This window comes from Molothrus aeneus, chromosome 11 (genome assembly GCF_037042795.1).
Source record: "Molothrus aeneus isolate 106 chromosome 11, BPBGC_Maene_1.0, whole genome shotgun sequence".
NCBI classification, from domain to species: Eukaryota; Metazoa; Chordata; class Aves; order Passeriformes; family Icteridae; genus Molothrus; species Molothrus aeneus.
In genome coordinates, this window is record NC_089656.1 from 3,489,699 (window position 1) to 3,559,772 (window position 70,074).

Genomic DNA, 70,074 nt, shown 5'->3' on the forward strand with positions numbered 1-70,074 from the left:
AAGCTGCAGTGAAGTTCAGCCACCCAAGCCCTGCATTCTTCATGTGTGCAGCTTTCCTTCATAGGTTCAATCTTAAAAGTTAGATTAATGATGATTATTTTAAAAAATCTATAATTCAGAAGATAAATTTGATGTCTTTGTAGCCTAAATGTCTCTGAAGACCAACAATACTGAGATAGGTGTTCTGTCAATTTAAAATGCTGCAGTTTTTGTAGACAGTTACAAATTAATTTACAAAAAACCCCCAACTTATATTTCCTAAACAAGATGCCTTCCAGAGTTACCATCTGTATGAAAGCAGAAGGATCTTCAGCATTCAAATTGAAGTAAATACAGTTGTAGAGTCTTAGGAGAAAAGAGATTTTTGACTGGATCTCCTTTCGAGACTCAGGACCTAACCCGATCAATTTCCTTCACTGTCTCAGATTGTATTTTAGACCAGTACTAGGGGAAACAAACAAAATCCTCACTGAAAAAACCCGTAAGTCTAAATTTAAATTTGAAAACAAACTCTTTACATTCCAGTTCTAAAAAGGACAGAACATTGAGTGGAAGACATTCACCCTGAATCAACAGAGAGAAGATTGGTGACTCTTTCTGAGGCAAAGAGCTGCTAAACAGATAATTCTGGGAGCTGCTAAACAGATAATTCTGGGAGCTGCTAAACAGATAATTCTGGGAGCCCACACTCTGTTTAGCAGATGCTTCCATCTCCAAGGAACTGAGGCAAAGTCTGATTGAATGAAGAATGGAAAGAAGGTCTCCTAGATAAGAAGAAAACCAGTTTTTGGGAGGAAGATAAAATCTGTCTGGACCTTTGGAGTAGTTCAAAGGAAGGACTGGCTATAAAAGCTGGATCGTTCCAGTGAGGACATTCTGCAAACTGAATGTGAGAAGCCACAGACATCCCCTGCCAGGTGGGTGAAAGGAAAATCCACAGCCAGGCACAGAGGAGGTGAAGCTGACATCCCTTCTCGTCTCCGAGCAGGTAGTTCCATGGAAATCCTTTTCCTGGCAGTGACTGTGTGCATGTGTTTGTTTTCTGGCGATATTTACCTGCACTAATCTGTACCCACGTGCATCAGCTAAAGTCAAGCAACATTCATATGCTAGAGTGAGATTTTGTTGTTATTTCCTTAGAAAATTCAACAAAGAAAAAACAAATGGGTGAAGAAAGCTTGAAGAGAAGAAAAGGAGAGGCCAAAGGAAGAGAGGACAGAGAATCCATTGAGAGTCATGAGCCCCAAACGATGAACCTACAGAAGCAGGCAAAGCTTTTTCTTTTCCCCTTGGGTCTGTGTGTCAGGGGCTGGCAGAGGGAGGCACAAGGGGATAATCTGTGCATGTGCATCACAAAAACACCACAATGTGTCCCAGTTTAGCAAAAATATCCCAAGACCTCAGCTATGTGGTTGGCTTGCACTTTCAGAAGCAGCCAGTTACTGAAGTTAAATAGCTCTGGTATAAACAGACTAAACCCCCGAGAATATGTCATTGAAGTTATCAGATATAAAAATAATTCAAAGACTTGCTCTAAGTTGATCAACTGAGGCATTTCATAAACGTTTTTTTCTGCATGTAATTTTCAGAAGCCATAGTGGGTTGTCCAGCTCATTGTTTCTGAAAGTTTGTTATTGTTTATAGCCAGAAAATAGGCACTGGTACTTGAAGACAAGTGAAAATCTCTCTCTTCCAGAAAATTACAGATGGTTTAGAAAACAGTCGTGTCACTTCCTCTCAGGAGGGAGTGGCATTTCTCTTAATTTAAGTAGCCTGGAGAGAGATTATTTATGTGGTTTTAGTTTGGTGCCAAGACTGGAAAAATGCTGATGTTATTAGAGAAGCCATAGTTATCAGAAAATGCCAAGTAGCCCATGCCTCAGTTTCAGTGGTTTCATGCAATATTGTAGGTCACTCCGGATCTGGGAGAACGGGATCTTATCACCCAGTGGTATCAACACCATTCCTAGGTACAAATATTTAAAGCAAGGACAGGAAAACAGCTGCTCAACAACAACAGCAACAAAAAAAGGATTCCATCCATGAATTTCTGAATCTTAGAAAATTCAGAATTCATCAAGTGCTTGCAAAAGAATGTCATGGCTTAATCAGAGAGGCAAGGGCAAGTTCACCCATTCAAGGTTATATGTGAGACTCACATAATCCAAAAGACAGTTTAATAAAGGAAATAGGCAGGCAAAACACAAACAGATGTACTTTTGAAAACAGCAGGAGTACACCAGAGGGTACATACAGATCCTGACAAGAAGAGTGAAACTTCTCAAAATTGTTTAATATATTTCCTTATAGAACTTACATATTGAAAGCCAATAAAAATCAGTCAGTAATGACAATTACTGTAGTTCTATGATATTGAGAAGAAATTGGTGAATTGCTAGAAGTTGCTTACAAAACCATCTCATTTTACTTCAAGGTGGGCCTCATTAGTGGAATCTGTATGATTGTTGGTACCATTATTGGCTCAGGTATCTTCGTGTCTCCAAAATCCGTTCTTGCCAATGTGGAAGCTGTGGGTCCTTGTTTAACCATCTGGGCAGCCTGTGGAATTCTGGCAACATTAGGTAAAAACTCAACATAGAATCTGAATCTTTGCCCTAAATCTCGATATCTGCTGTTTCTGCATACTCTCATTTCACAAGTTAGGTTATAGCACCTAGACCAAAATCAACTAAATCCTGCTCTATATATGCAGTACTCAACCACGAATTAAAAATGGGGTGTTTATAGAAGACAAATTAAGCTTCAAAATTGTAAATCATACTCTATCTTGAAAGGAAGTTTTAGTTTTTCCTGCTTCACCCCCTGACTGTAATAAAGAAACAGTCTTCTACTTAAATAGCTGCCAATGTGTGAAATTTACGGGTAGTGAGTGAGCCAGGTACTTTCTGCTGGCTTTCTACTTCTGTAATTATAATTCTATTATCTGAAAATTTAGCACTAAGCACCTCCAAATATTTCAAGAAGTAAAACAAAGAAATTTTTGAGCACTGTATCAAGGGGGCAGCATAGAAGAAAAACCTTAATTCAAGATGCCACATACAGCAATAGAACAGGAAGTATCTCTGTACTTTAATGCTGAGCTTAGCAGACATTTTAGTTCAAAATGGTGCAGAAAGTCTGTTTTATCAAGCTTCCGATAGATATGTCAGCCAGTGCAGTTCTCACTCAAGTGCTTCTTACAGTGTTCATTTCTTAAACAAAAATCAAATGAAATCAAAATGTTTGTTTGTTGTGGTGAAGTCTTACAAATCAATGGTAATAATTTTTAGACTGCATCTGAGTAACTTCAGGGTATTTCTTTCAATTGCTCACAAGTAATTAAAATTTTATTTTGCATATACAGTAAAATATTCAGAAACACAAAGAGACTAATGGTCAACTGTACAGATCAATTCCCTTCACTCTTCTACCTATTAAAAAGTGATCATCTGTTCAAGCAGTCCCAGGTTCAAAAGTGCATGAACTAAACCTGCTTTTTTTGTTCAATTCAGGTGCACTTTGTTTTGCTGAGCTTGGTACAATGATCACAAAGTCTGGGGGAGAATACCCTTACCTCATGGAGGCATTTGGGCCAATTCCAGCCTTTTTGTTTTCTTGGACAAGCTTGCTGGTCACAAAACCCAGCTCCTTTGCCATCATCTGCCTCAGCTTTGCAGAATATGCATCAGCTCCCTTTTATCCAGGCTGTGATCCACCCCAGGCTGTCATCAAGTGTCTGGCAGCAGCTGCTATTGGTAAGAATCACAATTTTAAACAGCCCAGATCCAAAATTGCATTGTGACCTGTGTCTGGCCCCATCCACAAGTGTATTTTCCTTATGTTCCTCTTCTCAGAGACACCAGAAATCTTTAAGGCACAGTCCAGTGAGTCCTTCCCACAATAATTAATTAAACAGCATCAAAAGGATGGATTTAAAATTTTTTTAAGGTTTTTAGGTTTTTCCCTAGTTTGAGGGGTTTTTTTTATTCTTCCTTAAGACAGATACATCTGTATAATGAATACTTATCTCTAGCAGAAAAGGAAGAAAAAATAACTGTGAAAATACTATTTCTTTATTTATCTGAATGCTGTGCAACTTCAAAATGTTTTTATTAAAGGTACTATAAAAGTCTAATTCATAAATCTATTTTTCCTCACTATTATAATAAGTTATCCAAACACAGTAAGTAAAAACTGTATATAATATAGACTAAAAGTAGTACAGTAAATAAAGGGAGAGGCAACTTTTCTTTAAATTCTGACAAACAGCACAAAAATTTATAATTTGATTTCTTTTAGTGGTAATTACAATTGTGAATTCATTGAGTGTGAAGCTGGGAAGTTACCTCCAGAATTTTCTCACAGCTGCTAAAATGATCATTGTCACAATCATTATTGTAAGTGGAATTGTTCTCCTTGCACAAGGTAATAAAATATATGTTATTTGAAAAAAATTATTTTAGCTTTTGCTATGATGATTAAAAATTCCCCACTGAGAGAAGTGACACAGAAATAAGGGACAGCCCTGAATCTCTTCATTCTGGGTTTTAGTTCTAAATCTCTTGGAAATTATGGCATTTTATTTCACAGAAGGGGGATGGGTGCAAAATGTACCCTTCTACAGATCAATTAATACAAACTACAAATCTACAGATCTACAAATACACACTACAGATCAATTAATACAAAAGGGTACTAATTAATTTTATAAAAGTGAACAGTTAATACAAACTACAAATCTACAAATACAAACTACAGATAAATTAATACAAAAGGGTATTCATTAATTTTGTAAGCGTAAAAATACAAATTACAGATCTACAAACTACAGATCTAGAAATACAAGCTACAGATCAATTAATACAAAAGGGTATTCCTTAATTGTATAAGTGGAAAGTTTGAGACATGTTGGAATGTTTTTTCATCTGGTGGAGGGATTACAAGAGTTGAATTCAACACTGATCAGTAATCTTCCTCTTATTTGCAGGAAAAACAGATAACTTTAAAGATTCTTTCAAGGGCAGTAAAATTTCTGTTAGCTCTATCAGTCTGGCATTTTATAATGGACTCTGGGCATATGATGGATGGTAAGAAATCTTTATTAACCTTCACAGTTACAGTTTAACAGCCTTTAACTGGGTTCCTCTCTCCCTGTAGAGCCCTCTGAAGAGATTAACAACTGACTTTTTATTAAGAATGTCTGGATGAATTCTGGAAAATAGAACACTAGTTTGGGTGAAAAAACCCCAGAACTCCACCCTCTTTTAGTGTCTGTTTGTTAGGGAAAGAGAATATCTTAGCTCCCAAAGGACTATTCCTGCTGTGGTGCTGAAGGTGCTCAGATCCTGCAGCAATGAGGGGAATAAAACACATTTAATTCCATTGTGATAGGCAAAATAGCTTTCCCTGCAGGCTGCCCCATCTAACTCCATTGTCTGTGAAATATGTAGTGGTGTTTGATTAGTCCAGGAGAACATAAAAAGGAACTTTTTGTCAGAAATTATAAGGCTTAACTTGCAGATTTTTTCTCAGGGAATGTCAGTTGGCACAGAGTTCTGTTGGCACAAATCCATTGTTATTCTTAAATGTACAAACTGCAAAAGTCTGTATATAGGTCAGTACTTAGGGAGAAAATAAGGATATAATCTTGATCTACCACACAGCAATTCCCATTTGAAAGCTTTTGAAACTGAATTGATTTTAAAAAGATTATTTTTTTAGGTTCTGTTTCCGAGCTTGAGTGCCTCAACTCGGGCATGGGTCTGTTAATTCAGGCATTCATATGGACTTTTTAAGAGGGTAAAGAAGCTGATCCCTAAATAATTATTTGTGTATGTAACCACCAGGCACTAACCATTGAAAATTTGCCTTTGAACTGTAAATACTAACTCTTCAGATTTTCAGAGTGGATGAATATAAACACCTTGTTTCAATTAGGTTGAATATAAACACCTTGTTTCAATTGGTCTACACACTCTTACAGAAATGGGTATTTGGAAATTATAATTCAGATAGGTATAATCCTTGAAGGTTTTCATGCCTGTTTTCCAAGGGCAGGATGACTTACAGAACCACTCTGAAACAGCAGCAGATTTGCTTTTCTCTTTGCCCCCAGCACTTGTGCTTTTCTTTGAAAAGACTCAGATACTGCAAAACTTGAAGTTGAAAGGCAATTTTGGAAATCTAAGATGTCTGCCAAAGTTTTGTTTGATTATTCTGGGATATTTTAACCAAGATGTATTCTCAGAGGTACTAGAGATAATGCAGATAGAGATGGTGAATCAAGAGGCTGACTTTTGGATAAGAAGCTCACATTGGTTTTGTCCTGCAGTTTTCCCCACTTAAAAAATTGATTTTACATTTTTTTCCTTTTTAAAACTGAAAAGATTAAAAACAATAACAGAAGAAACAACCTCACCTCCTAGGTGAGTATTTAAACCCCTGACTGCTGAAATACTCTATGAATGTTTTTCCTTCCAGGAATCAACTCAATTACATCACAGAGGAACTTAAAAATCCTTACAGGTAAAACTGTGTAGGAAAGCAGTGTTTTTACTGGCAAGAAATCAAACCCTATGTATTTTTCTATAAGCAAGCATATATTTTGGTTTGTTTCTTAAAAGCACTAATATTCTATTATTCAAGGTTTGAGCACTAACAGACAAAGCTAATTAGCTAATTATTATTACAGGCTTTGTATCTTTGCATAATTGTTTACAATCCTGATTTCCATAGCTCTACAGTTAAAAAAAAAAAAAGTAAATAGGAAAAGTAAGAATCCAGAGTTTACTATGACAACTGTAGCAGTGATCCAGCAATGCTGATGGGGTTTTACTTTTCCATTCTTTAGAAATCTGCCACTGTCTATAATTATTGGAATCCCCCTGGTCACAGTTTGTTACGTTCTGATAAATGTTTCCTATTTCACTGTGATGACTTCAACAGAGCTCCTGCAGTCCCAGGCTGTTGCTGTGGTAAGTTACTTAATTTTGTACTAAGACATCTGCATTGAAGTCATGTGAGCCATTAAATTCCATTAATTTTTTGTAAGATAAAATTAATTTCAGTCCAAGCTGTTAGTGCCACCTTTCCCCCCATTATTTACTATCATTCCTTAATCTAAAATTTCAGTAATGCCAAATTGACAGAGTAGTTGTGTCATCTCCAAATGGGAATAAAAGAGAACAAAGTCTTCTGCAAACATTTTGTAAACATTGCAGGTCAGAGGGAGACTGCTTTCCATTGGCATCAAAAAGATGGAAAGGGAAACAACATCTGACAGCTGCTTTGGCATTTTCAGCGTTCCCAGTATTTCTGAGAAAGCAGCACATGCCAAAGGTCTGAGTTTGTTATGGAGATACCTACTCACATGACAGTAGGTCTGAGTTTGTTATGGAGATAACAGCAAATTGTCCATCAGTCACTTCCACCTTATTCTTTTTGGGCTTTTTTCCTAAACAAATTTGAAAGATAGGATTTTTACATTTTTGCAAGACACTCTTACAGGTAAAAGTAGAAATTACAGAAGTTTCTGAAGCCATAAAAAATGCATCTGCCCCTTCAGTACCACTCAGTCAATTTTCTATGTCTCTGAGACAACTGAGGCCCTGCAATAATTTTCCTAATGCTGGTTTTTGGGGAAAATAAACAGTATGTGACAAGCATTTAAATATATACATATATATATATATTTATACACATGTATATATATATATATATACCTGTATATATATATATTTTATATGTAAAATATTTATTTTAAAAGTATATATACCATATATAAATTATATTTTATATATAAATAATAAATATAAATATAAAATTAATAAAACAATAAAACAATATCATAACATAGAAATATTATTTAATAATATAATAGTAATTAATAAAACTAACAAAATAATTAAAATATGTATTTTTTTTAATATATATATATATATATATATATATATATATATATATATATATATATATATAAATAGTCTAGCCCAGTGAAGAAGAACAGTAATGTTGAAATGCTTAAAAAACTTTAAAGAATAAAAAGAAAGTAAAAATGAAATTAATTTAAAAAAAATTTAAAAGAAAAGCTCTTAAATTTCGCTCTTCTGTGCATTTCAGGAGCTTGTCTGCACCAAAAGGTACAGCAAAGAATGTATGAAGTTAAATCTTGTATAAAAACCAGTCCCCTTCAATACACCTTTACACCCACAATCTGGACAGTCACAGCAACCAGCACTGAACTGATCAGTCAATGAATTTACAGAACCTCAGCCGTGGCTCTGAGCAGAGGCAGCACAGCCCAGGAGTGCCCTGTGCAGGGAGCTCTCCACAGCTGTCAGCAGCCTCTGAGTGCCCACTCCTGCACCAAGGAACATCACTGATGGCAGACTTGTGCAAAACCAAAGCTCTTTATGCTTGACTTACTTAAAAAACCAAAAAAATCAAAAAAACCGAACTAAAAACTGAACCTACCTGTCAAAAACATTGAAATTCAAATTCATTTGGACAAGGCACCTATCTGAGATCTACAGCAAGAACTAACAAACCATGCCACAGGTGAAAACTCAAATGTGGTGAAAGACCAGGGGATTTTGTCCTTGTTTGCCCCCATCTGAGGCTGTCACTGCTGATGTTCCTCCTCCTAGAGAGGCTGGAAGCAGCTTTTTGTGTGCACAACTTTTTGTGTGCACAGCTTTTTGTGTGCACAGCTTTTTGTGTGCAGCTTTTTGTGTGCACAGAGCTCTGCAGCAATTCCATCTTCCTCCTCCTGTATTTGCAGACACATCCCAAAGCAGGTGTCTTTATAGAATTTAATTTCTGTGCAGTTTTTACATCTGCCTTCCAATGTCTCTACAGATGCTGCATCTTAAACATCATGACAATAACACTCCACTCCATTTTATAGTGGCCAGTGAATGATTCCAAGTCTTATTTGGCAGAGCATTCTTTAATAACTACACAAAATACACAACATGGTTTTGTTGGGTAACACAGCTCAGATACCCACTTTACTTAAAAAGAGACTCTAACATTACTGAATATACTAAATGGCAATTAAAATGATAAAAGTGATTAATTTTAATCCCATTTCCCAGACATTTGGAGATAGAGTCCTTTATCCAGCCTCGTGGATAGTTCCTCTCTTTGTGGTATTTTCCACCCTTGGATCTGCCAATGGCACCTGTTTCACTGCAGGCAGGTAAGTCCCCATTCTAAATATCTTCATGGAAGGTTTTGAAGGATGGAAAAATTTATATCAATGTAACTACAGACATAAGAACATTGTTCTGCTACACATTACACAAAATGTAATTTGAAATTGCCTGTAAATCTAGCTATATTGTTTAATTTTCAAGAGGAAACAGTGGCTAGGTTTGAAAAATTAGAAAACAGAGTCTCTTCTTAATTCAATGAAGGTATACCACTATAGCACAAAAGGGTTTTTTTATCTCTCATAAATGTTAAAGGTGAGAATTGAACAGTTAAAAGTTACCAGTAAAAACATCACTACACCAGCAAGGGTAGCTGACAAGCTATTCCTTTCTATCAGTTGTTCAGCACTTCCATTTACTATTTAAAATATTTTAAGATTTCAAAAGGATCTGAACACCATGTGGTTTTAAAGACCATTTTTGACAAAAGCTTGTCAATATACCTTTTTGCTATGAAACACATGAAAAAGGAAATATGCAATTAAAAGAAACACAGTTGGTAACATTTCCCAAAATAATTTTCAATAATGATTCTGAAATTAGTTTCAAGTGCACTATTTTAATACTGCTCAGAATTTGTTTTAGCTCCCTGCTTTAATACTGGTTATTTAACTTCCCTTATTTTGAACTGCTACAACCTTTAAATCCCAATGCATATCAAAGAAAGTACTGATGGAATTAGCTGGATGCCTACTTTAGTGACACCTCTCAGAGTCCAGGAGTCACACTAACGTCCCTGCCTTGTTCTTGTTTTGTCAGACTTGTGTACGTGGCAGGTCGCGAGGGGCACGTGCTGAAGATTCTGTCTTACATCAGTGTCAAGCACTTAACACCAGCACCTGCCATCATATTTTATGTAAGGATATATTTAAATACAGAAAAATAATCATCACCTATCAGCAAAAATTCTCCAGTAATTCATACCTTCACAGCTTCTTACCAGCAGTTTTGACACTTATCATTAACTATCTAGACAAGAAAATTGCTAAAGGCATTTTGGAAAAAGGACTACAAAAAAAACCCCTAGCTTCTCTAATTTGAATATATTTGTTCCAGAACTGGACTTTAAAAATCAAAATGGTGAAGAATCGATTACATGTGAACAAAAACTTAAATGAATGTTTAATATTAGGGACACCTTTCACAGGATGCTTGCAAGCAAGCTATCATTACTCTGTTTCCTCCATGTAGAAGATTTAATTCACACTAAAAAAGTCCAGTTAATAAATACATTTAAGAATAAATCTAGAAAATCTTGTTATTTTTATTTTACCCATTTATCTTCAAGGGAAAACAAGATATATTCAATCCTGTCAGGAAAATCAATCCACAAACACCGGAGGTTTATGTAAAAGGAGACAGAGGAGTCTCATAACTTTATTTGAATAGAGGGAGAGGCCATGGGGCATTCCCCTGGGGTCTCTCCAATTATTGGAGGACACAGCCTCCCTTTTAATGCCAATTTCCAGCCACATTTCCCTCTCCTTTCCCACTGGCTGAGGTACTTGGGAGGTACAGACTTCCCACATCACCTCATACAGACCTCATTTCTAATGTGTGACCCCTGCTTTATCTTTCTCCTCATGTCTCTGTTCTTCTTCTCTAAATCCAGAGATGTGGCACAGTCTTGAGTGAGTAACAGTCTGTGTGTGTCAATTAGTGGAATTCCTATGGAATTTATGGTTCTGCCCATTGCTTCTTTCACCTCTCCCTATCTGGCCTTATCTACCCTCCTGCCCACAGTTTGTTTGTAAAGACACCTCCTCCTCATTCCTTTCAATCCCAGTAGTATTAAAAACCTAAAAAGATATTTTGTATCTTCAAGACAGTTCGTCAACAATAAAACAGATTAATGCATAAAAATGATAAGCATTTTGACTTAAAATGGAATTAAGATTGCACACAAAAATAACCACATGTTGGCAGGAAGCAGTCACAATCTTTAAAGGGGCTGCAATGCACTTAAACCCAAATATTTAAGCAAAAGCATTCACAGTTCATACTCTGGAACATCACACATGCAGCTGTATTGAAACAGAAGTAAAATTCAGCCTTCTTCTATTATTGACTACTCTAATTTTTGTTTTCATTTCTAGGGGGCCATTGCTATTATTTATATTATTCCTGGTGACATTGATTCCCTCATAAATTACTTTAGTTTTGCAGTCTGGATATTTTATGGTTTAACTGTACTTGCACTGATTGTTATGAGGTTTACAAGGAAGGAACTCAAGAGACCGATCAGGGTAAGTTCTGTGTGGCTTTTCCTCCATTCCATAGATGCTGTAGCAGGAATTCACACTCAGTATCTGGGTGTTTAAGCAGCCCCCTTGGGCACTATCATTGTTTTTTACTCCCCTTACCTGAAATCCAACCATTTAAGAGCAGATCTGCACCAGCACTCATAAGCTCAAAGCTCATAAGGACTGGGAAAAGATTACAGACTGTTCATTTTCACTTGCACAGACCACAGGGCAAAAGCCAAATTTTCAGAGATGGGTAATTGCAGTCAGCACACTGCCACTGAAAGAATATCCAAAGTAAGACCCCAGGCCATTGCATGTAAGTCAGTTCCACATTTATTAAAATGCAAACTTGGACACTGCAATTTGAAATAAGAGATCTTAGTGGATAATTTGGCAGAAGTGTTTTCCCTGCCCATATATTTGCTACTCCTTCAGTTGCCCCATGTGATTCCAGAAAAAGTAAAAAAATGCAATATTGCAAATAAGGCAATAAAAATATTCTTTCCTACAGGCAAATTCTGTAAAAACAGCTAAAGAATAAGGAAGTGATTTTATTCTTTGTATCTTGCAGGTACCCATCATCATTCCTGTCATAGTGACACTGGTGTCAATTGTGCTGGTATTGGCACCCATCATCAGTGCACCTGAACTGCCCTATTTGTACTGTACTTTATTTATACTTAGTGGACTTATAGTTTATGCACTTTTTGTTCATTTAAAATTCAGCTGGGCACAAAAAATATCAAGTAAGTAAACCCAACACTTGCTAAACTTGAGGTTAATTAGTATAATAAAGTTCACTATCTGGTCAATCCCTTCTAAAGTGTGAAAAATGCCATTTGCTTTTGTAAAATTTTAGAAGTTTAATAGTAATGGAAATAGTAAAAAATAGCACAATAAGAGACAAAAAAAAAGCAAAGAATTCTGGACATCTGGGTGCTTTGCACTCTGCCAAAAGGCACACCTTGCTAACAAAGAATTACCTCTTCAAAGCAATAGCCTGTTGCATATTCATAGATCTCATACATGATTTAAACATTCCTTTCAAACCAGGGCGTTTCTGCTGCATTTCAGCTTCCTCCCCTCATCTTGTAAATCAACCCCCTTGGTTCCTCCAAGTCTGAATCCTTATAAGGAGGCAATAATTCTTCTCTTGGGATCTCTGGGTCTGTTGCTGTTATCTCTATCCAGAGAGGATAATGTGAAGAATTTCTTGATTATCTTTTCCATTCTTTGTGCTACTTACAAAAAGTATCTTACATCACATAGTTTCTATTTTAATATATGTAGAATGTAGAATTCTATTTAATATTAATGCTATAGCCTAAAACCTGTATTTACCACACTACTTAAAAGAGATTAATACAGCATAATTTTCTAACATAACACATAGAGTATTCATTTTAATATTTGTGAAGAGCCAATCATATAATATGCATTTTTCACATAAAGCATGTGAGCAGAACGTGGAGGGAAGGAATTTCCCTAGCATGCAGTGGGCTTTACTCCTTCCTGTTGAAAAGAAATAACATCTGACTTGAGGAAAAATTAAACTTAATTCACAAAAAACAACACATCACTATAGTAGCACAAGGAAACAGAACTAATTCATCTGTAAAGTTAGTTTTTCAGTTATCTGTAATTCAAAACATTGCTTTAGCCATTAACTGAAGGTTAGCAGACATTCTTATGCCACCAAACACTGGGCTTTTACCTCTGATTATTCATTTTACTATCTTTACTAAAGAAAATGTTAACACCATTAAGATAAAAAAATAATCCCAGGGCTGAGTACAGTGAAAGCTGCAAGAACTCAGAATGACCATTTATGAGCTGATTGCATAATCCCTGGAGAAACTCTGATATTATCTCAGGTGAAACAGGATACACAGGTATTTCTAGGAGGGTAATTGGAATTAGCTGCATACAACAGCATTAGTTGCATTCTACAGACATTAAAAAACCCATCACCTGTCTCTCTTGTCCTTAGGATGATTAATTATCATGTAATAATTTTAATTAGGTAATTGGAAGCATTATACTCCAATGGAAGTCTGGAAATGAGGAATGCTGTAGTTTGGATCTTAAGGCTGTTTATTCCCCACCCTTTATTTTTCATTTTGAAATAGGAATTCAGATTAAAAAAAAAAAAAACTACACAGAGGGATAATTTTCTCACTTAGAGTTTGAATTGAAAGTTCTCTTATAAAGCCTCTAACAATCAATCTTTTCCTCAGAGCCCATGACTATGCACCTGCAGATGCTTTTGGAAGTTGTTCCAGAAGAGGACATTACTGAATGAAGTCTTTTATACCCACCAGGTTGTTTTTAAGTGCTGTACTGGTTGAAATATATTCAATTTAGTTTGGCACACGTATATACTTGCTAAATTGTTATGTTGGTACTGGTGTATTAGTTTTGCAACACTTCAGTACTTCAAAGCATCAAATATAAATAAATAAAAGATTTCCAAGCCAGACTACAGTGTCCAGCAAAGCTGGTTTCATTGTTTGTTAATAAATCATGGTGTCTTGTTTTCTGAATTACAGCTTTTAGCAAAGGTGTGTTTTAATGTCTTTACAAGCAATTCCATGGGTGTTAATGTGATAAATGAGTAATGTGATGATTGACTCTCACAATTAACAGACAAACTTCATGTTTATAGTTCAAGAAAAGTTTTATAGGTTTGTAGTTCTGTTGTACCCCCTCACGTGGCTACCAAGGGACATCTGGGAGGGCTGCTGGTCACTGTGGTGACATCTGAGCTCCAGTCAGGATTTGGGAAGAGATCTCCTCCACTGGACAGTGAAGAAGGGGTCCATGGACAGAGCTTTGGGAGGGGTTAAAGGGTTAAAAGGCCAAATCTCCATTGTGTGGGTGAGCACAGGGTGGGGAAATCCTCTGCTCCTGGTGCTGTAACTTTTTTCTCTATTCAGTGTTCTGTTGTATTTTTGATAAGGTTTAATAAACCTTTCTAAATTATGAAAATTGAGTAACCATTTCTCACATTGACATCTCTGAAATGGGTCAATGTCTCTACCAATTTCAAGCCCCAGGTTTGTTACAGAGCCCAGCCAGTTTGACTCCTGAAACAGACTCAGCACAAGGCTGTGTCTGCAATTTGGGGGGGAAACGCCAGGTTCTAGGGGGATATGGGGTAGGTGGTTTGGGAAGACTGTACCTCACTGGTACCTCAGCCAATGGGGGAAGGAAGAAGGCAGCATGTGGCTGGGAATTTGGGAGAAAAGGAGGCTGCACCTGTGGGAACCCAGGAAATTCCTCTGGCTGCCCTGGAGGACCTGAGCCCCTGCCCAGGGGCTCAGAGACCCTGGCACAGAGCCCCAGACCCCTGTGCCTTTTATTGAGCTCTTGGAAAAAACAATCACCAACCTTGTATGAAGGATTACAAGCCACAAAAGTTTAAATAGAATAATAGTGAACTTATTACAGGGTGAAAAATAGATTTTTGGGGTTTTTAGAATGGGGGTTCAGGGGGCAAGATGGAGGAATCTGGGTGTGTCCAGCCTTTCTCCTTCTTGGCCTCCATCTTCTGCTGTGCTGGTGGCACTCACAGATTGGTTTAGAGTAGAAGCTCACTGTCTAACACAGGTGATGGGTATTGGGAAGGAATTGTAAACATTGTACAGGTAGTTTTTAGTATAAAGACATAACCCTGCCCTGGGGGCAGGCAGAGTGCCTGGAACTGTCCTGCTGGGTGGACCTGGCAGGGCAGGAGAAAGAATTTTATAGATAAGGAACAATGAACAACCTTGAGACTGAGAAATGAAGAGCCCTGAATCCTTCTTTGAGCGCCAGGCTGGGAAAAGAGACTTTCTAACATATCTTGGGGTCACTGTGAGCAGCCAGAGTCCTGAGAGCACCCTCTGAAACCCTGAGGGAGAGAGAAACCCCCACAGGCTGTGCCCCAGCGGACCTGCTCCCATTACGCCAATAAAGGTGCAGGACTCCTCTGTCTCCTTTATTGTGACAAACAACTGCTCACATTGAAAACTTTAAAAGGTTTATTAAACCTTTACAAAAATACAACAAAAGGACTAGGGAAGGAAAAAGCTGCAGTGCTGGGAACTGCCCTCATGGACACCACATGGCCGGTTCACCTTCAAGATGGATGCTCAGTCTTTTATAGCCCAGGGGTTGCATCAGCCAGCCCTGGCCCCTCCCAAGTCTGTCACTCAGCTCCTCTGTGCCATTTATCGGTGCAGATTGCTTTCTTGTCACTGCACTGGAGCTCAGGAGTTGCCATGCCCACCCCCTGAGCACCAATCTGCAAATGTGTCCCTTGCATGGGGCAGCTGGGAATGGAAGAACTCTTTACTGGGGCAGGGCATTTTTCACACTTGTCTTGCATTAACTTGCATGCCCATACTGCTCTTGTCTCATTGTCAGGCCTTGCATTGCCAGGCTTTATCTCCTTTGCATTTCCTTGTCATTCCTGATTACCCATATCCTTTGCCTTCCTGACTCATCCATGTCCTTTGTACCCCTTGCATTGCCCTGCTCCCCCATTGCCCAGCTTGAATTCCCTGCCCATTTTTACTGCTCTTCCCTTGCCTGTACTTCTCCTCCCCTTGGACTCTCACTGCCTTGCTGGCCTCTCCCCTGCCTTGCCTGGCACAGCCATCACTTGGCTTACCCTGACCTTGCTCCCCTCCCTTGCCTTGCTCAGCCCCACCTTGAATTCCAAATCCCTTTTTTTCCCTGCATTTCTTGGCCTTGCCTTGCCCTGTTCGTCCCAGGACTCTGAACCTCTCCAGGTACCCCCAGTGTTTCAGAAGCTCATGTGGGGCTGTCCAGGGGAGGTTTGTCCTGGCAGCTTGGAGTGCTCTGGAAGCCTGGTGGGAAATGTGTGTTAGGAGTGACCCGTGGATAGTTTTGGAGAGTCCTTTAAGGGTTTGTGAGAGCAGAACAGGGAATAGACAAAGCAGCTCCAATAGGTTGAAGACTGGCTGCTGATATTTACAGAAGACTTGACCACCAGTGAACCTGTTATTGTGGCAATAATGAGTAGTGATAATTGTGCCTTTTTATCTCCCAAGGCCATTTGCAAGTGTGGAACAGGCAACTTCCAGGGATGATGCAACTCCTTAACACCACAAGGTCCTTACTGACTATGGGAGCTGTTGTTTTCAAGCATTTTCAATTTTTCCTCCATCTAATTTTGCAAAATGGAGGCAGATCAGAGATTGGTGAGGGCTCAGATGCTGAAATCCTGTGTTTGGACAGGGGGATTGAGCTCCTCACAGGCATGATGGGTATCTAAACCTCAGGAACATCAATCTACCAGCACTATCCATGTCCAGAATCATGAATCATAAACTCAAGGGATGGTTTGGGTTGAAAAGGATCTTAACACTCATCCAGTGCCACCCCAGCCATGGCAGGGACACCTTCCACTGTCCCAGGCTGCTCCAGCCCCAGTGTCCAGCCTGGCCTTGGGCACTGCCAGGGATGCAGGGGCAGCCCCAGCTGCTCTGGGCACCCTGTGCCAGGGCCTGCCCACCCTGCCAGGGAACAGTTCCTTCCTAAAACTTAATCCAAATCAACTCCCTGTCAGTGTGAATCCATTTCCCCTTGTCCTGTCCCTCCATCCCTTGTAAATAGTGTCTCTCTCTCTTTCCTGTCAGCTTCTTCAGGCATTGGAAGAAAAGAAGGATTACCAGCTCTATTCTTTCACTTAGTTACTAAATTTGATAAAGAATTTTGATTAGAGAGCATTTCTTAAAAAAAAAGAAAAAAAAATCTAAATATAGAGTGCCCCCATTTTTTAATGTAATGTGTGTTTGTGTGGATTAAAAAAAATTGTTCTGCTTTTGACACAATTGAAAAGCTTCAAAATGTAGCAGCATACAGGAATAAACTCTCAGAAATATATTTTTAAATGTGACAGGTATTAAATACATAGTCCAGATTCTTTGGAGAAACACCTATTTGCCATCAGTTTGCCATACTGGGACAGGTTTAGCATCACTTAATATTAGGATTTTTATTCAAGTGCTTAACTTCAGTTCATACAGACCTGTGAGAAATATGAATATAAAAATATTTCAGCTTGGAGCCTTCATGGACTTAAAGAACTTGGATAGAGGGAAAGAAGAGAAATGTTATTCACAGCATTTAATGTAACAGAAATTCTACTGTATCAATGACCAGCTGAAAAAATTAAATATTTTAAATAAGGTCAGCAAGGTTTAATTTCAAATTTATGCTTTATATTTTATAATCCTATTATATTTCTGTAAACAAGAGGATGGCAAAGCAACCAACTTCTGTCCCAGCTCTGCTCTGAGCTAAATTATATTTCCAAATAAGCACCTGATGCAAAGAGCAGTTTCCTAAAGGCCTGAACTTCCAGGAACTCATTCTGCTATTGCCATCTTGTGGATGACCTGCAGCATGATGCTGCTCATTTGGCATCTCTCCCATCCTGCTTTGGTGAGGAATTTTTCCTGATATTCCACATTGCCATGGCAATCCATTACCTGAAAATTACAAAGTTCTTTATCTCAAAATAATTGAATTTATTAATTTCAATTAGTCCATTAAAGAAAATTAAACTTGTCTCCATAAATTGTCAGTTACTTTGTCCAAGTAAGATATTGAGCAGTGGTAGTATGTGAACTGAACTTTAAAAAATATCAGCTGTGCCATAAAAATGGTTTTAATTACCTTTGTATGGCTCCCTTTTTGTTGGAGGATTGTGCTAAAAAAGAATGGGCCATTGCTTAAGGCACGAGGCTTATGTGAATCACAAGAGTATTCAAAGTCACAAAGCCTAGAAGATAAAAGTTTTAAATATTAATGTATGACAGATGGTGCAAAACTCAGAAATCCTGGTGCTCAATGGGAGGAGCTATATTATATATATATATATATATATATTAACTTTCCAGCAATATTGTGGACTTGGCACCTCCCCACCATGGGGAAAAGAACTGTGTGTGCACTGTTTGGATTTTCTTCTTAAATGTGGCATCCCAGAGGCATTGCCAGCCTCTCTAACCGAGCCAGCAGCGTGTCCACCTTCAGAGCCATCAGGGATTGGCTCTCCTGGACACTCTGGAAGCTTCTAGCAGCTTCTCAGAGCAGCCACTTCTGTGGCCCCCACCACTGCCAAAAACGAGGCTGTGCCAAACCAGCCCAAAGCCTGAGAGTTTTGTACCACAGCAGAATTCTGAAGGACGTTGTGTACTTTGTCAAGGTGGACCCCATTGGTACAAAATTAAAGGGGATTTTAAAAGAGAGCAGCTTTTATAAATGGTAAAGCCATGACCTGAGCAGAAATACGCCACTAAAAAGATTCATAAGACAAAAAATTTGACTTTAGATAAGGCTCAAGGAGTAACATAGAAAAGACATAAAGACAAGACATAACATAGAAAAGACATAAAATAGAAAAGAAGTAAGAAAGACAGCCCTTTTTCAGGCATCATACTATGTATTTTGTCAGCCATTTTCTGAGTAGAGGAAAAGACTCTGTCATTAAAAATAAATTACAAAAGTAGTTTTTTCCATATGGTTTTCCCTACACAGTAATTTCTGAATTTCCCACTGTGAGTACATGATTAGTCAGGGCCTATTTACACAAACTCTGTGAGCTTGCAGAACACTGTTCAGGGAAAGGAGGGCTGAGAGAAAATCCTTTTAAATCAACACACATTGTGGAGTTCTTCAACACTGCTGTCAGAATTAGAGTACTCAGAATTTTGCTAAGTGGAAGGAGCCTCCCAAAAGTTCTTCTGCACTTGGACAAAGGGGCAAACCTGACAGCATCTCTTCTAAATGATGGTCATATAAAGGTCCATGTTATTTAGAATACTCTGTGCCTCTGTCCCTGTCAAATTTTATACCTCACACCCATGGATTCAAAAGATTCCTGATGGAGAGAAAAAGAGATCTGAGGGTGGAAACTGAAACTTCTAAGCTTCACATAGTGAAGATCCTGGAGCTCAAGGTTTAGGAATACAGGTGGGAACCACACTGGAACCTGCCAGCTTCAGTGGTCAATTCATGGCCATCTCCAAGGTCACCACATTTTGTCACCTGGCGCCAAGAAACATCTCCCTTGGGGCCTGGGGCTCTTGCTAGCCCACTGACAATTATAATTGTAATTATAATTATATGTTATAATTATAGTTATAATTAACATTCACAAAGCTTCACTTGCTCTCCAGACCTGCTGTTACCTCTCCCTGACTCAGTGCAGCATGCCTAGACACAAGTTAGGGAGTGTAAAACAGTTCTGGGAGAGAAGATTTTTCTTTTCTAAACTGCTACCATGGGTTAAAACAAATATTTAAATTTTGTCTGAAAATATAAATTTGGTATTCATCACATAAAGATATTTAGAGGCTTCTGAGGTAACACAGGCAAGCTGTCTGGTGCTTAGAACTGACATGAATGTTCAAGTTCACAATACTTTGCATGATGTATTTTATTCATGTCAAAAATCATCTTCTGAAAAGAAATTATTAAAGGAGGCGGTAGTAGACACTTTCAAAGTTGTTTTGCACCTCCATCTGCAAAAAGCTGTTACAGTTCATTAGGATTATGGTTTGCTAGGAGAAAGGAACACAGATCCATCCCTGGCAGTGCCCCAGGCCAGGCTGGACCCTGGGGCTGGAGCAGCCTGGGACAGTGGGAGGTGTCCCTGCCATGGCAGGGGTGGCTCTGGATGGGATTTAAGGTCCCTTCCAACCCAAACCATTTTGGGATTCTGGGATCTTTCTTTGCAACAGATCTTGAAATATGACAAGCAACGTTTTGGTGCTTTTTTGTAATCTATATTTTTAATTTCACTCTGGTTAACCTGAGCCCTGTGCTGTCTGTTTCCCTCCCTTTGGGGTGATGGCTTTTCTGCCTGAGGCTCCATTGTCCAGGTAAACCTGTGCAGGGAGTGGGCAGAAACCCCTGACAAACCTTTTGGACTTACTGCAACTGCTTGATGCCCAGGGAGGGACACAGAAAAAATGCTTATGCACACATATGTACAATTTATATTGTCCAGCTCACCATTCCATAATTAAGATGTAAAAAATATAAAAGCATATTTATTTTCTTTAATGTAGTTCTCTGGCTGTATGATTCATTGCCCAGAGATTAATTACTTGTTTGAATCCTATTTTCCACTCCCTGTCTCCTCAGCCCCAGTATCTCTAGCACACTATTTTTGTATTTCCTTAGGGATTTAGATCCTATCAAGTGATAGCCACGTGCATTTAACAGGAACACCAATGATTTCAGCTGCAGGACTCTTTGCACAAATGAACTGCAAACTGAGTTTTAGAACCCTGAACAAGATGTCTGAAGTAATTTTGAATAGCTCCCACTTCCATTGCTTAGAAGATCTGAGGAGCTGTTTATTTTCTGAGGGCATTTTGAACTTCTGATACTTCAGGAATTCAAAATACAAACAGTTTCCATATAAACCCTGAATTTCATTAGAGATTATTAGAAAAATTGAAAGGCCTTGCAATAGAGAAGTAATTGACCTGTTCTATTCAAATGAAGAACACTTCTGTACAGTTTAATAAAAAGCATCTGTCATAAAGATTATGTCCTACACATTGGGGGAATTCTGTCACCACAGACAACGCAGATTAATTGTAATAAACAGAAATTGCCACTAAAGCTCTCAGCTTATGCCATCTAATATTGGGTGAATAAATTTCATTTGCTACTATTATGAAACAGTAAGAGTATAATAAATCAAGCACCTAGGTCCTTTGAGAATTTTTGCATAATTTACCAAAACAAATTGATTTTAGCAGTAAAGCTACTAATTTACATGGGGAAGAATGGTTTTCCTAGTGTGATGAATTTAATTTCTATTGCCCTGTTTGCATGAATTCACTCAAGCAATTCATCACTGCTAGAATTAAACTACAGCCATGTTTTAGTTGGGCAGGCACATAACCTACACCTGGATGACAATAAAGTGTCTTTCAAAGGTAGGATGTGAAATTTAGTGAAAATCATTGGAAAGGCCACGCTACCTGTCAAAAATAAAACAATAAGATGCTGCACAGATATAGAAAGTATTTGGAGAATTTTATCCATAGATTGGTTGTCAACTTTTCATTTCTGAGGTCTAATCTTTCTGATAATTGATAAGCTTTTGTTCTACAATGGGGTATTTTTTATAAGGAATAAAGGTGTACAAGAGAGTTTGTAAAATGAGTAGGTTTAAATTAGGACAGAATTAACTTTCTCTTCTGATTTTTGAAATGAGTCATCCATCCAAACACTTACAACATGCACAACATGGGAATAAGTTATATTTTGCAGTCAGTTCAAGTTGGTTCATCTTGGGACTGAGAAGTGAAATAATACAACTGGCAACCCAAGTGTGGAAGGAATGAATTTGCAGCTTTATGTCCACAGTCCAGCACAAAATAATCCAGTGGCTGCTGGAAACCCAGAGTGGGTGAGTTTGTAGGTATGGAAAGCAGAGCAAGGGTGTGTTTCCATGCCTGCTCTATTTGAAAAGTGCAGCTCCCAGGCAGGAGGCTCCTGTTAGTCAGGACTGAGTCAGATTTGTGCAAGGATTCCATCCTTCCAACAGGGCAGGGCAGGGCAGGGCAAAAACTGCCCAGAGTTGTTCCTTGCTCAGTCAAGAAAGCCTTGAAATACTCACATGCCTTATTTTTCAGATATCAAAGCAAACTGCAAGCTGCAGGAATCCAGGACAGAAAGCACAGTAGCTAAAAATGGCCCTTTCCCCCATCACAGGCAGCATCAGATCCAGTGCTCACTAACAAACACAGCCAGAGGAAACGAAACAGTAAAGGATGTTCCCCTTTCTGCCTGGTGAGCTGAAGGCAGCTGGTTATATTTTAAGGCAATAGTAGTAGAGATTGGATTGTGCCTGTAGATATTCCAGGAATAACATAATACAAAAGAAAAAGATCCAGATTCTTACAGGAATGGACACAGTGATCAGACTGGCTACTTTCCAGCTTTTCCCCTCCCTCCATCCTTAGGATGAGAAGCAGAACCCTTCACTGTCATGATCCAGAAGTGGTTTATCAGGCCACTGACCTATTTATTAATATATTATTTTATATGTATCATAATATAATAACATGATGCCCATGTTCAATTACAATGATGCAAAGCTTGTTCACTGGGTAATGACACAACGTGTTTGAAAAGCTGTCACTTACTCTATTTAGCACACACATAATATGGAAATTAATTTCACAGAAAGTAACTTGCTCCTCTGAAGGAGAAGGACACTGCAGGTATTTATAGACTATTTGATTAGTTCCTTTCAGCAGCATCAAATAGGATGATGCTGGAGCAGTCTGTATTTACTTAATACTGAACCTATAAAGAACCCATCATTTACATATTCTCCTCAAAAGCACCAGCTGCACATTCTTAAATAAAGTCATAAATGGCACTGACAAGACTTCATCCTTTAAATGAAAAAAAAGACACCCTATGGTACAGACTGTGCCTGTACTTCACTCTCCAGACTTTATATGCTCAGAACTCTATAAATGTTCTCAACTGGAATAAGAAGAAGGCAAGTTGAAACTTCACTTGAAAATGAAATTGTTTGCTTGTGGAGTCTATGTACATTCAACAACATTTTCTTTCCATATGTTATGGATAATTATTCCAAATATAAGAGTTAATATGTAAAAGAAAACATTAAAGACAGAGTAATTTTTACCTCCAACCATCACTTCTCCTTCACCCTTGCAAGATTCACACCTGTGCACTGCAGGCATTGCTTGTAATTTAATGCTTAATGGGAAGTTGTCCTTTGTGTAAGTTTTAGTAGTGCCAACAGCAAGCTGGAGGGGTTCCCTTGTTTTTTTGAGTGTGTCCCTGTTTCCCATGAAACTGGATGGGAATTCTTTCTGGGGTCAGCATTTTGTTCTTTGCTTGTGGCAACAGAGTCCTGGAGCTCCTGGATGCTTTTATAGCACACAAAAAATGATTCTTATTTAGACACATTGTTAAGTCTGCTGAGAATATTTGTCATATTTCTCAAACAACTCATTCCAACTCCTTTCCTTCTTTATATTTTTATTTCTTTGGTTTTCCTGATAACCAGTTAGAGATGTTACTGTGTCACTGTCAGATTTTCCCCCTCCCCTTTTCTTTTTCCTTTTTTATTTTTTCTTTTTATTTTCTTTTTATTTTTTCTTTTCATTCTGACTTGTAAGATTATGTCCTGCTTGCTCTATGGAACCTTCCAACATACAGAATGTTTCTGCTACACTTCCATGGCTATTTCAAATATCCCAAGCCCTTCTACAAAAGGAGGCAGTAATGTCCTGAACACGGTGTAATGCTTCCATTGTACATTAGACTAGTTCCTGTATTTTCTTAATAAAAATATAAAAATTAAAAAGAGAGGTAGAGGGAAGGGACAGGAGCAAGGATGGAGAAATTATTTTGTTAAGGAAATTCAACAAAACCTCAAGAGCTTTCTAGAATGAATCCTTTCAAACCCAGCCTTTTATGTCCTTGATAATGCAGGGTGCATCTTCTCTTTAATAATTCCTCCCATGTGGTGATTTGCAATTACATCATCTGTGCCATGGAGCTCTATAGCAAGCAAAACACCCCAAAGCAGAAGTTCTTTATCAAGAAATTGAGCTTTCCTTTGACTAGAAAAGCAAGTCTGTAGCCATTAGTCTAACACATCAAGTCTTGCAAAGACTCAGCAGAACAGGGCCACAAAACTCTAAACTTTCTGTACAGTGTCTTGTTTGACAGCTCCATGGACTTAGAAAGCTTTGGGGATGTGGGTTGTATTTTTTTAAAATTTAATTTTAAATGTTCACTGCAGAAGAAAGGTGGACCTGTGAGAATAAATAATTTCCTGCCCTCTGCACAGCAGTTCCCACCCCATCATGATATATCAAGCACACATTGCCAATAAAGACTGCTTGAATCATACACAAAAACGTTGGAAAATGCTCAAGACTGAAGTAAAATTTTCTAAATCACGAACTGTTAACACTCATGTTCTCTGCTACAAGTTGAATGCCTGCTAAATGGGTGCTTTATTGCCACAGCTTTCATCACCAGCTCCTGCAGCAATCCTTCTGTTTAATGATCCTGATTTAAACATCGTTACAGTTAACAACTCCTGATATTTGACTTTCAGCGTTTTGGCATTCAGAAATCCTTAAATGAAACAGTTCCATCTTCTAAGTGACAATAATAGTTCTCATTATACCAACCTGCAGGATTTCCATTCTGCTACATTTTGATATATTATAGCACTGCTTGTCTATGATCATTAGCATTGTATTAAAAATATACTTAATCTTTGTCATAAAGCTCATCAAATATTGATTTTTTTTGTTTGGAAATAGAACTTTCTTCTTGGGAATGACTCTTCCTCGGCCCATACTGAACATGGGCTCGAGTTTAGCTTCAATCTAAGGATCTGACTGAATTGTGGTGCTATTACAAGTGTGTACAACAATGCATTAAAACTGCAAGTTGTTAGACTAATTCATTGATATTACTCATTAATCTCTGTATTATTAGATAAAAAATAATTAAAACAGAAAAGACTTGGGTAAAGTGGTGCTCTTGAAGCCTGTCAAAGCATCTACAATTTTCTGTTTTCATGATTTTATAGTGAAAAGGGGAGGAGAGGAAAAATTCAAAACAATTTTCTACTCAGTTACCAGGAAAGGAGACCACATGCTGTTTTCTGTGTAATTGCAGCATCTGTTTGTCTGTCCAGCAGTTCAGCTGAATTTGACAAATGGGCAATGGTCTCACAGAAAATAAACTACCATGAATGCTGTGAAAACATGGAGCTACACTGTTCCCAACAGATACTGTTCCATTTGTTCTTTTCTACCTCTTGCTGATTAATAGATAGGGAATAGAAATGAATGGGAGTACTAAGAAACATTGTGTGTGATAGAGAGGAAAAGAAAGAGGAGAATTCTGAAGATGAAAATTAACAAGGGGATGGAAGAAGAGAGAAAGAATCGGCAGCTTTGACTTTTTCTTTTAATGGGTGATATTTGAATCACAGAATCACTAGTTTGGAAGAGACCTTCAAGATCATCAGGTCTATCAAACCATGGTGAGGAAATTTTCCAAGCACAGCCATAGGATAAATGATAACAGAAGTACAGAATGTCTTTAATACAAATTCTTCCTTTTTGTAGAAAAACCAAAAAGAGTGCCCAGGCCTTGGCAGGGGCTGCCCAGGGAGCTTTGCAGTGCCCATCCCTGCAGGTGTCCCAGGAAGGGCTGGAGGTGGCACTCAGGGCTCTGGGCTGGGGACAAGGTGGGCATCGGGCACAGCTGGGACTCCGTGGGCTGGGAGGGATTTTCCAACCTCAGTGATCCTGGGATTCAGTGAATGCAGAGACTTCAGTGACCATGAGAAACTGATAAGGCCTTGGGAATTCCATGGACTGAATTCCATGGACTGAGTTCCATGGACTGAATTCCATGGACTGAGTTCCATGGACTGAATTCCATGGACTGAATTCCATGGACTGAGTTCCATGGACTGAATTCCATGGACTGAGTTCCATGGACTGAGTTCCATGGACTGAGTTCCATGGACTGCGTTCCATGGACTGAGTTCCATGGACTGAGTTCCATGGACTGAATTGCATGGACTGAGTTCCATGCCCAGCTGCTATAGAGTAGGAAGAGCTCTCTAGGTGTGCATGCTTTGGGTTTCTGTAACACATCCAAATTGTGGGCTCCTGCACTGGGGCTGTCCCAGACCCTTGTGGTCTGTCCCAATTCTCATGGATCTCATTTATTTGCTTAAAAGGATCTTGGCAAAGCTTTTGTGTTGGCAGTTAAGCTCTAGAAGAGCCTCAAAGTGAGGAATATCATTAAATCCTTCTAGCTTCAAGTTTCTGGAGAGCTCTGTTCCCACTCCCTGTAACTCAGTGTAGCCAAGACTTCATTTAGAAGTTTTACAGACCTCGTGTGTGCCTCCAATTGGTCAGTAGCTTTTTTGCCAATTACTCTGTTGGCTAGAGAAAGGTATTTTACTTGTCTATCAAATCTCTTTATTCTTAAATTGTTTACATATTTTCTTCACTGATTCTCATGGGATAGATCTAATGTTTATGCAGGTGTGGTTGTTTTTCACCCAGGAATAGATTGTTATGTTAACAAACCATTCATACCAGGATTATATTCACATGGGAACTTGCAAAGTGCTAGCTGCACTTGGAAGAAGTGACAGGCCAGCCATGGATCTAACAGAGCAGGCCTGATTTTATGAGGCCTTTCTTTAATAATTTTTCTCCTTGACTGCAACACAGTGAATCAAAATGTTAGGAAAATTAATCCACAAACACCAGGTTTATGTTCAAAAAGGAGACAGAGGAGTCCTTTTTCTTTATTTGAATAGAGGGAGAGGCCATGGGGCATTCCCCTGGGGTCTCTCCAATTTTTGGAGGATGCAGCCTCCCTTTTTATCCCAATTCCCAGCCACATTTCCCTTCTCTCTTTCCCCCTTGGCTGAGGCACTTGAGAGGTTCAGACTTCCTGATACACCTGATACCAAAGATTTCCCTCTAAGGTATAACCCTCCCTTTTAATTTTTAATTCTTATGGAATTTAGGGGTTTTTCTTCCCCATTGTTTCTTTCATCTTTCAATGTCCAATTTCATTTATCAGCAAACCTAAAGATTTATTTGTATTTATATTTATTTATATATGTTTATTTGTATATTTATATTTATATATATACATTTATTTGTATATTTATTTGTAAAAGCAAATATCTTTTTTCATTCATCAATCAGTGGAATCCTTCCCATTGTTTCTTTTATCTCCCAGTGCTGGTTTTATCTCCCAGCAGAGCCACAGCTTGTTTGTAAAGACAAATCCACTATTCCTCTCAAAATCAATTACCATGATAGCACAATCTGGCAAGTATGTGATCACAGCTAGAAATCCCCATTCCTTGGCACAACTGGCATGTGTGCAGTGAGTTAGGAGCCAGTGAGCTGCAAAAATGGGTGCTGGTGGGGATGCTCCTCTTGTTAACCTCAGCAGCAAAGTGGCACAAGTTGGAGCAGTGATTTTCACTTTAGAACACCTTTGCCTTTGGGAGTGCACCTCACAGAGACTGCTCCTCTGGAGTTTGAAATCCCATTATGGATGGGAAAGCATCCAGAAGGTCAAGGAAGAGCATCAGGCCGAGCCCTGCAGGGCTCCCCTGCATCTGGCAAGGAGCAAGTGCTGAAAGGCTCCTGCCCCCCTCCTCCTGTGTCACTTGAGCTCCTTGCATGCCCCAGCAGCTTCCTGGTGCCTCTGGCTGCAGATCCAGCTGAGATCCACTCATGTCCAGAGATAAAATCCTGAAGTAGCTCCACAGGTGCTACTTCAGGATTTTATTGCTTTGTCCCTGTGAGTTCTGCAGTGCCAAAGTCTGTAAACCTGCAGGTTTCTGGCCAAAGCTGCTCATATTATATTAGACCTGCTTCTATTTTATACTGCATTGACAATATGTAGATACTATATTAGCAGTCAGTTTAGTCATAATGAGCCACATAATCAGTGCCATACATCTCACACCTGACCAAGAGTGTTCTCTCTGAGCCTGCCACAATCCCCAGTGTTTTCTGGGCCAAAGTACACCAAGGGGACGTGGTTGCTATCAGACTGTCGTCCATGACCATCCTAAGGGTGTCCCTGGCTTCATGATGGGGGTTTAGAGTATTAGCTCTCCAATTCCAGTGGCAAGGGACACAGTGGGACTTCAAGCAGTGGTTAAGGGTGGCTATAAAAGCTCCAGGTGCTTCCTACAGGTGAAAAGGATCCAGTTCTCTGTCCTGAAAAGCTTCATCTGGGAGAAGAGGAAGACTGTGCAGGATATCTCATGGAGTTTGCACCATGCCTGGGCAGAGCCCAGCCTTCACAGATCTCTTCCCATAAGTCATTCCTTTCCCTGCCTTATTGGTAAACAAGGTGTGCCAATGCCAATCCTCGAGGTTCTTATGGCTCAGTAGGTTCTTCAAAGAGCTTCCCAGTTTCCCTTGGTCTTCTCAAGGTTTGTCTTCTGAAGAATATTTGGATGATTCAGTTTCTTTATCCTCAGCTGAAACCTCAAGGTTGGCAGTATCACTGGAGAAGAAACCACATCATTCCCATCATACAGGTACAGAAATTGCCTTTTTTTTAAAATAGTATTTTTTTCCTCTTAACCTCTGTATTCCAGAAGAGGAGAGAAATGCTTTGTGGAATCATACACCAATAAAAAATGAGGGCTATCATGAATAAGGCCATTTGGAGATCACAAAGTTCACCAGTTCAGTTGCCCTTCTTGCCATTTACACAGCAAATGAAGAAGAGTTTGCTGGTGCTTGGTCCTTCACTGACTCTGGATATTCTGCTCACTTTCTAGGTATAAACACTTGAATACAAATATTTCTCCCAGTTACAAAAGAGAACACACCACGAGCTCTCCAAATTCAGCAAGTGGCCCAGAAATCTTGTAATCTGATTATGGCAGTACCTATCTGAGAGCTCCAAGTATGGAGGATGGGCTGGCCACAAGCAAAGGCAGCTTTGGGAGAGAGCACAGCTGCTACTCCTCCAGTTTCCCAAGTGGGAATAACCCTCCCACCTCTTCCACCAGAGCCAGAATGCTGCTGGGGGAGCCCTCAGCTGAAGGGGCCCTGGGGAGATGTTGGACACTAGCCTGTTGTTCAGCTCTGACAACCAGTGACTGCATCAGTGACTCCATCACCACAGATGGTGACAGCTGATTCATCCTTTTCCTTTTCTTCTTCCTCTGGGTTTTTTTCTTCTTCTTGCAGTATTTCCTCCTCTTCTGAAGGAAAAAAAATTATCCATAAATAGAAGACATGACATATTGCCAATCCCATTAAAGCTGAGAGGTCCCACTTCCCCAACACTGGCCTGTCCCAGAACAATGGATGCTGCTGCTCCTCTCTGAATCCTCATGTTCATTCTCTCTCACAGGGGATCATCTCATCCCCTGCAATGCCACACACACCCAACCCTGCCAAAAGCCCTGCCAGCCTCTCTCACACCTTTCCCAAGCTTTTCTGCCTGGCCATCATCTTTCCAGGCCTACAACAATGTGCTGGCAAGATCCTGGGAAAAGGATCCTGGGAAAAAGCCTAAATGGGCTCAACTGCTCAAAACTCAGGAAGCAACCACGGAGGCCAAAGTGTTGGTCTGGCAGCCCTGCAGCTTCCAGGCTTGAGGAGATGGGTGTGAGCTGCCTGATGTGTGATGGCAGGGGAGAACCAGGGGATCTTCCTGGGAGCCAACAGACAGTGCTCACCTTTCAGCATCCTGGGTCGGTACTTGGTAACCCCAGGGAAGGTCCCCTTTCCCTTCAGGATGATTTCTGCTGGTTCCAGGTGAGCCACATGGACCTGGAAAGTCTTGTGGAAGACTCCCAGCTTTCCTGGCAGATAATAGACTTTGAACACTTGCTTCTGGCCAGGTGCAAGGAAACCCTGCAGGGACAGGAGAGGAGGAAGGGACTGCATCAAAGCTTTGATGGGGGATGGCTCAGGGGACAGACAGGCTGAGAAGACAGGTTCTCATCCAGAAGAAACCATCAAACCACATCACTTTCCACCTTCCTTGTGCCCAAAAGCTCACACCTCCAACCCTGGGGTGCAGTGTGTGCTCCTGGGCTCTCGCAGGGCTGGGGCGTTTTCCCCCCACTTTTTTCCCTCTTTTCCCCCTTTTTCCTTTAATTCTCTCCTGGGCTGCCTGGCACAGGGCCAGAGCCAATGTCTTGTGCTACTCACTGCATTGGGCACGACCACAGGCACTCCAGGCAGAGGTTTTGCTGCAGTGCCAGTGCTGGAGCTTGGCACCACATAGGTGAATTCCATAACCCCGGTGTTCCACAGGGTCACCTGTGCTTTGAGGACTTTGTTAAACACCTGGAGAGAGGACAGAGGAAGGAGAAGTTACAGACACAGGCCTGATGCTGGCAACCTCCTTCCTCTTTCATGGCATTGACAGCACACAGCCACAATGCAACCACACAACTACAGAGAGATGGTAAAACCATGTAAAGGCCAGCAATAAATGAACCAGGGGACCAGGTCCTCTGCACTCTGAGGGGTCACCAACAGCCAGGAGAAACAGAGGATGTGCCACACTGAGATGTGTGAGATGAAGCCAAAAGCTTATGAAGTTAAAGAATGGAAGTTGTTGGTTCTGCATGTTGCTGTTTGTGGTTTGGATTTGTTCAGGTTGGTTTGTTGGGTGTTGCTGTGAGCTGGCAGAGGGACGGGGTTGAAGACCTGACCAAAAGGAAGGAGGATGAGAGGGGAGGGGACAGAAGGGTTGGCATCAGAGAGAATGGAAGTTCCTGAGTACCCCTCCGAGGGGAAAGGGGCCAGGGACTGTCCCAAAGGGGATACAAAGATTGCCTTTTTGTTGGAGGGTGTGTTTGCTCCTCTCTGGGGCAGGGAGACACACGTCCAGCTCAGCTGAATTGTTACTAATGACCAGTTTTGTTTTGCTTTGACAACTTTGTCCCCATTGAATTGTATCTAAAAGTTTGTGCATTTCTGAGAGGCATTCCAGAAGAAAAGGCACCTGCATGAAAATATTGGCAAGAAACAGACAGGTGACAAGAGAGGCACACAGGACAACACAGGCAGTGCCAGGAACTGGAAGTATCTGTGGACTTTAAAGTGAAAAAAAGTAAAGTGGGGATTATTCTGGGACATTGTTTTCAGCTACTGAAGTGACTGAAAGCCCAACTTCCTCCCTGGATGATTTTGTGGATCAAGCAAGAGCATTTGACAAGAGCATCTCCTTGGAGCTCAAGCTTTAGGAGCAGATCAGTGGAGGGATATCTCAGGGACAGGCCCCTCTGGACATCTTCACTGGGAGCCTTGTGCTGCCAGGAGGCAGTGCCAGGTGCCTTGGAGAGGAGGGTGTCCTGTCCCTCAGCCAGGGGAAGGGCGGGGAGGGTGGGGATGGCCATTTCAAACCAGCTGGGATGCTGGACGTGTCTCTCAAAGGTTGTATCCCAAGCCCCAGAGCCAGCAGAGGAGCTGAGAGGGGCAGAGAGCCTGGGATGGAGATGGCCATGATGCCAGACAAGGAGCTGTGGCAGGAGCAGCCTGCGGTACCTGCAGCCCCCAGTCAATCTCCTCCACGTCCAGTTGGTAGCTGGGGCACGAGGCCTCCCCGGCCAGCACCACCTCGTAGGTGGGGCCTCCCTGCACGTGGCACAGCGCCCTGACACGGGCCACAATGTTGGCGTGCCCAAAGAAGGTGAAGGTGACCTGCTCGCTCTCGCCTGGCTGCAGCTCACCCCACAGTGGCCGGACATCAAAAACCTGGAGGAAGAGGAGGGGAGATCGAGATGCTGAGAGTGGAGATGGATGCAGAAGAGCAGCTGTGTCCTGAAACAGAGTAGAGTCACAGCTGGAGGGGCCTATTCCCCAAACACAGCCAGAATCATCCTAATCTCATCCTGTGTCCGTGCCACTGACCAGTGGAGGGACCATGGGGAATCTCTTCTCCCATAATCACTTTTCCACGAGTATACACTACATTAAAGTCAACTGGAATGTCTCCTGGCAGCAAGAAATTCTCTCTGCTGCAGAACTTGTCTTTGGAAACACTTCTCACTGTCTTCAGAAAAACAGGAGACTTGGAGGTGGGAGCCCTTGGAGCTGGGGGAAGGCTCATCTGACTTCTGAGGCCTTTTTCCCTCTCTCTCACTTACATGCTGTTCCTTCAAGCTGCTACAGCCAGAGTTCCTACAAAAATGTCCTGAAAACCACCTGATGAGGTAAATGGGAGCAATGCCCTCCACAGGTGCTGCACAGGCAGCATCCTGGGGCAGCCCTACAAAACATCCCACATGGCCTCTCCAGTGACCGCTCGCTTCAGCAGAGCTTTGAGATGGACTGGGAGGGATGTGAGGCCCCTCTGTGAGCAGTGCTGAGGGCCACCAGTGGCACTGGGGCCACAGAACCACTTCCCACACTGGAAACATGGACGTGAGACAAATTCCCACTTACCTCCTGCATTCCCAACTTGGGGTGCTCCATCTCTGAGAACCAACTCAGTCCCCTCATCCTCACCGGCCTCTGAGACGCCCCAGGAGTGGATGACAGCCCCTGTTAAAAAGCACCACGGGCTGCAGTGAGCTGGCTGCTCTGAGCAAGATCACTCTGCTGCAGGCTGCACCTCCTCACCCACCAGGAGCAGCTGAAAAGGGGCCTGGGCACAAATCAAGGGTGAAAATGTCCAGGCCATCAGTCGAGTGTGGGTCCAAGCCCACCCACAGATGAGACCTGGGCTCCATCTGCACCTCCTACATCAAACTTGCCTGGGAACTGGGTGCCCCCAGCACTCAGGCAGGGAGGGTTGGAACTACATAATTTCTGAAAGTCCCTTCCAAGCCAAACCATTCCAGGATTCCAGGATGGCCACTTGAATTTCCCTGGTTTACTTGTGCATACATGGCAACAACCAGGAAATAAAGATGATTTTGTGCTTCTATTTGAAACCATTCAGCCACACTGTTCATATAGGGCTTTGTTTCTCCTGATTCAGAAAAACTGTGCAATGTAGAAACAACTGGTATTTGTGTGTGAGCAGATACAACCCTTCTCCTTAAACTTAATGCCAACACTGGGCTTTTGAGAAACTCTTCTGCTTCCTTACATATTTTTTAAAACTGCATAATAATAAGTGACTTTGCAAAGTCTTGCTTTATAAAAGACATTTCTGGAGCTGTCACTGCAATACCAGCTTTTGGGTGAAGGCAGAGATGTGAGTGCTCTAGCTGGGTTTGGAAGGGGCTAGGTGGAGATCAGGACTCTTCATGGATTGACACACATGGGAAGCTGGAAGCCTTCTCATCATGATGCAGATAAAGACCTCATTTTTACATTGTAAAGAAAATAAGCCAAAAAATCCCAAACTCAGCACAGGTCTGTAGGATCTGAGCGAGCTTCTCTGAGCAAAACTTTCCTATTTCTACCTCCCAGACACCCCATGTCCAGCTGCCACTTTCAGGGCACAGGACAGAAGGGCAGCAAAAAGGGAGGTTGGCACGAGTATGACTTTTTGGTGGCAAGTTGGGGAGGCAAAGCAAGTGGTAGGTGCACAAGAAAATCCACCTCTGTTTCCAGGGAATGCTCTGCATCTGCTGGCTCCTGGTCAGAGTCCTCCTGAGCAGAATCCTCCTGAGCAGAATCCTCCTGGGCAGGATCCTCCTCATCAAAATCTTCCAGGAAAGAATCCTCCAGGACAGAATTCTCCTGGGCAGAATTCTCCTGGGCAGAATTCTCCTGGGCAGAATCCTGCATTGTTTCCGGGGTTTCAGTCAGCTCTTCCACACTTTCAGTCCTGGAGTATCTCCATGGAAACACTCCCTTCTTCTTTGGTGACTGTGGCTTGAATTTAGGTGGTGAAGGGATGAACCTGGAAAATAACATAACTGTGATGGTGGACCTGCAGTGGGAGAGAGTGGTGCCTGCAAGAGCAGCTCCTCACTGCACTGCAGCCCCTGGCTGGGTGCTGGGGTGCTGAGCTCAGTAACAGCCACTCCAGAACCAGGCTGGAGCAGCTCCATGCTGGGAGCAGCACGGGGATGATGATGCTCATACCTTATGGTGTTCACCTGGCTGTCTGTCAGGAATGACCAGTGGTAGTTGACAGGCAGTGGGCTGCAGTTGGTCATCCTCATATGCAACACTTGTTCAGTGTCATTTATGATGCAGCCAAAGTCCACGGCCTTGGTCGGGAGGTGGAGATTTGGGAAGTAGACTTCCCCCCGAACAGGGACCTTCTCCACATGAGGATGCTCCATGAAGCTCACCCTGAGAACCTTCTTTACCACCCAGCTGATCTTACTGTTCTTATAAGCTGGGTTAAACCGGATGTAGAGATGAAGTTCCTTCCCCACATCCACTCTCACAGGCTGCAAGGAGATGAGCAGTAATTAATCACCTGTGGGATGATGTCCCAAGGTCTGACAGCATGAAACAGTAAATGCTCCAAGTGACCCCAGCACGGGCTTCTCAGTTCATGGTTCATCTCTCTACAGCAGGGGTCTGGCTGCAGGCACCACAGGCCAGTCCAGGATCCCTCAGGCTCCCGTTTCTGTGCTCAGCCCCAGTACAAGGGGGTGGCTGCTGGAGAGCTGGCATGGCTTTCCAGGAGACACCTTCCCTGCATGGCTTGCCTCCATCTGCTTTCCTGCTCCCCTCTCCTCATGTTTTAGAGCCAGCATGGATGTTACCAATTCAGATAAGATTTTGATTCCTTCAGCAGCTCTGCTGATTCAGCTCAGGCCAATCCACTGCTGACACTACAGTATAAACTTCTCAACTTGAGGACCTCCTAACAGAAGTGCACCACCACATCCCTCCTCCTCAAACCCCACTGAAGAAGCCCACAGAGGCTCACCTTGGAATTTGCAGGGAGGGGCTTCTGGTTCACATTGCAGACCAGGAAGGGCTGCTCCAAGTCCAGCACAATGCTGAATGGCAGGGAGCTGGTGTTTTTTAATGTCAACAGCTGGTACTGCAGTGTCAGGGCATCACTGGGTTTCTACAGAAACAGGAGACAAGGGCAAACAACCTCAAGTGCCATAGACCTCCTTCCCCTTCCAATGCATTTCACATTTTTCAGCCCCAGAAGTGCATATATTTCTATTTACTTCCAGCCAGTTTAAGAGTTACACCTTTAAATGCCAGGATGCAATCTGGTGACTTTACCTTTTCCACACGGAAAGCGATGGCTCTGGGGGACATTTGCACTCCAGGGCAAATGAAGTTGCAGATGACATCCACTTGCAGGATCTGTTTCTTTGTTATCTCTTTCCCCACCGCAGCGTGACACAGCAGCCGCTCCTTCACCTCCTGCACACAAGATTCCCTTGTCTCCCAGTGTGTGCTGGCAGGCCCAACACCCCACACTGCCTTGCCACCCACCCATGGGCCCCATTCCTGTCACTTGTTATTAGGGACTGTAATTAGTCTCTGCTCTCCTCAGTAGCTCTCTGTGCCGCCACCTATTTATTCTAACTATCTGTGCCCAGGGGTCCTGGAGCCAGGGAATGCATACCAGACTTAGCTGGCAGCTTCTCTGCAGAGTTTTATTTTCCCTGGAAAGAAAGGTCCAGGTAGGAGAACACTCCCAGACTCTGCTAAAATCTCCCCCTCTGAGTTGCTCTCCAGGGGTGCTGCAAAACCTGGCTGCCCCTGGGACAGCAGGGCTGGCTGAGAGACTGGGGCAAGCAGTGATAGAAAAGTTGACCAAAGTCAAATTGTCAATTCTGATGATCCCTGGGAACAGTTTCCTGCCTGGACGGACATTGCACTGATCATTAGAGCTGGCACACTGTTTTCCCCCTCCAGGACTCATAGCCAGAGCAGCCCTGTGCCCAAGTTTGTCTTCAGAGGAAAAGCAATGCTGCTCCCAGACACTCCTGCCATTCCCAGGGCTTTTCTTTTACTCCCTGGGTAAAGGGTTTTTCCCTCAGGAAAAGCACTTGACAGTAGTTTAATTTGCTTCCTGTCTGGGCTTCTAGTCTAAGTTCAACTTCTTTTCTCTGCTCTTCCTTTCTGCCTCAGCACATGACACAGGTAAGCCCTGTTTGCCCAAAGGAGCAGTACTTCCTTCAGCCTGTATTTTGGGATCAGCAAGTTGGGTTTATGGTAGTTAGGGAAACACAAAAGAGCCTTAGCAACTGATGGTGGCCAGCAAGGAAAGCAGCTGGCCTTGAAACAGTTTCTTGAAGTCACTTGCTCCTTTTGCCAGGCCAATGTCAAGGGGCTGCAGAAGAAGCTGCAGGGGGGGGGGATCTGATGGGGAAGGCTCAGCCCTGGGCAGGGGCCTCACCTGGACAGTGCTGGAGCAGCCTTCCAGCACCATGTCCACAGTCTGGCCCGGCCTCAGGTCCACCTGCACTGGCCACACCTTGAACACGGGGCTGCCAGGCCTGGGGATGGGGGGAGCACCTCGGCCCTTGGTGCCAGCGCGGGCAGGGGCCCGGGAGCCGCGGCGGAAGGTGCGGAACCCTTCTGTGCTCCAGTACAGCCGCTGGGTGCGGCGGCCTCTGTTTGTCAGCTGGAAGTGGTAAAAGCAGGGACTGAAGCTACAAGAGAAGAGAGATAGAAAATGTCATGGGAGCTGTTATCTCCCTGGCATCACTCAGCTTCAGCTTCACCCTGATGGCATTCCCTGACTGCAATAAAACCTCTACCCAAAAGGCTGCCCAGGCTCAAAGCTTCAGCCCTGCCAGGTCTTCCAGCTTTTCCATTTCTGTGGCTTTTCAGAATATCTAGCAACTCTCAGATGACATATTTCTAAATGAATTCCTGTGGCTTCATGGAAACAGAGCCAGGACCTTGAGTACTGAAGATCTAGCCTGAAGGGCTATGGAAAAATTGTTCCTAGCTGAACACACAGGAGATGTGGAAGTTTCTAGAGTCTCCTACCTGAAGCAGGACTTCAAGTCGAGCTTCGGAACGAGAGTTTTGTCTGTGACAACTGTGGTGCCAATGCCCACAGCCTGGAGAGAGATGATGGTCACAGGGTTGTTCTGAATGAACACCTTCACCTTCTCCTGGAATTTCACTGTGTCATTCAGGTTTGCTATGACAGCCACAGACACCTCAGAATTAGGGGGGACCACTCCTTTGCTGGGCTCAATCCTCCAGCAGGAGCGTTTCCCAGCCTGTAGGACCAGACAAACACAAAGTTAGATGGAAGCCATGGACCCCACTCTGCTGTGAGGTGCAGGAAACAGGAAGGCTAAAGAGATGAGTATAAAAACCATAAATGTTTCATTTCCCTAAATGTAAGCTATGGTGTCCAGCACAGCAACTCCCCAAGAGCTTATACAACCTGTATTTTACCTTCCTTTAACACACTCAGGTCATTAGCCCTGTTTTGCTCAACCCAAGGGATGCTCCTCCTCAGGAGAAGGTAATTCCCCCTGCTGGCTCTCTTTGGAGTGCTTGCCAAGGGAAGCTGTTTACTCCCTGCTGGCTTCCTGGCAGCAGAGCTAGGTGTGCACAAAGGCTCACAGCCAGAGGAAGGCAGGACTGCTCAAATCCCAGCCCAGCAGCCGCACAGCTGGAGGACACTGCTGAGAGCCTGCAGAATAACTCTGCAAAGCCAGCTGAGCAAAATCCCAAATCTCCTTTCCCAAGGGGCCACCAGTGCTTCTCAACACCCCCTAAAGGACTGAAGCCCTCACTCCCCACCAATCATCAGCTGTAGAGAGGTGCCCCAGTGCCCTCTGCCTAAAGAAAAGTCACCTCCAAATGCTTATAGCAGAGCAGGAAAGCAGGAAGCAGAAAGAAAACTGGACAACATGTGCTCTGTGGGCATGGCCCACTCTTCCCAAGAACTCTTGTCATCTGCTTTCTCATGGACTTCACAGATTGGCCAAGAGAGCTGGAGGCTGCCCAAAGGAGGGAGGAAAGGCCTTGCACCAGCACAGCTGTGCAGACACAGCTCTGCAGGTCTGGCCCTGGCAGGAGCACATGAAACCCAACCTTTACACACCATGAGCATCCAGCCAAGGGGCATTGCTCCCTGCAGAGGCTGAAAGCAGAACTCCATTGTGGAGTCATGGAAAGCTGCCCTGCCAATCCTCCACTTTTGGATAACGTTTATCTCCCAAACAGCTGGAAAAGCAGCAAGAGGAAAATTCACACCCCTCCTCCTTGGCCCAGGAGGCTGAGCCTGGACTCTCACACAACACCTGATGATTTATCCACAAACACAAACAAGTCCACAGTGTCAGGGCTGGCTTTAACCAGATCCAGAAGTTGAACCCACCCAATATACAGAAGATCAAATGTCTTTTCAAAGCTTTTTTCAAGCCTTTCACAGATGCCCCCTCCAGCAGGGAGCACATCCCACTCAGACCCAAGCCACGTACCCTTCCTGGCTGCTCCTCCTGCCAGAGGAGCAGCTGCAGCTCCAGCCCTGTGGCTTGTCCCCCTCTGTAACCTCCAGGAATGCAACAACCTTCCTCTGCAGGTGATCTCCAGAGCCATTCTGCAATGCTACAGAGACCACATGCTCTGGGGCTGCACAGCCCTCACAGGTGCATTTGTTTGCAACAGCACTACTGGTCTGACCCACAGGAGTTGTGAAACTTGCCTCCCCATGAGCAGCTTGAGGGCAGATCTCACACCCTGGTTTCTGCCATTAACACAAGTTTGGCACAAAGCAAATGCAGATGGAATGGAGTCCATGGGGAAATCCATGCCCTCTTAGGAGCAAAGGGCCATAGGTTTCTCTTGTTCTGAGAGCTCCAAAAACATGACTTGCACAGTTAAGTATCTTCCACAAAATAAAGAGAGAACTTGAAAACATGATGCAGACTCATTTCTGCTCCAGCCTCTCTGCAAACTATTTCACAGAGGCATGCCTGAGATCCTGGCTCCTCTTGCTTGCACTTGGAGGGAATATCTTGCTTCCACTCACACAGAACAATACAGAAATGTTGCATCCAAAAAACAAGTCAAGGGCTGCTAGTAACCAGCACTTTTCCCTGGAAAACAGCCCCACAGACACTTACCATCTCCACCTGGAAGGTTGCAGGAATCTCACACTGATTGGCAAGGTGGAGAGTTTTGGAACGATCTTCTAGGACTGGGATAGAGCCGAAGTTTATCTCCCTGGGATGGACAGCGACAACGGGGCCCTGGCAAACGCACTCCAAACGGATCTCCTGTTCCAGGAAGAAGGTAGGAAAGGTCAACAAAAAGACACAACAAAGGCAGTTTTAAAAGCACAGCCAGCTCTAAGAGCATTCCTAGACTGGGGATAATGATGGCCCTTTGAAGCTGTCGGTGGTGCAGACTGAAACAGAAGGCCTGGAGCAAGTGTGGGGTCTGCAGTGATCCCACCTGAAAGCCACAAGCTCCCATTATCAGAGGACAAAGCCCTGCTGTTTGCCATGCTTGCTTCTTCACACCTCTTCCACATGGCTCTTGCCTTTACCTGCTGCCTGCTTCATTCACTGCTCCACCTTGGCCCAAAGCACCCTCCCAACTTTCACTGCTGCACAGCCATCCTTGAACACCAAGTTCTTTACAATTCAAAAAGCTACACTGGTGAAAGCAGCATGAGTCAGAAGCAAGGCAGGCTCTTCAGAGTCAAGATGAGGCAAGTTAGCTGCCTTCAATTTGTGCTTATGTGTAATATTCATATATAGGAGTAAGGGGCATTAATTAGTAATTGCATCATTCAAGCAGTATTTTTTCCGTAAAAAAGTCTGAACTGACTTAATAGTCTGAAACTCAAAAGGATTGTTCTTGCAGAGCTGGCACAGACGGTGGGACAAGGAACATGGATCCCTTTGCTAAACTACCTGCTCACACCAGTGGAAACCAGGACAATTTATTCAATCTTGTTGGATTTCACTGGTCCTAAATACCCCAACTCTTACACAGGACTTGAATGCATAAAACTCACAACACCAATAAGATTCACTGGAGGGCTTGGAGTATGATTTAACCACAGAAGAAACCAGCCTCCAGGATGTAAAACCTTTTGCAATGTCTGACTTGAGGGAATGGCATTGACAACTGCCAGAATTACCTTAGTCAGAAGGAGCAGCATCCAGAAATGCAAATCCCTTTGGGACATACATGACTGTGCAAAGAAGAGCCAGAAACTATGTACCAGGGCTGGTACCTCAAGAATAAGGAATAAAGCCCTGCATGATGAGGGATCTTTTATTCCTCTGGGAGAAGGCAGGCCCAGAGGGCTGCATGGCTGATGCTGCTGCCCAAGGCTCCCTGGAGGAAGCTGGAGGGAGGAGCTGTGCCTCACCAGCTGGCTTCACTTCTAGGTGACAGTGGGACAGAAGCAGCAGAGGCAGGGCAGAGCCCTTTGGAGAGGAGCAGAATAGCACCTGGAGAATGCCTGACCTGGCTTCAGTTAGGGTGTGACAATGGGACAGATCCTCACTGAGGAAAAGGCTTATAAAAACACACAAACCCTTCATCTACAGGATTCTTAAAAGGGACAAGAACAGCCCTGCTCAGCAGTGCCACGGGCAGTGTGACACACAGGATGGAGAATAAGAGCAGACAGCAGCTTTGTCCTCAGTGTTACTGCTACACACACCCCCCACATCCTGCAGCACTGCTGCCTTTGGTGGGGTGCTCATGGCACAAACCAGACTATGGAGGGATGAGGAGCATCCGTGCCTGGCAGGCTGGGCCTGTATTTTGTAGCCACTCTTGCTGTTATGATATATGCCTCTTTTAGGAGCTCTTTTAGAATCTCCTTTACAATCCTTGGAATCTTCTTCAGAATCTGCAGAGTCCTCTTTTAGGAGGCTTTAGTTCAGGAATTGCTTGCCTTATCCATTTCCAAACTTGGTGGAAAAAACAAGCAAAGCCTGTGCTGCAGATGCAAGTTGTGTGGATATTCATATGGTTTTGGCTGGGCTTTTGTTGAGGAGATATGCTGGGTATTTCTCAGACCTGAGGGACCTGGCTTTCAGAGAAGCCTCAGTCCAGCTCTGCACAAAACATTCCTAAGGGTTTGCCTTAGCAAATGGTGCTTTAGCAGGATTCAGGGATGTCCCTGTGTGATGCTGAACAGTTGTAACGAAGCACCACTTGTGTTCATCTGATAACACGGCAGAGTATGAGACCCAGGGACTGATCTGGGTTTCAGCCTGGGGGTGTTATCCCATCTCCCAGATTTGTAACTCTATGCTGGGTCAGGCACTGAGATTGCCACCTGTGAGACTTCCACTCTTCCTCTTTCCTAGGCATGAGCTGCTGCTTGTGCCCCCAGTCCCTTCTGTCCTTGTCCACCAGCCATAAATCACAAGTTCCTGGAAGAATCCCTGTGCAGTTTACACCCCACTGGGATGAGCTGCTCAAGGCACACGTGTCCCCTTGCTCTCACCAGTGGGGATTCTCTCCCAAACACGGCCAGCTTAGCAGTGATGTTGCACTGTCCCAGCAACTGGGCCTCGAGTGCAATTGGGATCTCCACTGAGCTGTGAGCCTCGATAATGCCAGCGGGTGCAGGGCTGGAGTACCACACAGCAGCCACCTCCTTGTGTTCCTGGCAGGGACAGAATCAAAGGCATCTTCAGAACTGAGGAAACTTTAAACTCCTTAACCTCTACCACAAGAGCAACTCCCACATGCTTTTAAAAATTCTCAGGAGAAAGCAAAAAGGCAAAAAACAAGATGCAAGGGGTAGGTGCTGAGCATCACCAGGGGGTCCAAAAGTTGCTGCATCAGAAACACCCACCTGGGTGCTGACAGCCTCCTTGCATCAGATTTTCACTACCCTCTAAGCTCTCCCACTTGAAAACAAGTCAAGGACTAGACTCTAAACATCTTCCTCAAGATGTTAAACTGCTTCCTAAAGTTTGTATTTAGGTTCTTGTTCTCAGAAAACCTTGAGCTTTGAATAGAAACCAGCAAAGTCTTATCCAAACCCATTTATTCCCCTAATAAGCCCCTCACTAACATTTGAGGGGAGGAGATGGATGCAAGGCCAAACCTGAGGGAGAAGACAGTAGGAGCCAGGAAAGTCGCTGTCATTCACCAGGGTCACCTTCTCATCATAGAAGACCTTCAAGCAGCAGTGCCCCAGTTCCAGGACAGGGTTGAGCACTCCTAGGGGAGGAACGATGCACCTGGGCAAAGAGATGACCCCAGGGCAATTAGAGACACTGGGAGCATGGAGAACTTTTGTCCTCCAGGAGCATGCAATGGAGCAGAAGATATTTGCAAATCTAACAGAGTAGAGTAGTAGAGTAGTCCTACAGCAGTCCAGAGCTGTCTTAGCAGTTTTTCCCCTTCTCTGCCCAAGGACACTTGCAAGGACTCCTGTAACAGTCCCAGTGGTCCATGAGCTCTGGGGGAGCCTTTCCAGTGAGGACCAGTGCCCACTGCAGCAGTGCGACTCAATTGTCAGCGTCCGGCTAGCTCCAGCACTGCCAGCAGCACGAGGGGGCACTTTTCCCGATAGCTGCCTTCGGGATAGCGCCTAAGGCAGTGCCCGGCTTGCGGCTGTAGGCACACCTTGTGCAGGACGGAGTCCAGTAAAGGCTGCAACCAGCGGAAAGAAGAAGGTGGACTCCAACTGTGGCTTAATCCGGGCTTTAATGAAACCCGGAGGGACCGACAGGAGAAGACGGGGGGGGGGGAAAGAAGGGGGGGGGGGGTGACAGCAAGTTTTAAGGGGAAGGGAGAACAAGGGAGGTGCCAGGCATTGGGCCAATGGGGGTACAGTGGGGAGTGGGGTCCAAGGGATTGACACGTGGGCAACACCAACGGGAAACATTCTGGGAAGGGGCCCCGGTTCCTCAGCCAACCATCGAACTCCCCTGCTGGAACATTCTAGCAGTAAGGGTGGGGAGTGAGAGTGATTGGCGGGGCACTGGGGAGGGGTCAGAAGAAAAGATCCAAGGGTTTCCAGGGAAACCAGGGCGGAGTTTAGGGGATACATTGTTGGCTGGGGTGGAGCCAGGAAGACAGACAGCTCCAAAGGCGGGAAGGGAGAACTGGGGCAGAACCATTTTCAGACAGAAGGGGATTGGAACAAACCAACCTAATAACTTAACAAAACACACTGCAACAGCCCACCAAGGCTCAAGGAACACAAGACTCCAGTGTATCAGTGAAAATGACTCCCTTTTCTCCTCCACCACTGTTGTCCTGCCTAAAAACTGAATCATCTCTTCCAGCAGTGGAGGGCACAAGGCCCACAGTGCAGGTGATCAACTTCTCCCAGTTCTTAGAGCTCCCTCAATTCTTTCCCCCATGGGTCTCTACACTGAGTGTCCCCATTTGTGCTTGCTTTACAAAACAGCAGCCCAGGCACTGCCTGCATGGCTCTGACTGGGAGAGGGAACAGCACCAGGGAACTGCATCCCTGTTGGCATTAAACTGACACCCACAGCAGCACAGCAGGATGGAATTCTGCTGCAGCAAGAACAACTTTGGGTCTCAACTCTGAGATCATGACTCAAAAGAGCCAGAGGGAAGCAATGAAAGCTGAGCTGACCTGCCACATCAAGGACTACAGTCCTCTTTGTAAGATCTTTTGCTCTCTTCACTCCTGCCTGGAGCCTCTTCCCCACTGCACATGCAGTGCTGAAGTGAACCAGACCCCAGCTCTCAGCAGGCTGCTCACTGTGTTCCAAACCACTGCTGCAGGGTGGTCACAAGCAGCACAAGTTCACCACTTGCAGGAAGGACAGGCAAGCCTTTGGAAATTTGTCCCAGCTCAAGCACCAAACCCTAGGCCAACAGTTAATAATGTTATTCCTGCTCCCTTTAGAAAAAGGCCTAGGGCCATGGCTGGCTGTGAGCAGGGGGGTATCTCACTATGGGCTGCTTTCCTGGCACTGTTCTCATGTCTAGATGGGCAGATCCAGCTCATGAAGCAACACTTCTCCTTTGGAGCTGCAGCCAGGCAGCGTGCTGGTGCTGGATGCACGAGCAAAGACAAGCAAGTGCAGGAAAGGTGTTGGTACCTGGCTGTGAGGGGCAGTGCAAACGCCTTCCTGCCAACATCTTCCGCGTCCAGCACCAGCTCCAGCTTGTACTCCCCAGCAGTGTTGGGACACAGGGTGACCTGGCAGAAAAGAAAAGAAGTGCAACAAATATTTGCTAACTCCCAAAATCTCATCACCCATGTGTGCTGGAACTCTTGTTCCATGGTAGACAAAGGGAGGATTTTGCTTTAATTCTTCTGCTGGTCCATAAGTAGAGCAACAGTCTTTGAGAGTAAAAAAAGCCCTCTGGCAATATCAGATTTGCTAAAGGGGCTAATTTTTCACCTGACTACAATGACAAAAATGCAGAAGAAGTCTGTTGTCTTGAATGGAATGAGTCCAGCCTTACAGCAGGAAGCTGAGGGCAGTGTGGCCCAGCACATGCTGGGCAGTTCATGGCTGCAGAGTATTTTCTGTCCCCACTCAAGATTCCTGCAGTGACTACAACTCATCTGCTGCCCAGGAGATGAGAAAAAAGACCAGGAAGAAAAGAAAACTGCTTCCTCCAATGATATCTATCTCTTTAACAGCAACTTTCTGTTTTCATCCTTCCTCTGCCCACTTGCAATCAAAGAAATCGCTCTCAAAACCACAAGAATGGCTTCAGGACTTGATCATATGGTATTGATCTCAGTGTAGGATTTTGGAAACAAACCAGTGCTCCTTGAGGAACATCCCGGGTAAGCCAGCTAGCAGAGGCCTCCCAGCAGTGCAGATCTCTCACTCCCAGGATGCTCAAAGCTGGCACCAGAGCTAAAGCCCTCCCACACTCCAGTGAAGCTTCAGCCCCAGCAGCTGGGCTCTTCCCATACCTTGATATCCTGGGATCCTAGGGCACGGACGGTCCCGCTGCAGGGACTTATGGTAAATTCCCTTGGCCTCCTCAGAACTTGAACTTCCCTCCTCTGAGACTGGCTGCTGGGTTTGCCTGTCTGAGTAGAGCTGTCAACACTGGGCACTCCCAAGCCATCCCCAGGAACGTGGAGGAAGAAGTCCATGGGTGTTAGGGAGGTGTTAAACAGGCAACACTTCAAGGTGTGAGGAAAACCTAAGAAAATGACACAAATACCCATTTAGGCATCAATATCTCATGATTGCTGGTGTGAATATCCTGCTGGTAGGATAAAACTGGCCTTGGATTTTACTTCTTTGTTATCTGAACTACAGCTCATTGCAGTGGATCTATGGCTTGGCTGGCCAGCTATGTGTGGAGCAGACATCTCCCAGCCTGCTCACCAAGAGTCATTTAAACCCAGATGGGGAGGAAAAACCAACTGCAGGCACAGCCCAGGGCTTCTCCATGCCCGTCAACAGTGACTGCAGCAGGGAGGCAAGAGAGGCACAAAAAGGATGTCACAATCTCAAATGCCACTGAGGTAGTAAGCACATGTAGACAACATTCAGCAGCACAGTTAAAAGAAACAAAGATAAAACAGCTGCCCCCAGCTGAAGAAACCTTAGGAATGAAATCAGATTAAGCAGGATGAATCTGCTATTACAGAACCATATTCCTGCCTGGTGCCTTTCTTTATTGTGCCACTAACTAAAAGGGAAACAAGAAGTGGCCAAACAGTGATGCTGACTTTTTATTCCTTTGGTCCTGTTTGATCTCATGATGGCAAAAGGGTACCTGAGGCACCAGCAGCCCTGGAATGAACACCCTGAAGAGGCTGTGGTGGAGGAACACGAGTGATGAATGCTCTTATGTTCAAGTGCTCCATTTCAGCACCACACCAAGCTCTGACACTGTGGTGCCAGCCCAGGGCACACTCACCAAAGGCAACGTCACCGAAGTGCAGGGCAGGCACATCAAAATGGAAAGTGGGTCCCATCACAGAGCCCCTGCAGGGACAAAGGCAGGGAGGCAGTGCCTCTGTTAAAGGGAATCACAAAGGGTTTGGGTGTCTGTAGGGAGAGGGTGGATAAAAGCTGCTGTCAGAGCCACCCTGGGTTTCAAATCACCCCAGCACCCTGTGCTCAGCACAGCACCCATGTGGGCAGGAGGCAGCCAAAGCAAAGTGCTCAGCAGCCGACAGATGCCCCAGTCCTTGGCACAGTTCCTGCTGCACAGTTCCTGACTCCCACATCAGCCCTTTGCTGGCTGTGCAAAGGAGGCACCAGAGCACTCTGTGCACAGGAGCTGGGAGCACAGCTTGTCCCACACAGCATGGCCATGAGAGGGGAGCTGAGGCTGCTGCTGCCCATCTGGCATGGATTATTAATGGAAGTTTTTAAAAACACTGCTGCTGCTGCAGAATCCCCCAGGCTGGCCCATCTGCAAAGCCCTGGGGGCCTTGCTGGGTGTTCAGGTGGGACATCCCAGAGCAGCTGCTGCCCAGAGCTGCTCCATCCCACTGCCTGCAACAGCCTAAGCAGGAGACATCCCTGCAGGGAGTAGCCACTCCTGCTCCTGGGTACCCACACAGGGCAGCAGGCACCCCCAGACTAAAGTGATGCCAGAGCCAAGATTAAGACGTCAGGCAACACCTTTTTTCTCTGTTCCACCACAAAATGAGGTAGATGGAAGATGATTACCCAGAGACAGCTACAGATGTGCCCAGCAAGCTCCCAAAGCCCTCCTCACCTGACAGTGAAGGTCAGAGGCTTAGGGGATTCGGTCACATGGAAGCAGAATTCTTCCTCAAACTCCCCCCGGATGGTGGGACAGAAGGAGACCCGGATGACCTGGAGCTTCTCTGGTGCCACGATGCCCTCCTGGGGCAGGAAGGTGAAGCAGGAGCCCATGGCTGTGGTTGGAGGGATGAGTTTGAAGAGAGCCTCAATAGGCCCATTGTTGATCAGGTATGCCTGCAGCAGCAGAAAAGCAAAGTGGAACTACATGAGGAATGTTCCTTTCTTACAGAAGTCTGAGTCACTTTCAAATTAAACTATTAACTGCTGTAAAAGACAGAGGATGCCCTGTGCTGCTGCATGGCAGAAGCAAAAAAATACAACTTTGAAATACAGCTTTGTATAGCTTTGGGTTTTTCATGCAAAGCAGTGATAACTTCACATAACCAGAGTCACTCTGGGGTTTTCCCACTGGCAGAGACAGTCCACTTTGACCTGCAGCCCAGAGGGGCTGCTCAGCATCACCCAGTTCATTCACAGCTGGCCCTAAGAGCAGCACTGGGCATCACAGCATTACCAGTGTCATCACCACAGTGATTTCAAATGTGCCCAACCCCGCCATGGGCAGGGCATGTTCAGCTTCCATTGCAGCCCATCCTGTTTACAGCAGGAGTGGGAGAAACCAGGAGCAAAGATGTAGAAAGTTCCTTTGCTTCTTTCCCAGAAACACTTGGCTCTTTCTAGAGCCAGAGGTACATCATGGCTGAAGTGTGGTGAGGGACTGGTCAGCAAGGGAAAGCACTGCCAAGGGCTTTGAGCAGCGCTGAGCCAGGAGGGTGGATGGTTTTCCTCTGACTCCCACGAATATGCAGGAGGGACATGACTGAAAACTGTTTGCAGTGGACTTGAAATCAAATGCAGCCAGTTTGTTCCAGCTGCTTTTGGACAGCCTGAGCACAAAGGTGATTTGTGTCTGGGACTGGAACAAAAGCCTCTGAACATGCAGCTTTTTGACCCAGTGTTGGTTTCATGTGTCAAGCGGTTTTGCAGGAAGCCTCCCAGCTGATCTCCAAAGAAGACTGCCCAAAAGCAGGGACTGGGGTCTCATGAACAACAGACCCCATCCAAAAGATCCAGATTGCAAGAAATCCCCCAAATTTGACTAGTATCCCAACTACCCAAGTTGCCAGGAATTCCACAGGTCCACAAGACTCACTGCTACCCTAGGAGCCACCACGACCCACCCCAACCCTGCTGCTTACCTCATATCTGTGGGTTACTCTGACAAAAACCTCCCCGATGTTCAGTTCCTCAAAGTGGAAATGGACCCGGGGCCCGAGGCCTTCCCCTGTGAGGAGCAGGGGCAGCCTGTTCTCACGGCCTGGGGAGAGATTTCTATTTCAGTACAGGAATTCCTTCTGCTATCCTGCATTTGCCAGGCTGCCTTAGTGCTAGTCCCTGACTCTATGCTGCATGGGACCGGCTCCTGATGTCCCAGGAGCAGATATGGACCCTTCTCTTCCCTCAGGAGATGCAGTACATCCATAGAGACCATCCTTTCTTCTACCCCTATGTTGAGCATGGAACTTTAGGAAATGCCAGAAATTTTGTTTTTCCTCCTTCTGGGTGCACCTCAGAGTGTTTTTCCCAAGGGAGGAGGAGCAGACTAAATACAGGCAGCATTCAGAACAGCTGAGAGGGGAAAAAATCAAAATAGAGGAGATGCCCTGGAAGCTGCAGGGACAGTGGGCATGTGCCAGCACTGCCCTGCTGAGCACAGACCCTCCCCAGCAATGGCACAGGGGCCCAGTGATCTGGGGGAGTGTTTGCAGCTGGCCTTCATTGCAGTGAGAGGGGCAGGGGAGGGAGCCGTACCCGAGATGTCGCAGTAAACTGTTCGCTCGTACACCTGGGCTGCCTGGGGCGTGAAGAACACGCTGATTTCAGCAGAGCAGTTTGGCCTGATCTCACCCTCCTAAAGCAGAAGGAGACACCAAAACATTTATCTTCAGACATCACATTTCTTGTTTTCAACCACAGTCCTGTAAGCTGTTATTTAGAGCATCAGTGACAAGCAAGGAGTGAGTAACACTCGTAACAACGCTGACAACAGAGTTTGGAAGCTTTAGTCAGGCTCCTGCTGCCTGCCAGGAGCCCACAGGGCAGAAATGCTTTTTGCAACCAGCTCTCTGACCTCACCAGAATCCCCATGACTTCTCTCTTGGCACACAAAGCCAGCTGAGGCAGGGATCAGTCAAGTGACCCTACTCAGGGATGAGGAGGAAGAGGAAGAAGAGAAGCAGGAAGGGAGGCTCTCAGCTATCATTTACCTTCGGCCGAAGGGAGAAAATGTCGTTGTCTAACAGCATGGGATCCCCTCTGATCTTTGCTACCTTACTCTGGAAGGTGTGGTTGAGAAGAGCAAGGCGTTCTTGGCAAGTGATGTCCACTTCACGCTCCTTCAGAAAACCATACAACTTCTGCCTTTGCTGCTGATATATCCCGTGATACCGCCTGCAGGCATAGGAAAGACAAACCCAGCAGGTTGTTTAATGAGCCATGTCTTTGCAGAGAGAAGTGGAAGTGCAGGAGCAGCTCCCCAGCAAAGGGCTGACCCTGAGCCATGGGGTCCCAAATGGATCAGAGGATCACTTCTTCACTCCACACTTGCAAGCTCAGGAGAGCTTTCCAAAGCCAGCAGCACTCAAGAGAACCTTCTGGCTCAAAGCCTCTGCCACAGCTGAGGGAGAATCCAGCAGCCACCTCAGGCAGCTTTTCCTGACATACAAGTGCTTGGGGGAGGCAGGTAGCGATGGGCTGGTTTACTTACCCAAAGCCATTCAAAAGCACCAGTACCTCCTGAAGCCATATGTTAGTTCTACCCTTGGGCAAGGCACGGCACTGAAATGGATCTTTCAAACCTACCTCAGCCTCAGCTGATCCTCCTGTTCCTCAGTAGCAACAGCCTTCCACTGGAAGCGGGCTGTGATATCACTGCGGTTGTGGATGAGCACAGTTGCGCTGTTTGACATGCTGATGTACGTCTTCTCCAGGGTCACAGTATTCCTGTCCAGCCCGATGTGGGCATCCACAGCTCTTGCATGAAGGCTTGTGTGGGTGTCTTCACCTGGAACAAAGCAAAGGGCAGTCTTTGCTCACCTCACTGGCTGATGGAAGCACAAGGAACAGAGCAAACCACAGGCAGCAGAAGAAAGTGTCACAGCTTTTAGCTGAACAAGCAGTTCCATGGCTCAGTCCATGTATCACAAGCTGAGAGCTGCATGTGCACAGCATGACAATGTCCTGACAACCTGCCAGCATTTCACCCTCTAGACCAAACCCCTACCAAAGGCTCCCTCATTTCCAGAGCTTTCAAAGCTTCATTATTCCCAGCCAGCTCCTGGGATTCATCTGGGCTCAGACTTCAAGCTCACTGTTCCTGTTGCAGGTGAGCTTTTCCCAGGTGAGATGCAAACAACAAATACCTGACATGCTCTCTAGAAATGGCATTTACATGGAGCTCTACAAGGATCAAGATGACAAACTACAAGACTACAAACCAGATGACTAGAAAATGAACCCCCTGAAAACTATCATCATCTCCCTCTTGAAAGCCACGGCCACAGCAGCCTTTCTGCTTAGAACAGGCTCTGCTCTGAGGGATGCACAGAGTGCCCTGCGCGGTGCCCAGCACTCACCTGTGTCGTAGTGCACAACAAGGGACCCAGAATGGTCACCAGTCTTCAGTGGCTGAAATTCCACTGCCACCTGCACAGCGTCACCAACATCCAGAGCTCCCATGGTCGGAATGACAGAGAAAGGGCTGCAACACAGAGATAGTAGGACTCTTGGTGGAGATTTGGGGATGTTAACCCTTTTGCAGTCCAGTTCTGCTCACTTGTGCAAGCAAAGAGCAAACCAACCACAGTCAGCAGAAGACAGAAGAGACAGGGTCAGAAACAGCTGCTGACTCTAGTGTGAGGAGATCCAGCCCTCACAAGATCCTGTGGGATGAAATGACCTCATCTCCCCCATACTCTGTATCCAGCTCTCTGCAATGAGGCTCGAGGGTCCTTTGCATCTTGCTTACCTTCATCAGGCATCAGCTCCCCTTACTGACAGAGCTGGGCAGTGAGCAAAGCTGGCAATTTTATGACCAAGTCTCTCAAAGCACCATTCACCTGCACTTTTGGTAAATGCTGTGTGCAAGGAGGCTGCAATCTGTTTCAAGTCCCATGGTACCATTATCTGCTACAGCCAAACGTTCTTTTGTCCACTGGTGCCTTAACTGCCATTATTAAATGATTTTATTTTGGGAGAATTGATCTCATTAAAAGCTGCCTCCCACACCAAGGAAGACAGAAAAATTATGGCTAATTGAATTGCCTCATGTGTCCACTAACACTTATTGCAGGAAGAAACCCAAATATCATCTAATCTTAACATACATTACTTTTAAGTGATGGTGTAACACCTGGCATCAAACAGCATTAACTATTCTAATAAATTCAGTCTGTTAGGTTACAGCAGCTCCATCTCTGTGCTGAAAAATTCTGTCCAGAGTCAGCAGCTCACAAGCTCCATCTTTCCCTCTGTCACTGCACCCCGGCTCTATTCCATCTGCTTCAATATTTAATTCCTGAAGTTCAGAAACTCTTTAAATCCCTATCAAGCAGGATCCAACATGCTCTGTAGCACTCAATAGAACTGCTGGCAAGCACGTTGTAAAAGGATACCAGACTTTATTGGGTATTTATTTTGGTGGTGACAAAACAAGTTCTGGAAATCCCAGAGAAAAACCGTGCATGGATTTACAAGTTCCTGCCTACATATTTGCACTGTCAAAAGCAGCAGCCTGTTTGAGCAGCATCTGAGGAGCCTGGACTGGAGCTGCCAATAGCTTTGGCAGGCTTTGGTGGAAGCTCCTCTCGGACCCTCACGTTTCACAGCAGAAAAGTCAATTTGCCTTTTGACCTCTGTTTTGCCAGGGAAAAAAAAATCAAAGCCACTCAGTTGCCTGAGGTTAGACAGCAGGTCTGTGCTGCATTCCTGAGCTCAGCTCCTACACCAAGACCTCTGGAATCACATAACTTTCAACACACCACCAGCCAAGTGAACTGGTTTCCTTGCAGATATGGTGTCAAGAATGCATTACCCTCTCCAGCCACCAGCAGAAACAGTGATTGTCTTCTGAGACTGACAGGAACAGCACAGGCTGCCCACAGCACAGCTCACATGAGGCATCTGATGCAGGGACCACTGGAGAGCCACGTGCCTGGGGCCTCCCAGAGAATGGGTCTGTTTGGCTGGCAGTGGTGAGTAAGCATTTCAGAAACTGCTTGTGCTCAGCAAGCCAGCTACCAACGTGTTCCAGCACCCTCCAGGAAATCTGGGACAGAGAAAGCTCAAAGGCTGCATCCTGCTAAGAACACTGAAAGCAAGAGCAGATGCCATCCATCCTGCTCACTTCCAGCCAGGGCTGCAGGGCAGCAGCTCTGATGCTCTGGTTCCTTTTGCTGCTCTTTCCCAACTCTGCTCTCACCCAAAGGTGATATCCTTTGCACAGGGACAGATGAGCTGCCTCACCTCTGGGTGCTCAGCTGGTAATGAGCTGTCCGGTTACCGACATTGCGAACCAGCAGAGTCTTCTGGGTGCTGTGCTTGACCGGACACTCGGAGAAGTCCAGCTGGTCAGGAAAGTCCAGGATGGCTCGGGCACCGATGGCCCGAATTGGCACAATGAACTCTTCCCTTTCAGTGGTGCAGAGGAGCTGGTGGAAATAATCCTGTGGGAAAAGAAACTGTCTCAGCACAGAGCCTTTATCCCCATCTTAAGCACAGGCAAAGAGTATCTCCCAGTTCTAGATCCTCTGAAACCAGAACAGGTCCTCAAAACCCAGGCCAGATGCCCTGAATCCAGCCTTGCAGGTCCACTTTCCACTGCAGACACCAACCTCTTGGGCCCTCCAGACTGACCTTTTTCTGCCCAGGGGTGAAGAGGATGCGGACAGTCATGTAGAGGCCCGGTGGCACCTTGCGGCACGCGTCATTGGGGCCCACCAGCTGGAAATAAGGTGAGCTCTTCATGGTGACCTTCACCAAGTGAGGAACCTGCAGGAGAGACATGGAATGATGGTTTTGCCACTTGTGGAGACAAGTGGACATGCCCTGGTGCCATCCTTAACCACTCTTCTGTGCTCTCCTCTTCAGCACAGCGTTAAACCTCCACGTCCCAGCACTCACCTTGTCCCTGTTCCTCAGAACCAGCGGCACTTCACAGACCTCACTGGGGCTGTAGTTCTGAAACACCACCTCTGGTGGGCAAGGCTGAATTGAGCTCTGCTCTGGGTCAGCTGCTGAGAACTGCAAGGAGAGGCCAGAGAGAGCAGAGACAGGTTCAGCTGCTGGGAGGAAGATTCTGCTCCGATCCCCAGTGAAGTACAGACTCTGGGTGAGCACATCTGCCCAGCCCACACTGCGCAAACAGTGGCTCCTCCACCTCTGCCCTGGGCTGATGAAAAGCTCCTGGAGCAGGCTGAGCAGGCTCAAGCCAAGCTGCTCTTTTGGCATCCTCCTCAATTCTCACATCAAACAGCAAGGGCAGGGAAAGGCTACCTTGTGATGGGAGGTCCCAGGCTTGTCTTGAGGCTGGACAGCCTGAGGCAGCCTCAGCTTCTTAGCTCTGGCCAGCCTCTGCTTGGTGCTCAGAGACATCTCCTTCTGGAACGCAGAGGGAGTCAGCTGAAAGGCAAAAAATCCAGCAAGAGTCTCAGAAATGCCCTTGCTCATGAAGGCTTTTCTTCTTCACTTATTACTGATGAATAATTTGTGATCACAGCCACTAGGACAGTTCTGGAAACACTGGAAGTTGCCTGCTGAAATACTTAGCACCAATAAATTAATAATACAGAGTGCAATACACATACTCCAGCCACATGGCTCTGTCCCATGAGTCTCTCTGTGATTTGATGGGACATGTTTGGGGATTTCTGCTCTTTGGGCATTTGTTTCCTCTTACATTTCACTGGATTGAGGCAGTGACCTTTCCAGAGAGTGGGGAGGAGCTCTCAGAACTGCCTGAACTCCACCCCTGCACAACACTCAAAACTCACAGGCAGGAGATAGCACTGCTGGCTGAGTCCAAGGGAAGCAAGCAAGAAAAGCTGTACCAAGAGTGAGGTGCACAGGAATGTGTCCAAGTTTTAGCTCTCTCTGCTACTTAGCATTGGTTTCCTCTGTCTGGGCTGACAGAGCCCTTGAGAGAAGAAAACAGAGGGATGTCCTTGGCAGAGCCTCAGCAGTGGGGCATCTTCAGTCAAGTGAGCTGCAGACAGCAAGGGACCTTTGTGGCCCTGGCTCCAGTGCTGCCTGCAGGGCTGCATCTGTGCCCACCCAAAGCAGCTGTTAGGAGAAAATGCAGACAGGCTCTGTGTCTAGGGGGCTGCAAGAGATTTCCCCAATGGAGGCGGACAGACCCCAAAGCCCAGGAAAATTTTGCCTGTCTGAGCAAAAAAGTCCTAAACGGGCTGAGTTATGGGAGAAATCTCAGCATATAATAGCAGTTAACACAGACAGTTTTTCCCTGCCACTTTTGTTATTTTGTTGGGCTGGGAGCACCCGGAGGGTCCGGCTCCCTACAGAACCACTTCTTCCCTGTCTGTCTAGGCTGCTGTCGCCGCTTCCCCGCTCGCCACGGCAACCCAGCGCTCCGCTGTTCCGCCGAGGGAGCAGCCGCCGTGCCCCGACCGGGACAAACCGCGGCTGCTGAGCCCGGCCCGGCCGCAGCCCGCGGGACCCCGCTGCCGGCCCATGGAGCCCGGCCCCGCTGCCGGCCGATCCAGCCCGGCCCCGCTGCCGGCCCATGGAGCCCGGCCCCGCTGCCGGCCGATGGAGCCCGGCCCCGCTGCCGGCCGATCCAGCCCGGCCCCGCTGCCGGCCCATGGAGCCCCTCCCGGGCACGCACGCTGGTGCGGTTGGCAGCACTTGCTCCATCTGCCGAGCAGGAGCCGACACAGCGCCTCAGGGCTCTCGCGGTGACGCTCTGTCCCTGTCCTGTGTTACTCTCTCTGTTTCTCATTTTCTCTCTTTTCTGTCCCCCCTCTGGTCGGGACCATGCCATTTCTTTATCAACAAACAGTTTTCAGATACACTACTTGCTGGGTTTGTGCCTTATTTTCCTCTGAGAAATCTATCAAAAAGAATTCTCCTCTGCTCCCCTTACAGCAGGACAGGCCAGTGACCCACGCTCCTGTGCCTCCCGCCGGTGTCTGCCTCTGACAGCAGAGCCACCCACCAGCCAAGGCCATGGGGGAGTCTGTCAGGAGAGCACTTGTTTGACCTTCTCTGGCCCCAGCAGAAATTGCTTACAGCCCTGTCTCTCTCATGGCTGGGTTTGGGGTTTTCCCCTCTGACTTTTTTCCCCCTTCCCCACCTCCCCCCCTTTTTTCCCCTTTAACACTCTCCTGGGCCACCTGACACAGGGCTGGGCTCAGTCACTTGTGCTGCTTACAGTGGTGGGGTTGACCAGAAACACACCAGGCAGACACTTGTCTGCAGGGCTAGGCTTTAGCACCCAGTTGAATTCAATCTTGCCACCGTTCACCAGGGTGACATCGCTGTGATGAATTTCATTAAATATCTGGAGAGAAGGCACAGGAGAGGGAAGTTACAGACCAGGCCTGCTGCTGGGAATCTCCTTCCTCCCTCCTGGGCTTGAAAGCAGACACATCATGGGAGCAGGGACCAGGGAGGAGATAGGGGCACTTGGGAACCTGGGGAACCCCCAGGCCCAGGGCACCTGCACAGCACCAGGGAGCTCTGGCAGCACACAGAGCTGTGGTAACAACCATGTGAGGGCCAGCAATAAATGAACCAGGGCACACAGGCCCTCTGCCCTCTGAGGGGTCACCAACAGCCAGGAGAAACAGAGACAGCACTGAGGCGTTCCAGGAGAAAAGGCACCTGCATGCAAGTATTGGCAAGCAACATAGATGCAACAAGGGAGTCACCCGGGGCAACACAGACAGGGCCAGCAGCTGGAAATATCTGTGGGCTTTTGACTGGAAAAGAGTGAAGTGGGGATTATTCTGGGACAGTCTCTCCAACTGTAGTGCCTGGAAGCCCAACTTCTTCCCTTGATTATTGTGTGGATTAAGCAAGAGCTTTAGACAAGAGCATCTCCTTGGAGGTCAGGCTTTAGGTGTGGATCAGCAGAGAGATGTCTCAGGGACACACCCCTCAGAGCACCCCCACTGGGACCCTGCCTGCCCCAGAGGCAGTGTTAGGTACCCTGAAAAAGAGGCATTCCCAGCATTGTGGAGAGGGTTGGAGATGGCCATTTTAGAGCAGCTTGGATGCCAGATGTGTCCCTCAAAGGTTGGACTTCCAAGCCCCAGAGCCAACAAAGGGGCTGGGAAGGGAAGGGAGCCCTGGAGCGAGGTGGGCAGGAACCTGCTGGCCGTGGTGCCAAGGCAAGGAGCTGTGCCAGGGATGTGTGTGGTACCTGTAAGCCACAGTTGATCTCCTGGGGCCTCACGAGGTAGCTGAAATGTGAGATCTCCCCGGTCACCAGCACCTCGTAGGTGGGGCCTCCCTCCACGTGGCACAGCGCCGTGACATCGGAGATGGTGTTGAGGTGGCCAGAGTAGGTGAAGGAGACCTGCTGGCTCTCACCTGGCTGCAGCACACCTGACATTGGCAGGATACTGAAAGCCTGGATGGAAGACAGGAGAGATTGAGCTGTTGAGCATGGCAATGGATGCAGAAGAGCATCTTGGAGCAAAGTGCAGCTGTACCTGGAGGGGCCTATTCCCCAAACACTGCCAGAATCACCCTCACCTCATCCTGCATCCATGCCACTGACCAGTGCAGGGACCATGGGGAAAATCTTCTCCCACACTCACAGATCAATGCATTAATTAGTACATTACGTGAAAGTGAACTGGGATGTCTCCTGGCAGTAGAAATTCTCTCTGATGCACAACTTGCCTTTAAAAAGCATTTCTTACTGCTTTTAGAAAAGGAGGAGGCTCAGAGTGAGAGCTCTTGGAGCTGAGCGAAGGAGTCCAGCCCAGCTCATCTGACTCCTGAGGCTCTTCCCCTCTCTCTGATTTAAATGCTGCTTTCTCAAAGTGCTACAGCAAAAGCTCCTGCAAAAGTTTCCTATGGACCACCTGAGGAGTTCCAGGGGGAGCAGTGCCCTCCATAGGTGCTGCAAAGTGTCCTTGGGCAGCCCTACAACATGTCCTGCATGGCCTCTCCAACTACCAGTTGCTTCAGCAGCACTTTGTGATGGGCCTGCAGGGATGGGAGGCCCCTCTGTGGCCAATGCTGAGGGCCACCAGTGGCACTGGGAGCTCCAGCCCTGCTTGCCACACTGACAATGTGCAAGTGAGACAGATTCCCTCTTACCTCCTCCGCTTCGAGGGAAGTCTGCGGTTCGTCCACGGAGATGCTGAATCCCTCAAACCCTACTTGGTGGCGAGGGTATTCAGGAAGTTGATCTGATTGCACCTGAAAAAGAAGCCATTTTCTATGCTGGGAGGAAGAGACAGCCACTTTGCAAAGTCTCCGTTTGTAAGACAGCTCCAGGGCCAGCAGTGCAATAGCAGCTCTGGGTGAAAGCAGAGCCCTGCAAACTTGGAGTCTGGCTGCCTTGGGAAGAGGCTCCATGGAGATCAGGACTCATCCCAGCTTGCTCTGGGAAGGAAGCTGGAGGCCTTACCATGATGATGCAGATAAAAGCTTCATCTTTCATTGTGAGGGCAAAAAATCCCACACTCAACACAGGTCTGTAGGACCTGAGTGAGCTTCTCCAAGGAAAACTCTCCTATTTCTCCCTCCCACACAGCCCATGTCCAGCCACTGGCCCTGCTGCCCAGCCCACTGTCAGGGCACCGGACAGCAGGGCAGCAAAAAGGGAGGTCAGCACGAGCATGACTTGGTGGTGGCAGGCTGGGGAGGCAACACAAGCAGTAGATGTACAAGAAAATCTACCTTGTCTCTTAAAGACTGGGTAAAATCATCCACTTCTTTCAGCATTCTGGCTGCCTGCTCCTGTCTCATCTTGAAGTGTCTCCATCGAGATGCTGGGGACTCCAAACTGGTCTTCTTCCCTTTTGGTGGTTGGGGTTTGAATTTAGGTGGGCAAAGCTCATCTCTGGAAAATAAGATAACTATTGTGAAAAATGCCAATCACTTGTTTTCAAAATTTTAAAAGCTTAATAGTAATAAAATGGTTATAAAAATAGTAATACAATTAGAGTAAAAATAATTTGGACAATTTGAATTAGGACAACAAATGGGACAACAAATACAAAGAGTTATGGACGTCTGGGTACCTTTTTCTGGGCAGCACGAGCCCGAAAAAGGACCCCCACTAACAAAGGATTAACCCTTAAGAACAATAGCCCGTTGCATATTCATACACTTCATACATGATGCATAAATTCCATTCAAACACAGGATTCTGTCTGGTCTTCATCAACTTCTTCCTTCTAATCCTAACAGTGCCTTTGAGGCGGGAAGAAGTTCATTTCTTCTGATAAGAGAGCAATAAATTCTTTTCTCTGAAAGATTTATCTGTCCTGTGGCTGCTATCTGGTTCGAGTGCCTCATTCCTTTCTAAAAAAAAACCCCACTGACATAGTTCTTATTGTAACTACAAAAGTTACCTTTTAATTACAGGACTACAAGGACTAGGAGCCCTTCATCAAGGTGGACATGGCCTCAGGTCACAGAGGTCTGAGAAAGCAGCTTTCACCCCAGCTTTCCTTCCCAGGGGAAACCACTGTGGGGGCTGTGCAGCACCAAAGTGGTGGAAAACCTATTCCCTGAGCATCCAGCCTGAGCACAGCTGCTCAGTGCCATTTGTCAGATGCCAGGCAAACAGCTTTGCTCTTGGCCAAGTACAAACAGGACACAGCAAGAAGAGCTTCAAGGGGAGGGCAAAGGTGCACATACCTAAACCTGGTCACCTTGCTGTCGGAACGGAATGACCAGCGGTACTGGACGGGCAGTGGGCTGCAGTTGGTCATCTCCAGGGAACGCACTTCTTCCGTGTCAGGCCTGATGAAGCCAAACTCCACGGAGCTGGGCTCCATTTGGAGATTTGGGAAGTGAACTTCTCCCTCAAGGCTGATATGCTCCACAAAAGGATGGCCCCTGACCATGTCTATCTTCAGAACCTTCTCTTTTCTCCAGCTCTTAAAATCCAGTTCATAAGCTGGGTCAAACACGATGTAGAGATGACAGGTCTCCCCTACATCCACTCTCACAGGCTGCAAGGAGATGAGCAGTAATTAATCACCTGTGGGATGATGTCCCAAGGTCTGACAGCATGAAACAGTAAATGCTCCAAGTGACCCCAGCACGGGCTTCTCAGTTCATGGTTCATCTCTCTACAGCAGGGGTCTGGCTGCAGGCACCACAGGCCAGTCCAGGATCCCTCAGGCTCCCGTTTCTGTGCTCAGCCCCAGTACAAGGGGGTGGCTGCTGGAGAGCTGGCATGGCTTTCCAGGAGACACCTTCCCTGCATGGCTTGCCCAGACCCAGCTGCCTGCTCCCCTCTCCCTGTGCCTTAAAGCCAGGATGGATCTTCTCAATTCAGATAAGATTTTGATTCCTTCAGCAGCTTTGCTGATGCAGCTCAGGCCAGCCCACTGCTGATGCTACAGAATAAACTTCTTGACTCAAGGAGCTCCCAACAGAAAGGCACCACCACATCCCTCCTCTTCAGACCCCACTGGAGGAGGCCAGGGCTGCTCACCTGGCCACCTGGGAGGGGCTGCTGCTTCTTATCACAGACCAGGAATGGCTGCTCCAAGTGCAGCATGAGGTCCAGTGGCAGCAGGCAGGTGTTTTTTAAAGACAAAGGCTGGTACTGCAGTGTCAGGACATCACTGGGTTTCTATGGAAACAGGAGACAAGGAAAAACAGCCTCAACTAGAAACAGACCTCCTTCTGCTTCTGCTGCAGCTCACATTTTTCAGCCTCACGAGTGCATACATTTCTGTTTACCCTTTCTATTTGTTTCTACCCTTCCAGGAGGTTTCTCTTGACAGCAGATGCTTTTCATGTTTAGAAACCACAGCATCCTCTGGAGGACAGGGAAAACTCCCAAGTACAGATGAGGGAATAGGCCCCTGAGAGGAGGTGGCTGCTTGACCAAGATCTAAAGCAAAAAGTGAATCCAGGCCATTTGTCTCCAGTTTTGTCTCTCTATTGGGCAGAACAGCACTAGAGGATCTTCACTCACATACAGTCATTTCTCACAACCTTCCTGGCTCTAGCAGTCTCAAAAAGCACTTTGTCTGCACCACGTGTCCTGCAGCCCCTGCTACAGGGACAAGGTGTCTGTGGTCTCAAAGCTCTGATCAGCCTGGGCTCTTCCTTCCTGTCTGAGCATTGTGCTGGGCTTCCTGCATGGTTTAGAGAAACCAGAGACTTTGGGAAACGACTTCTGCATGTACTGATACCAAACAGGTGCTGTGCCATAGTATGCAATAAATCAGTTTGTGTGTGTGGCATTGAGCAGAACCCAGGCAGAATCAGGGAGAGCTGAAAAGCTTCTCAATTACATCTGAACTGCCTGTTCCAGGGATTCTGTACTTCACTGGAAGCCTGGGAACCAGAGGAGAGGCCTGAAACTACAGAAACCAAATCATTAACCATCTTCTCTTTTTCAGACAACTTGCAGGAGGCAGAAAGATGATGCTGGAGTTGGGATCCAGAGACTAAAGGGCACCTGCTCTGCCTCAGTGTTATCATCACTGCAGTTGCAGGATGCCTGGGGGTCGTTTGAAGCAGAGGAGGCTTAGGGAAATGCACAGAGCTGATCCATATAGCTGTACCATCAAGCATCCATGCCAACAGCAGAGAAGGCAAAGAGACACAGGAGATGTTGGGTTTTTCCTTGTCAGCCTGAGGAATTCACAGGAATCTCCAGTTTTCCCAGCTTCCCTACAGCATCAGTGTACAGACATCACCGTGCCTTGGAGGGTCCTCAAAAGCCTCCCTTTACAGTGAGCACAGAAACTGGCATTTCTCTGGAGTGGCCACCATCTCCTTGGCACTGCAGCTGGAACTGCACTTTTACTTTGGGGAAGTCAAATACCAGTCTCATCTCTAAAAGCATCTTCACTCACTTTACAAAGTGTCTCAGGAAGGGTAAAGAGGGGCTTTAACACAAGCACACACCCCCCTCAGCCATGCTGTTAAAATGCCAGCATGCAATCCAGACTTACCTTCTCCACATAGAAAGAGAATTGTCTGGCTGATACTTCTATAGAGGGGTGAATGAACTGACAGGTAATGATTGTTTCTATTATCCTCTCCATCTTGGGGGATGTCCCAATGATGGCTTCACAGAACACATAATCCTGCACCTCCTGCAAGCAAGAGTCACTTGTCACTAGTGCGTAGTGGCAGGGCACCCTGCAAATGCCCTGCATTGGCTCTGCACCCACCACGGGCCCTATTCCTGCCACAGTTACAGTCCCTGCCCCCTTTTCTTCCTGTGCTCAATTGTCTGTAACACTGCACCCCAATAACCACAAAAGGCATTTGTAAGAAACCCCCTCCCTTGACATGGCTTTTGTTTTACTCCATGCTCACCCCAGATAAACCACTTGGCACTTGTTTAGTTCACTTTCTTTTTGGACTCCTAGTCTAAGTGTAACTTATTTCTCTGCCCTTCTTTGCTGACTCAGCATGCAACACTGCTTGCCCCAAAAGAGCAATATTTCCATCCACCCCTGCTTTGGGATCAGCACTGGGTTTTGCTAGGTGTGGAATCACAATAAAGTCTCAGCTGGTCTGATGGTGGCCAGCAAGGAAAGCAACTGGTGCTGCCACAGAAACGAGTAGCCTTAAATCAGTTTTGTGAAGGCCCCTGCTCATTTCCCCAGGCAAATGTCAAGGGCCTGTGGAACAAGCCCAGAGGAGGGGATCTCACCTGTGGGATGTGGGAGAAGCCTCGCAGCACCATGTCCTCAGACTGGCCTGGCTGCAGGTCCATTGACAGTGGCTCCAGCCCAAACACGGGGCTGGCACGTTTGGGGCACTGGGAATCATCCTTGGCCCTGGGGCTGCTGAGGGTTGAGACACTCTGGCTCCCCTCCTCAGGTGGGCTGTAGCATTCCACACTCCAGAAGAGCTGATGGTAACGGCGGCCCTTGTTTGTTACTTTGAACTGATGAATACAGGGCACGAGGCTGGAATAGAAGGCAGGATGGAAAAGAGTATGAGAGTAGCTATTTCCCTGGTCATCAGATTGCTCCCAGTGAGCAACCTGAGGTGTTAATTGCTTAGAGACTCTCTTCATTTGCAGCTCTTAATGTGGACCAGAAGTGGTGTCTGATAAGGTGCCCTTTTGATGTCATTATTGCAAAGAGAAATATGTTTATAATGGTAATGTAACATTTTCCAGGTGAGGCTAACAGGACGTGGTGTTTTCCCCCAAAATGTTTGTTCTGGGGTGATTCATACTGTTGCTGTGTTTTGTATTAATCTGTGCCCAAAGCTGAAACTGAATCTTTGAGATGCTGCCCTTGGGGACCTTGTGTGTGGGGGTAGGATTGCAGGCATTCCTAAAAGCCGGCTCAGAGGCAGTTTCTGGATGATCCCAGCAAGCTGGTAAAAATCATCTGCCTGCTCCAGGAGAGGAAACCAGGGGAGCAGAGCCTCTCTCGTTCGTATCAGCCTTGGCTCTGCACTGGTAGCCATTTGTAGAAATTTCATTTTGCAATTAGAAACTGTTTGGAAGTGAACTTTGCAAACTCTGCTGGCAACTCTGCCTCTGGAACTGCTCTGTGGGCTCCTGCCTTCCTGGTGGGGGTTGTCACCCTCCTGTCTCTTTGTTCCCAGGGCCCCTGCTTGCCTGGGAGGTGCCATTGGGAAAGGGCAAGGGCAAGGGCAAGAGAAAGGATCTTCCTTTGGTGCCTCAGCCACATGGAGGGACTGCCTCATCTGGGCACCATTTCAGGAACCTTTAGTTCTGGGGCAGCCTGTGAGATCATTACTCGATCAAGTGAGGACATCAATGTATTAGAACTAGAGACAGTTTGTGGCAATTTAGCAACTGGTTTCCCTTTCAGTGGCTTTTGAGGGTGTCTAACAACTCTCAAGTGCCCATCACATGTTTGTAAAGGAATCTCTGCCTTTAGGGAAGGAGTCAGGGCTTTGAACACTGAAGAAGATCTTGCCTGAAGGACTACAGAAAAACTGCTCCTTGTTGAGACAGGAGGAGAGGTGGGAGTGGAGAGATCTCCTACCTGAATTGGTATCCCAAGTTGAGCTCTGGGGCAAATGGTTTGTCTGTGACAATTGTGGTGCCAATGCCGAAAGCCTGGAGAAAGACACTGCTCCAAAGGCTGTTCCCAATGAACAGCTGGACAGTGTCATCAAAACCCACAGTGTCATCCAGGGTTGCTGTGACAGTCACAGGAACCTCACCCCTAGCAGGGATCGCTCCTTCACTGGGTTCAATAACAAAGCAGTTGGATTTGGAAGCCTGTAAGACAAGCATAATATGCATTTAGGATGGAAACCACACACCCTGGTGTCTTGTGGGATATAAGAAAAGGAAAGACTAAAGAGGGGAGGATAAAAATCCTGAAGGCCTAATCTCCCTAAAGTTAAGCTACAGTACTGGGCAACAGCAGAGCTCATACAACCTGTATTTTCCCCTCCTTTAAGGGACTCACCCAATTAACCCCGTTTTGCCCAACCCAAGGGATGCTTATCCTCAGGAGAGTGTTCCTTCCCCAGTCTTTCTCTGCACTGTGGGCCAAGGAAAGCTGCTTTCTCTCTCCTGGCCTCTCACAAAGGCTCAAGGCCAGAGGAAGGCAGGACTGCTCAAATCCCACTGCAGAAACCACATGGCTGGAGGACACTGCTGAGAGCCTGAAGAATGTCTCTGCAAAACCAGGGAAGCAAAACCCCAACACCAAACTAATCTTTCCCAAGGGGCCATCAGTGCTTCTCAACACCCCCTAAAGGACTGAAGCCCTCACTCCCCACCAATCATCAGCTGTAGAGAGGTGCCCCAGTGCCCTCTGCCTAAAGAAAAGTCACCTCCAAATGCTTATAGCAGAGCAGGAAAGCAGGAAGCAGAAAGAAAACTGGACAACATGTGCTCTGTGGGCATGGCCCACTCTTCCCAAGAACTCTTGTCATCTGCTTTCTCATGGACTTCACAGATTGGCCAAGAGAGCTGGAGGCTGCCCAAAGGAGGGAGGAAAGGCCTTGCACCAGCACAGCTGTGCAGACACAGCTCTGCAGGTCTGGCCCTGGCAGGAGCACATGAAACCCAACCTTTACACACCATGAGCATCCAGCCAAGGGGCATTGCTCCCTGCAGAGGCTGAAAGCAGAACTCCATTGTGGAAATAGCTGGAAAAGCAGCAAGAGGAAAATTCACACCCCTCCTCCTTGGCCCAGGAGGCTGTGGCTGGACTCTCCCACATGACCTGATGCTTTATCCACAGACACAGACAAGTCCATGGTATCAGGTTTTAACCAGCTCCACAAGTTCAACACACCCAGCATGAAGAAGAACAAACCTCAAGCCCCTCACAGATCTCCCCCTCCAGCAGACATCCCACCCAGCCCCAGGCCCAGCCTACAAACCCTTCCTGGCTGCACCAGCCCTGCTCCCCCTGCCAGGGGAGCAGCCCCAGCTCCTTCTGCCCTATGCAGCCCCCACATATTAAACAGCCTTTCTCTGCAGCTGCTCCCCAAAGATGCTCTTCAATAGCACAGAGATCACAGGCTGGGGGGTGCACAACCCCCACCCTTGTCCTTGTGTGGACAGCCCAGCTGGCTTGACCCCCAGGAGGTGTGAAAATTGCCTCCCCACCAGCAGTCTGAGGACACACGTCACACCCTGCTCTCTACTATTAACAGCAGTTTGGCACAAAGCAAATGTAGATGGGACAGGGAAACCACAGTGAAATCCATGCTCTGGGGAGCAAAGGACCACAGGTTTCTCTTGATCTCGGAGCTCCAAAATGTGACACACACAGCTAAAGACAAAAGATAAAATTAAGGGAGAACTTGTCAACACAACCCAGATTAATTGCTGCTCCAACATCTCTGCACCTGACCTCACTGAGGGGTGCCCCAGCTAAAACCACTCCAGAGCCAGGTTCCTCTTGCCTGGCTCAGAGGGAATATTGGAGTATCTTGCCTCCTCTCACACAGGACAGTATGGAAATCTTGCTTTTAAAAGCCAAGTCATGGCTGCTACTGACCAGTCCATTTCCCTGGAAAACAGCCCCACAGATACTTACCATTTCTATGCTGAAGTCTACAGGGACAAGACCTTTGTTGAAGAGGGTAAAGCTTTGTGAAGCAGGCTGTAGAGCTGGGATGCTGCCAAACTCTAACACAGTTGGACTTGGGTAGATTTCTGCCAGCCGTCCAGAGCTCTGTAATTCTACTCCCTGTTCCAGGAAGCAGGCAAGAAAGATTAAACACCACTCAAAACAAACCACAACAGGGAAACCTAAAAAAGCTTAAACAGCTCAACCCTGCTCAATTATTGCTTTAGGGACAGCTACCACACTCCAGCTGAAATGCTGGGCTTTTGGGAAAAAAGAAAAAGAAAATTACATGTTCACCTCATAATTTAAAAGGATTAAGGTAAGAGAACCTTTCAAACTACAAATTATTGGCCCAAAGGTAAAAGCTTTGCAAGAAATCTCTAGTTAAGACCAGGCTGACAGTTAAACAACTGGTTATTCTGGCAGGGAGAAACCCTCCTTTTTAAGGTAAGCAGCCTGATAGTTGAAAGCAACTGTTTTGTCAAACTTCAAGCTCCCTGGCACAGCCTGCATTGCCTGTCCTTCCTGTTCACTGATTTACATGCAGTGCCACAATGGCCCAGGTTCAGATGTTTGGTGCTGTCCAGGGAATTTGGCATCATCATTTCATTATGTTTTAATCTAAGTTTAAATCCTTACAACCACTCTTCAAATGCCAGCTTTCCTTTCTTTTACACAAAGCTCAAGGTTCCCAGAAGTCTTCTGACATCTTTTGTGCTCAGAGAGATGACAAGACATTTGAAAACAGGTGTTTCCAAAGTTAACAGCATTTTAAAGCTTAATTAACTAAAACTACCCTAAATTCCAGCTTAGATGAACTACCTTCTGCGTCAGACACTGAGATCACCACCTATGAGGCATGGGCTGTTTATGCCACCCATCCCTGCTGTCCTTCTCCCCAGCAGCCTGTGCCTGTTTTCCCTGGAAGAATCCCTGTCCCTGTGCACCCTGCCAGGAGCAGTTGCACACAGGCTCACATCTCCCCTTGCACTCACCCGTGGGTTTCTCTCATCCCCGAACACGCCGACGAGAGCCTTGGTGCGATGCTCGCCCAGCGTCTGCACTTCGATGATAACTGGGATCTCTGCAGTGCCGTAAGGCTGCACAATCCCACAGGGCTTGGGGCTGGAGTAGAGCACGGGAGAGTCGTCCTTGCGTTTCTGGAAGGGACAGAATGAAATGCAACTTCAGAGGGACCTCTGAAGAAACTTTAGACTCCTTAACATCCACCGCAACAGCAACTTACACACACGTTTAAAACTCCCCAGGACAAAGGTAAAGGCACAAACAAGCTGCAAGAATTGTAGGCTTAGCACTCCCAGGGGATCCTGCAAGGAGCCTGCCAGCACAGGCACTGGAGTCTGTGAATGCAGCAGCTTTTCACAACCCTCTAAGACCTCCCACAAGAAAACACCCTGAAGACTAGACTAGAACATAAACTGTTTCCTCAGGAGGTTAAACTGCATCCTAAGGTTTACATTCAGGTAGGATCCTTTTCTCAGCAGATCTTTAAGACTGAATAGAAACCAGCAAGGTCTTATCCAAACCCTTTTTTCCACTAATAGTCTCCCCAATAATATTTGACAGGAGGAGGTGGACGTGATGCCAAACCTGGGGAATAAGCCCATAGCAGCCAGGAAGGTTGCTGAGGTTCCTGATGAAGAGCTTCCTCTCGTACGGCACTTTCAGGTGGCACTCGTGGTACAGAAGGATTTGGGGGTACACATTCAGCTCTGGAACAAGACATCTGGGCAAAGAGATGACCCCAAGGGAGTCAGAGATACTGAGAGAATGGAGAACATTTACCCCCAAAGATTGTGAAATGGAGCAGAACACATTGGTCACTGTCAAATGCACATTGAACAGCCCTACAGTGATAAGTTGCCTTCTACCTCTTCCCACTCCAACATGTCTTGTCAAGGAGGGGCAAACCCTGAGAGGCAGCACCCAGAGGCTGCCAAGTGCCCCAGGCAGAGCCCTTTGCCCCACAGCTGCCTCAGCCCCTCCTTTACCCAAGAAGGCTTGACAGGACTCCTGGAACAGTCCCAGTGACCCACGAGCTCTGGGGGAGCCTTCCCAACAAGGATCAGGGTTCCCTAAGGCTCAAGGAACACACAACCCTAGTGTCTCATAAAAATGACTCCCTTCTCTGCCATGGTGCTGTGGCCCTGCCTGAGAACTCAGCTGCTGGCCCCAGCCTTGGAGGGCACGAGACAGCAGCTGCCCCACAGAGTGGCTGATCAGCCACCCCCTCCCAGGCCCTGCAGCTCCCTGGCTCCTTCACTGCACAGCTCCAGGCACTGACTGGCCCCAGCTCCATTTGCTTGACAAAATGGCAGCCCAGGCACTGCCTGGATGGCTCTGCCTGGGAGAGGGAACAGCACCAGGGAGCTGCATCCCTCTTGGCATTCAACTGACACCCACAGCAGCACAGCAGGGTGGAATTCTGCTGCAGCAAGAACGACTTTTGGTTTAAGTCTGAGAACATTAAAGCTCAAAATGGGAAGCACAGGGAAGGAGAAAAACTGGAGCTGACCTGCCACATCAAGGCTGCTTTCCCCTCATAAGACCTTGCCCTCCCCACTCTTGCTGGGAGCCACTTTCCCCTGTCATGTGCCCTCATGGACAGAGCCAGACCCTGACTCTCAGCAGGCTGCCTGGTGTGTCCCAAACCAATGCAGGGTGGTCACAACCAGCACAAGTCCATCTCTTGCAGGAAGAAGGAGAGGAGGCCCTCGGGAAATTTGTTCCACCTCAAGCACCAAAACCCAGGCCAATCAATGATATCATTCCTGGTCCCTTTAGAAAAGGGCCCAGGACCGTGCTGGGCTGTGAGCAGGGGCTTTTCACCACAGGCTGCTGTCCAAGCACTGCTGTTCTCATGTCCAGCTGGCACAACATGAGGCCATTAAGCAGCTCTTCTCCTTGGCAGCTGCAGCCAGCAAAGCCTGTGCAAGGCAGTGCCTGGGGGAGGCCAGGAAGGGCTGGTACCTGGCTGTGATGACCACTGATGCCACTTCCTCAGCAATACCCTCCAGGTCCACCAGCAATCTCTGTTTGTATCTCATCACGGTGTTGGAACACAGGGTCACCTGGTAGAAAAAAGAGCAGTAAATTCTTCCTTACAAAAGCTCATTACCCATGTGTGATATCCTCCAGTTCTTGAGGAAGGATTTGGCTTTAATTCTTCTGCTGCTCCATGTGTAGAGCACAGTCTCAGAGTAACAAAAGCCTTCTGGCAATACCAGATTTGTTAAACACACCTTGCTATCACAGCATAGGTCAGCTTCATTAAAACATTAGACTAAAGCTCTACACACCACTGTATTCAAATTAAGGGGCCAATTTCTCATCTGACTACAATGACATAAATGCAGAGGAAATCTGACTTGAACACAATGAGTTCAGCTTTACAGCAGAAGGCTGAGGGCAAAGTGTGGCCCAGCAGGTGCTGGGCAGTTCATGGCTGCCATGGTACCCAGAGCCCGGGCTGGCTCTTAGAACTCCGGCACCACGCCAGGAGTGGGGAACTGCCCCAGGGTGGGCATTTACCAGAGGCAGAGCCCTCAGAGCCACTTGCTGTACAGCGCAAGAGACAAGCCACCACAGGGACCAGGCAGAGGAGAAAGGAGGAGGCTCTCTGTCTTGAAGTTCCACAAGGAAAGGGTTTATTCCAGATAAAGGAATCAGAGGCACAAGAGCCCTGGACACTCCTGTGCAAGGGCTTTTGTAAAAATACAAATCAGGGGGTGGATACAAACAGCAAATCAATAGGGAATCCTCAGGGGAGGAGTGAGGGGATTACATCAAGTGTCTGGGACCACTTGGGGTAGGAGGGTAAAGAGGATGGGTCACATGGCCAATGGGGTCTCCAAGAATAGGGGAATTCCAAAGGGGTATTGCAATCAGGGATTGGCCCGAGGTTAAAGTGGCAAAGAAGGTTTGGGAACAAAAGGAGCTGGGTTGCCTAGACAGGCAGGGAAAAGAGCTGGAACAAGGGGCAGGGAATGGCATGAGGGACAGCATTGAGGGAGGGTAAAACACAGGGGTGAGCCACCTCAGAGAGAACATGGGTGTACAACAGAACAAGGAATCGATAAAATAAATTTGAACCGCAACACATGGCTGCAGAGGTTTTTGTCTCCACTGGAGATCCCTGCAGTGAACACAAATTTTTCTGCTCCTCAGGAGAGGGAAAATGAGACCAAGAAGAAAAGCTAACTGCTTTATACAATGACATCTCTCTGACAGCCACCTTCTGCCTTCATCCTTGCTCTGCCCACTTGCAATCAAAGAAATCGCTCTCAAAACCACAAGAATGGCTTCAGGACTTGACCATATGGTATTGATCTCAGTGTAGGATTTTGGAAACAAACCAGTGCTCCTTGAGGAACATCCCGGGTAAGCCAGCTAGCAGAGGCCTCCCAGCAGTGCAGATCTCTCACTCCCAGGATGCTCAAAGCTGGCACCAGAGCTAAAGCCCTCCCACACTCCAGTGAAGCTTCAGCCCTGGTGCTGAAGCATCTACGGCTGGATTCTTCCCATACCTCAACGTCCTGGTGTCCCTGGGGGAGGATGGTTCCTTGGCTGGGATTCATTGTGAACTCCCTTGGCTCCACATAGAAATGAATTCCCTTCCTCCAGGATGGGTCACCTTCTTTGCGTATTTGATCAAAGCTGCTCACAGCCGGCTGCGTGCCATCGTCCGACATGCGGAGCTTGAACGTCACGGGCACCATGGAGCAGTTGGTGAGGCGAATGCTCTTGGTGCAGGGAAAGCCTAAGAAAGGACACAAATATCCATTCAGGCACCCATTATGGCATGATCCTGGTGGGAATATCCTGCCAGGATAAAAGTGAGATTGGAGTTTAGCTCTTTATTTTCTGAACTACAGCTCACCGAGAAGCTGCATGAGGAATTAATCGTCACTGAGTTCCCTTTGACACTGATTCCAGACCGCAGCCTTGAAAATGCCCATTCCTAGCCCTGCTGAACACTGCAAGCTTCTCTCTTTGGGATGGGGAGGAGCTCCCTCCCCTGCCCCAAACCATCACCAGTTATCTCTCAGTGATGAGTGTGCACCCAGACCCAGCATTTACTCTGAGAATTCAAGCTGTAAAATTCCCTGGTAAGTCTGCCAACACTCCCACTGTTTTCACGATACATAAACAGTGAGTTGTCATTGAGAAGAAGCTACAGCAAAAGA

General features: G+C 46.1%; 3 protein-coding genes across 3 annotated transcripts; 1 reads left to right on the forward strand and 2 right to left on the reverse strand.

Annotated features, from left to right (window-relative positions):
* The first annotated feature begins 933 nt into the window (after positions 1–933).
* SLC7A9 (solute carrier family 7 member 9) lies at positions 934–14,006 on the forward strand. Its single transcript, XM_066557507.1, has 13 exons — positions 934–988; positions 1,141–1,268; positions 2,435–2,582; positions 3,513–3,755; positions 4,300–4,425; positions 4,988–5,087; positions 6,481–6,525; positions 6,851–6,974; positions 9,096–9,199; positions 9,972–10,068; positions 11,309–11,458; positions 12,030–12,204; positions 13,696–14,006. The coding sequence occupies exons 2-13, from the start codon at positions 1,164–1,166 to the stop codon at positions 13,758–13,760; spliced, it is 1,482 nt and encodes a 493-aa protein (XP_066413604.1). The 5' UTR covers positions 934–988; positions 1,141–1,163; the 3' UTR covers positions 13,761–14,006.
* Positions 14,007–26,797: 12,791 nt separating this feature from the next.
* On the reverse strand, positions 26,798–53,717 carry LOC136561420 (hydrocephalus-inducing protein homolog). Its single transcript, XM_066557715.1, has 27 exons — positions 53,160–53,717; positions 52,788–52,907; positions 52,521–52,655; positions 52,131–52,330; positions 50,243–50,367; positions 49,470–49,671; positions 48,875–49,058; positions 48,420–48,519; positions 47,807–47,925; positions 46,558–46,781; positions 45,748–45,815; positions 44,786–45,021; positions 43,953–44,053; positions 41,972–42,107; positions 41,363–41,524; positions 39,012–39,164; positions 36,913–37,151; positions 36,314–36,569; positions 35,188–35,331; positions 34,877–35,020; positions 34,075–34,388; positions 33,586–33,889; positions 32,479–32,577; positions 31,579–31,788; positions 30,235–30,372; positions 29,757–29,934; positions 26,798–29,276 (listed from the first exon to the last, which is right to left on the reverse strand). Exons 1-27 carry the CDS (start codon positions 53,331–53,333, stop codon positions 29,152–29,154), a joined length of 4,590 nt encoding a protein of 1,529 aa, XP_066413812.1. The 5' UTR covers positions 53,334–53,717; the 3' UTR covers positions 26,798–29,151.
* A 1,315-nt stretch (positions 53,718–55,032) lies between these two features.
* On the reverse strand, positions 55,033–57,611 carry LOC136561421 (hydrocephalus-inducing protein-like). Its single transcript, XM_066557716.1, has 4 exons — positions 57,540–57,611; positions 56,955–57,056; positions 56,047–56,256; positions 55,033–55,182 (listed from the first exon to the last, which is right to left on the reverse strand). Exons 1-4 carry the CDS (start codon positions 57,606–57,608, stop codon positions 55,033–55,035), a joined length of 531 nt encoding a protein of 176 aa, XP_066413813.1. The 5' UTR covers positions 57,609–57,611.
* Positions 57,612–70,074: the final 12,463 nt, after the last annotated feature.

Excerpts from the sequence above, each read along its gene's own strand:
- SLC7A9 (XM_066557507.1), top strand. The coding sequence starts at position 1,164 with ATGGGTGAAGAAAGCTTGAAGAGAAGAAAAGGAGAGGCCAAAGGAAGA. Across the intron at positions 9,200-9,971 it reads ACCTGTTTCACTGCAGGCAG|ACTTGTGTACGTGGCAGGTC; the intron begins GTAAGTCCCCAT and ends TTGTTTTGTCAG. Across the intron at positions 12,205-13,695 it reads CTGGGCACAAAAAATATCAA|AGCCCATGACTATGCACCTG; the intron begins GTAAGTAAACCC and ends TCTTTTCCTCAG.
- LOC136561420 (XM_066557715.1), bottom strand. The coding sequence starts at position 53,333 with ATGAGCAAGGGCATTTCTGAGACTCTTGCTGGATTTTTTGCCTTTCAG. Across the intron at positions 50,368-52,130 it reads TACCAGCTGAGCACCCAGAG|CCCTTTCTCTGTCATTCCGA; the intron begins GTGAGGCAGCTC and ends TCTGTGTTGCAG. Across the intron at positions 49,059-49,469 it reads GAGGATCAGCTGAGGCTGAG|GCGGTATCACGGGATATATC; the intron begins GTAGGTTTGAAA and ends CTATGCCTGCAG.
- LOC136561421 (XM_066557716.1), bottom strand. The coding sequence starts at position 57,608 with ATGAGACAGGAGCAGGCAGCCAGAATGCTGAAAGAAGTGGATGATTTT. Across the intron at positions 57,057-57,539 it reads CCCAGTCTTTAAGAGACAAG|GTGCAATCAGATCAACTTCC; the intron begins GTAGATTTTCTT and ends CTTCTTTTTCAG. Across the intron at positions 56,257-56,954 it reads CTTCCCTCGAAGCGGAGGAG|GCTTTCAGTATCCTGCCAAT; the intron begins GTAAGAGGGAAT and ends TCTTCCATCCAG.